The sequence below is a fragment of the Euleptes europaea genome, chromosome 10, assembly GCF_029931775.1.
Source record: "Euleptes europaea isolate rEulEur1 chromosome 10, rEulEur1.hap1, whole genome shotgun sequence".
Lineage (NCBI taxonomy): Eukaryota > Metazoa > Chordata > Lepidosauria > Squamata > Sphaerodactylidae > Euleptes > Euleptes europaea.
This window is the reverse complement of record NC_079321.1, coordinates 57,490,709-57,562,797: the sequence shown is the minus strand read 5'-3', so window position 1 is coordinate 57,562,797 and position 72,089 is coordinate 57,490,709. Positions and strand designations below refer to the sequence as shown.

The 72,089-nt window shown below is 42.0% G+C and overlaps 2 protein-coding genes across 3 annotated transcripts in view; both read right to left on the bottom strand.

Annotated features, from left to right (window-relative positions):
* Window positions 1-14,876: 14,876 nt before the first annotated feature.
* Window positions 14,877-29,900, bottom strand: FHL5 (four and a half LIM domains 5). 2 transcript variants are annotated; one of them, XM_056856653.1, is made up of 5 exons: window positions 29,741-29,900; window positions 26,554-26,728; window positions 24,143-24,312; window positions 21,423-21,609; window positions 14,877-15,038 (listed from the first exon to the last, which is right to left on the bottom strand). In XM_056856653.1, the coding sequence occupies exons 1-5, from the start codon at window positions 29,897-29,899 to the stop codon at window positions 14,887-14,889; spliced, it is 843 nt and encodes a 280-aa protein (XP_056712631.1). In that variant the 5' UTR covers window position 29,900; the 3' UTR covers window positions 14,877-14,886. The 2 variants fall into 2 exon arrangements, with proteins under 2 accessions (XP_056712631.1, XP_056712632.1); XM_056856654.1 differs by lacking the exon at window positions 26,554-26,728 and having other exon boundaries at window positions 29,741-29,884.
* A 17,165-nt stretch (window positions 29,901-47,065) lies between these two features.
* UFL1 (UFM1 specific ligase 1) overlaps window positions 47,066-72,089 on the bottom strand; it is a 31,921-nt gene continuing 6,897 nt past the window's right edge. The window contains exons 6-19 of the mRNA XM_056856630.1: window positions 69,590-69,720; window positions 67,642-67,700; window positions 64,671-64,817; window positions 62,613-62,788; window positions 61,242-61,421; window positions 58,083-58,206; window positions 57,595-57,717; window positions 55,741-55,861; window positions 55,470-55,636; window positions 54,207-54,337; window positions 53,112-53,192; window positions 50,477-50,562; window positions 48,829-49,009; window positions 47,066-47,298 (exon numbers count right to left, since the gene is read on the bottom strand). Of these exons, the coding sequence (XP_056712608.1) occupies window positions 47,083-47,298; window positions 48,829-49,009; window positions 50,477-50,562; window positions 53,112-53,192; window positions 54,207-54,337; window positions 55,470-55,636; window positions 55,741-55,861; window positions 57,595-57,717; window positions 58,083-58,206; window positions 61,242-61,421; window positions 62,613-62,788; window positions 64,671-64,817; window positions 67,642-67,700; window positions 69,590-69,720 (1,923 nt within the window). The 3' untranslated portion in view covers window positions 47,066-47,082. The remainder of the gene's footprint in view (window positions 47,299-48,828; window positions 49,010-50,476; window positions 50,563-53,111; window positions 53,193-54,206; window positions 54,338-55,469; window positions 55,637-55,740; window positions 55,862-57,594; window positions 57,718-58,082; window positions 58,207-61,241; window positions 61,422-62,612; window positions 62,789-64,670; window positions 64,818-67,641; window positions 67,701-69,589; window positions 69,721-72,089) is intronic.

The window sequence follows — 72,089 nt, the reverse complement described above, 5'->3', positions numbered from 1 at the left end:
AAGAACAAGACCAAGGAAAAGAAGATCCATCTTTGAGACTTGAACAAAAAGGACGTGTTATAAAAAATGACAGAATCCGCGGAAAAACTAAAACTCATGGCAAGAACAAATCTAAAAGACATCGTTCAACTTATGGGGCATGGAGGGACATGGAGAGCTTACTATGGAACTAAATAATTACCAGCCAATTTTAATTACTATTGATCTAATTGTTTTATTTTAAGGATTATTTGTGATAATAACTTAGCTATTACTACTCTAAGTTAAACAAAATTATATGTATCTTTCGTATTTATCTTAGTGGTAGTAAATGAAATTGAAATTTTACTATGAAATATCCTATTAGGATTAGAAATTCTAAACACAAGGGATTGAACAAGTTTATAGCAGGATGGAAGAAGATGAAGGGGAAGTCTTTTATCATATTACAATTCATTAATGATAAAAATGCTTTTCAACAATATTGTTAAATTCTTTTTTTGTATTTGTTTTAAAAATGTATGTGTTGCTCAAATGTTTACCCTACATTACAATATTTTGAAAAATAATTAAAAAATTATATATATAAAAAAGAATTATAGTGTTACCCAGACAAAGTTCAGCACCAATCTGCGCTTAACTTCCTCATGGAAATCATTAGCACTTTAAAGGTTTCTGTTGGGGAGGGGTCGTGGCTCAGTGGCAGAGATGAACCAGACCTTCCAAGCCCTAGTCTGACATTTTAACCGACTGCTTGGAAGATGGGTTGGACAAAAGTGTAACGAATGGGAATCAACATGCTTCCAACTTGCTTCCTCTTAAAAAAAGCAAAAAACCTAGCAGCCCTAATACATAACTTGCTTCATTCATTCTACTGGCAAAAACCTTAATAGGAGGCTGTGGCTCAGTGGTAGAGCATCTGCTTGGCATGCAGAAGGTCCCAGGTTCAATCCCCGGCAACTCCAGTTAAAGGGACTAGGCAGGTAGGTGATGTGAAAGACCTATGCCTGAAACCTTGGAGAGCCGCTGCCGGTCTGAGTAGACAATATTGACTTTGATGGACCAAGGGTCTGCTTCAGTATAAGGCAGCTTCATGTGTTCATATGACTGGCTTTTGACCTAGGTATAGAAGATATATATGTGTAGAAAGAAGTGGTTTTGTAGCCCAGCATATCTGTGTTTGTTTTCAGAGATTCTATCCTAATTCCAGTGAGTACCAAACGTTTGTCATCAACCACGTGCCCTCTTTTCCAGCATACATGATGCATCTGCCTTGTGAATCAGCGTAAGATGATGAATGTATTCTTATGATACAGGTAGGTATCGTGAGGCAATATGAGAAAGTAAAGAGACATCACAGGCCTACTTATTTCATGAGTACATGTTACAGTACCCAAGATGTACTGCAAATTTGTTCTAAGCAATGTATTAAGAACACAACCCAGAGCACAGATGTACTTTAAAAACATTTAGAAGAAGAAGAAGAGTTGGTTTTTATATGATAATTTCTCTACCACTTAAGGGAGACTCAAACCGGCTTACAATCACCTTCCCTTCCCCTCCCGACAACAGACACCCTGTGAGGTAGGTGGGGCTGAGAGAGCTTTGAGACAACTGTGACTCGCCCAAGGTCACCCAGCTGGCTTCGTGTGTAGGAGTGGGGAAACAAATCCTGCTCACCAGATTAGCGTCCGCTGCTCATGTGGAGGAGCGGGGAATCAAACCCAATTCTCTAGATCAGAGTCCACCACTACAAACCACCGCTCTTAACCACTACACCATGCTGGCTCTCTTTTATAGAATAGAATTTTTAATATAATTTGATAGAATACAATTAAAATCCCAGTAGCCATTAATCGCTCTGGCTAGGGGTCTTCACCAAAAGACATTCATGCATCCTGGAAGGCTATTATGAAAGACTAGGGAATTGGAATCCATAGGAATAGCGGTCTGGCAACAGTAAAGGAAATTGTCAAAAAGGGCAAGCTGGCAAAGCCCTTTATATGAATGGAAGGATTTTAAATGTACACATGGCCCAGACTGAGAGGAAGCAATTTTCTAAGAAAATGAAACCTTTCCAAAAGACCCTTCTTCTATTTATTTATTTATTTATTTATTTATTTATTTATTTATTTATTTATTTATTTATTTATTTCCATTTGTTACCCCGCTCTTCCCAGCCAAACCAGGCTCAGAGCTTTGCTTTCTGTTCTTTCAAACACTTTAGCTTAATTCTTTCATTCAACTACCCAATCCATTAAATCGTTGATACAGATGGTTTAGTCAGATGGTTAAATTCACTTCTGCCTACGGGGAATCCAAGAAAAACCATGGTATTTGAAAAACTGTACTTTCTGAGACTTAGTTGATATTGTCGAGAATACAAATGGAGGAAGGGAAAACACAACAAAACATAAGGCATAAAAGGAAATAGATAATCTTGGACAGATGGATATTTAAATCAACACAATTCTATTGATCCTGATAAGCATAAACTGAAATTTATAGGGGTTATGTGTTTGCCCCATCGGGCCATTACTGACCCATGGAATGACGTCACATCCCGACATTGACTAGGCAGACTCGGGTAATACGGGGTGGTTTGCCATTGCCTTCCCCAGTCATCTTCCCTTTACCCCCAGCAAGCTGGGTACTCAATTTACTGACCTCGGAAGGATGGAAGGCTGAGTCAACCTTGAGTTGGCTACCTGAAACCGACTTCAGTCGGGATCGAACTCAGGTCGTGAGCAGAGCTTTTGCTCACCACTGCGCCACGGTATTTAAAAGAAATTGTGGGAGTTCCATACATGAATCTTTATGTGTCTTGTCTGGCACCTTATGCTGCCAAATTCTAGATGTCTTGGATTTGCATCAAGGTATCTTGAGGCCAAGATTCTTAACAATCCCACTGCATATATAATAACCAAACCAAAAGTCTTCAGCTTTAAGTAAGTCCCTTTGAAAATAGTGGGATTTGCTTTGGACTAAACATAAATAGGCTTGCTATGGTAAGCGTAAAGATGAGCTGGGGCATAAACTAGCAGTAACTATGTGAAGGATTGCTGGTAGATGACCCAAGCAATAGGGTTATGTGGTTCTATTCGCGCACAAGAGAAATATGTCCAAACCATACTAGAATTTCTCTTGGTTTTAGATTGCTTTTGACACTGATTACTTCTTATGGTTGAAGGATAATGGCAAGTAATTCATGTTGAAAGGTAAATCTCCGGTCATTTCTGATGTGAGGACCTAAGAGCAGGTTTTCTTCAGTTTTGAATTACACCTTTTCAGAAACTGCCAAATAATTGGCACAGGCTATTAGAGTGCTATAATAGATTGTGTAAAAACAGCCAGGTTAGGCAGTGTTCCTTTGTAATTTTGTTGTGACTAAATGTATTTTTCCCCCCTTTCTCCACTCTCAGGGCTTTGAGGGATTTGTTCCTTGGGCAGGTTTGTGGCCCTAGTACTGCAACAATAACTGCCCTCTCCATTCTAAACAGACAACATCCACTTCTGGTATGGATTTACTGCAAAATGGTTAAGACAGTAAAATCCATACTTATGATTTGGTGGGTTATACTGTTCCTTGTTCATTGTAACCTGCTTCCTATTTTATGACCCCAAAGAAAAAAAACTTTGTGGTTTTTGAAAACATCAAGAAAGCAACTTCAGTCCCGATTTATGTCAAGCAAAGGTCGGGCAAAAGATAACTTCAAGTGGAGAAACCACACAATGGGCAGCTGATGAAGAACAACGAAAACAGGTCAAAATAACCAATCACCTGTACATGCCAATTGTATATGCCTTTACAATCCTTGTTGAAGAGTTGTTGGACTATTCACAATGAATATTGGAATCATATGAAAGACTTTCACTATGTATATTGGACTCTTTAATTTGTAAGATGAAATTGACATGGTCACAAATTGTATGAAAGAAATACATAAGAATGAAAATGGTAATAGAAGCTTACTGAATTTATTATTTACCTTAAACAATTGTTGTTTAGCCATTGTAGCTACACAATTTTGTACTAGTTTTGAGGATAGCTCGAGTTTATTTTTGTTGTAACCTCCAGGTAGTAGCTGGAGATCTCCTGCTATTACAACTAATCTCCAGGTGATAGAGATCAGTTCACGGGAGAAAATGGCCACTTTGGCCATTGGACTCCATGGCATGGAAGTCCCTCCCCTCCTCAAACCCCGCCCTCCTCAGGCTCTGCCCCAAAAACCCACCAATGGCGAAGAGAGACCTGGCAACCCTACAGACCGCACCTGGAGTATTGTGTGCAGTTCTGGAGGCCTCACTTCAAAAAGGATGTGGACAAAATCGAGCAGGTGCAGAGGAGAGTGACGAGGATGATCAGGGACCTGGAGACCAAGCCCTATGAGGAAAGGCTGAGGGATAGGGTTGCCAGGTCCCTCTTCACCACTGGCGGGAGGTTTTTGTGGCAGAGCCTGAGGAGGGTGGGGCTTGGGGAGGGGAGGGACTTTGATGCCATAGAGTCCAATTGCCAAAGTGGCCATTTTCTCTAGGTGAACTGATCTATATCAGCTGGAGATCAGTTGTCAAAGCAGGAGATCTCCAGCTAGTACCTGGTGGTTGGCAACCCTACTGAGGGAGATGGGAATGTTTAGTCTGGAGAAGAGGAGGTTGAGGGGGGACATGATTGCTCTCTTGAAGTATTTGAAGGGCTGTCACTTAGAGGAGGGCAAGGAGTTGTTCCTGTTGACAGCAGAGGATAGGACTCACAATAATGGGTTCAAATTGCGGGAGGAAAGGTACCGGCTGGATATTAGGAAACATTTTTTTACAGTAAGAGTTGTTCGACAGTGGAATCGGCTACCTAGGGAGGTGGTAAGCTCCCCCTCACTGGGAGTCTTTAAGCAGAGGCTGGACAAGCACTTGTCAGGGATGCTCTAGGCTGATCCTGCATTAAGCAGGAGGTTGGTCTAGATGGCCTAGTATGGCTTCTTCCAGCTCTATGATTCTAATGAGATATTAGAATATTTCATCTCAAACACAGTTGCGCTTCAAAAATATTGCCCCAAATATTTATGTTATTTATGGTCTGCCTTTTTCACCGAAACAATTTCTTGCGTTGTTTAATATGTCTTGTTTAATACTTACGTCTTGTTTCAGATTTCTGAAATCATAGTCCTATTACATTGTTTGTTAGATGTCTCCTTATCCTATTGATTGTACTAATTTACATTCTGTAATCCTAACTTTAAATATATGCTGATGGGGGTCTGAACTGGCCAAGTCTGAGAGGGAAATAAATGTTGGATAGTGGATTGTAGTGTTGAAATATTGTAGTGGATAGTGGATTGTAGTGTTGAAATATTGTAGTGGATAGCTTGTTGAAAATGTCGACTGTGTGCAGCAGTGGTGGCAAAGGAAAACTGGAGATTATTCGGAAAGGAACTGAAAATAAAATGGACATTATTGTGGGTCCATGGCCTAGCCTCATTTTGAATGTGCAGTTCTGGTCAACATATCTCAAAAGGGGTATTGCAGAGCTGGACAAAATGCGGCAGAGGGCAACCCAGATTAAGGGGGTTGGAAGAGAGGCTAAAGAGTCTGGAACATTTTGGTCTAGAAACAAGACGTCTGAGGAGAGAGCATGATAAAGGTTTATACAATTATGCATGGAGTACAGAGTACAGAAGATAACTTTTTTTCATCCCATAACGGTAGAATTCTGGGTACCCAAGGAAGCTGATGGGCAGTAGATTCATGACAGACAAAATGAAATATTTCTTTACTCAATGAGGAGGTTCCTCCCCTTCTAGCCCCCTGTGATGCCTTTCTCTCCTGATGATCCAAGAGGCCAGAATAACTGTTTCCTTAAAATACCAAGACATTAAAATGCCGAGACATTGGGAGCCTTTTTTCTCCCAGCCCCCCTTTCCCCATGAGGCTGGGGACTCCAGTAGATTTCCCACTACACCCAGCAAGAACCCCCCATTCCTCTATTAGCTCACCTCACTGTCCTTATTGAGGGGTCTCGTGTGTGTGCATGTGTGTGAGTGAGGAATACCAGCAAAGGCAACTTTCCCTCTCCCATCCTACTTCTCAGCTAGCTAGGGTTGCCAGGTCTCTCTTCGCCACCGCCAGGAGGTTTTTGGGGTGGAGCCTAAGAAGGGCGGGGTTTGGGGAGGGACTTCAATGCCATAAAGTCCAATGTCCAAAGCTGCCATTTTCTCCAGCTGAACTGATCGCTATAGGCTGGAGATCAGTTATAAAAGCTGGAGCTCTCCAGCTATTACCTGGAGGTTGGCAACCCTACAGCTAGTGCTGTCCTGTCAGCAGCACCTGGCTGGATTCAGGTTGTATGAACAAGCAGCGAGCATGTAAGTGAGATGCCTGATAACCGTCAAATGCAATGAAGCTTTGTGAAAAAAATAAAACCTGTAACAACTACAGATAATTCTACATAATTGGGAAACACTCAGTAAATATATACTTTGAGGAACAACCCTTATAAAATAACAGAAAGATGGGATGCTAGGTGAACCCTTTATTACACAGGAAACCTCTGCTTTTCCATCCTGTACAAGAAATTAAATGGTAGAATTCACTGCCAGTGGGTATAGAAATGGGCATGGGCACAGATGCCTTTAAAAGGAGAATACACAGATTCAAGTCCATCAGTAGCTACTAGTCAAGGTGACTAAAGAGAACCTCCATGTACATACAGGCCATTTATGCAGGGTCAGTTTTGATACTTGCTCAAAGCTCTTTTTTAAAACGTGACCTTTAAAATGCCTATTCACGGTCCCTACACAAAAGGAGAAATTCCACCCCCCCCCACTCGCCAGCTCCTTCATTCCTGTTTGCATAGCCATCAGCAACCGCCGTATGCATAGCTAACTCGCAGCAGTGACTTTGCATGCTTCCTTGAGGGGATTCTTTGCAGCGACGGCGGAGCAAACACAAAAAGTCGCATTAAAGGGGCTCTTAAGAAATGCGAAGCAGGTATATGCTGGCTTCGCAGTCACTTTCTGAGTGAAGGTTCAGCGTGAAAAACTAAAAAAAATATGCGGGGCAATTCAGCCTGGAACGTGCTGCTAATTACCAAGCATAAATGGCTGCAGAGACAGTGAACCTCTGAATACCAGCGCGAGGATGGAGTATCGGGGGAAGGCCTTGGTCTTGGTTTTGTTGACCCCTGTGTGAGGCAAGATGCTAAACTAGATGAACCACTGACCCAGCAGGACTCTTCTTACGTTCTTGTCTAGATGGCTGTGGTCAGAAACTGAATACTGGTCTAGATGAACCCTTAATCCAATCCAGCGAGACAATTTTAGCAACCTGCTTTGTTTGGGAATGCTTTGCGACATTGGGAATGTTTGGGGATTGTTTGGGAATGTTTGGGACATTCCACATCACTTGCATCACCGGGTTGCCTGTCCATTGGGTCTGTCGACACAGGTGTATCTGCATTAGTCAGGAAATCCTTCCATGATAAACAGACACAGCGATCATGGTGTGAATGCTGACAATGGCACATACCCTTTCAAGGTTTTGGCTATCAGTTTCTATGGTACCCAGCCACGAGGCATTTACAGTATATCAATCAGGAGAGATGTCGTGGTTTAATCCCTGAGATAACGTTCACAGTATTGAAACATGATGAATGGAAATTTTTAATAAAATCATCACGCCTGGTGCACAGCTGGCGCAAATCAATATTAGCAGTGTCGAAGGCAACTGAACTGTGCCCGTTTATTCCTCTGCAAACTTCATTTTCATTTTGTTTCTTTTTCCTATCAGCTTTCTTTCATTGCGAACTGTGATAGTTGGAAACCCGAGCGCCACCGACTGTCTTGACAGCAGCAGTGTTCTGCCACCCAGTGGACACAAGACAGATCAGCTAGACATAAGGTTGCTGTTCTCTGCCCAGCGTGCAGCATTGCTGCCCGTAGTATTCCTGATCTGACTATAAATTCTTAAGCGTTGACATTATGGAAAAAAATCCTTTTTCTTTAAGGAATCTTTGCTTGCTGACAGCTGTAATACAATATGTTGCATTAAAAATAGATTTTGCATGTTCTATTGTTGTGCCTGGGAGCATAGGCTGTTGAAGCGCGGGTATCTTAGCTTGCATCCATAAAAGTGACAATTTGCACTGGAGAGCCATTTCCTCAAGTTAAGGATCTTGCTGTAACCTTTTAGAAATAATGGAAATGTTACCAGGCCCCATTCATTCTGGTTCTGATTTCTCTGACACTGTTCTTTCTCCTGGCTCTCTGAATGACTAGGCCATGAGAAATATCGTATATGCAGTAGTCAAGTGTGGGCCCATCTGCAGATACTTAAATCTGTGGATCGGGGCCACAGTGACAAAAGACAGTTCTGCAAATCTGGAGGACCCCCTTCCCAGTTTACAAAATTTTTTGGAAAACTTTAAAAATATATATTGGGGGTTTAAATCCTCCCAAATAAAGAGCATTGCCTCTTGTGTCCTGGGGTGGAGTGCAGGAGCTGTGCTGGGCCCAGACGCAGCGATGGGGTGATGGTGGCAAAGAGCCACGCCTGGGATCAGCAGGCAAGTGGCGGGGGATGAGATCCCCCCATGAGTCTTGCAAGTTCCCATTTGTTTGCATATATTTTTCATGGTCTTACAGGTGATCACTCTCTCTCTTGCCTTTCAGTCAATGAATCACACTAATCCATGACATGCACATAAGCTTGAGCCAGATATTTGCACTGTTTGGGTCCTGGGTGAGCTGAGGAAGGAGGGTGGAGTGGAGGAAAAAAACATTGCCCAAACCAGTCCTCCTTGTCCCTCAGCCATGCCCAGCTCTTCTACAAGATTCCTTCAAGGTAGACCAGGAGCCGTCAAGTTCAGCTTTGAGATCTGCTGCTGGAGCTAGAAATTATCCCAATTAATAGATGTTAATAGACCGATCCTTGATTACTTGTCCAATGTGTTTTAAAAGCACTAAACCTGTTTTGATGAGCCACTGTTGCTTCCCAGCTGTAAGTCCACCACAAAGCAAGGGCTCCAGCACTCTGGCTGATCTGCAGTATAAGAGGCTGGCATTTCAGAAGTTGTGGTCTGTTGTTTGTTTCCTTTCACAGAGCCAGCATGGTGTAGTGGTTAAGAGCAGTGGTTTGGAGTGGTGGACTAATCTGGAGAACCAGGTTTGATTCCCCACTCCTCCACATGAGTGGCGGAGGCTAATCTGGTGAACTGGACTTGTTTCCCCACTTCTACAAATGAAGCCAGCTGGATGACCTTGGGCTAGTCACAGCCCTGTTAGAGCTCTCTCAGCCTCACCTACCTCACAGGGGAAGGGAAGTTGATTGTAAACCGGTTTGATTCTTCTTTAAGTGGTAAGGAAAGTCGGCATATAAAAACCAACTCTTCTCCTCCTGCTCCTCCTCCACCACCACCACAAACTGAGGAAGGAAGGAAGGAGAACTGCAGCTCTGCAGTTATTCACTATGGAGGACATTGAGGGGGGCTGGAATGGCTATTTTTCAAGCCAATGTCACCAAAATTGCAGGGCTTATGGGACTGCCTGTCTACTAAAGAACCCCCAGGTTTCAACTGAAGCGGCCCACAGGATTCAAATCCATGGGCCCCTGAACAAGGTACCCCAGCCATCCCACTTGCAGAGGGGGAAAGGGCCCTGCTAACACAGAGGAAGAGCCTCTGCTTGGTAGAGCCTCTGCTTGGCATGCAGAAGATCCCAGGTTCAATCCTCGGCATCCCCAGTGAAAGGGACTAGGCAGGTAGGTGATGTGAAAGACCCCTGCCTGAGACCCTGGAGAGCCATGGAGAGGGGCCATAGCTCAGTGGTAGAGCATCTGCTTGGCATGGAGAAGGTCACTTGGCAACCTCGTTAAAATAGCATGTTTATGTTTGCGAAGTGTTTAGAAACGGAGTTCGAGTGTGTTTAGTGAAAAACATTTTATTGCCAAACAATTAAGCTTGCTAAGTAATTTGGCATTGTTGACATGTTTGCAATGGCCTAAGGCTATATGCAAATCAAACTATTCAAGTAATTTGGCAGGTTTGATTTCTGAAGCAGATAATGCCCATAAATTTATTCTGAATTCATCTTCTGTCTAATTCTGGGTACCAAGGCTTACACATAAAAGCTGTTGTATAATCTGGCCAAGAGTGAGGATGTTTCCCTTAATGTACAGCCCCTCTAAAGCAATGGATAGCATCTACATTTGAATGCATGTCAGAATTCACAGCCACAGTTCTGTACGGCAAGGATATCTTGAGATTAGGGTTGCCAGGCCTCAGTCAGCAACCCTCAGAAGCATTTAGGGGGATGGAAATAGTATGTCAGCATCCCACCCGTGTGCTGATGTCCTTTCCAGTTTTCACTGGAAGTGGTGCCACGGTACGCTCTAGGATTCGCAAAAGCTTCATCATACCGTTCTTGCAAATCCCAGAGCATCCCATGATGTCACTTCCAGTCTTAACCAGAAGTGATATCAGCACAGCAATGCACTCCCTCATTTCCTCCCCCATTGATTCTTCAGACACTGGTGAACCACAACAAACTGGCTTGCCGGGAAGAGTCTCACTATAGTGGGAGACCACCTGACTGCCCTACTTCAGATGTTCTCATGGCTATCTGAGATGACGGGTCAGAAAAGTGAAAAAATGCTACAGGAGGTTTCACACATGACACACGAGATTCTTTAGAACCCCTATTTTCTAAAACATGTAAAATCTTGTCTTCATTTTAAAATCTGATTTCAAAAACTCTCAGCATTCACAATTCATTCCCCCCTTTCAGAGATCTTCTAGAAGACTTTTTTTTTTAAAAAAAAGAGAGATTTAGGTGAAGAGTGCTGCAGAAACAATCATGTTAGCTTTATTTTGAGATCATGCAAACCATCTGACATGTATTAGCGCCTCACTCCACGATTTTATTTTTAGGTCTTGCAGCCCAGTTCTATTTTTGATCGCTGATGCCTTGTAAAAATGAAGGGCAATTGTTTGAGAAAAAGAAAGTCAAGCAGATGGAGGAAACAAAGATGAAGCGGGAGGTGGCTTGCTAGTGCACATAAGAAGTAAAAACAATGGTTGGTGGGATGTGAATACTGTGACACATACACGTGCTTTAATGCCAGCTGCAGTTTGCAATTTACGTTATAACTGGAAAACTATTATTTGTGTTTGTTCTCCTAAACCAGGATCTCATGGCAGAGTTGACTTCATTCATATAGTATCAAAATGTGGTTTGGCATTATGTTTGGACCATGTTGAAACAGTAAAACCAAGTACCAGCACAATGGATTTTTTTCATGGAATCCAGCTGTTAGAGACAATGTGGTATAGCAGTAACAGTGCCAAAGTAGACTGGGTTTCAAATACCACAGACATAAAGTTCACTTCTCTCTCTCAGCTCATTTGTTTCTCTCAGTTGGGAGCACCATCAGTGCTGCCCTGAAATCATGGTAATAAGAGTAGGATAAAAGGTTTTGCTAAAACCTCCTAGCTGGAGATCTCCTGCTATTACAACTGATCTCCAGCTGACAGAGATCAGTTCACCTGAAGAAAATGGACTCTATGGCATTGAAGTCCCTCCCCTCCCCAAACCCCGCCCTCCTCAAGCTCCACCCCAAAACCTCCCACCGGTGGTGAAGAGGGACCTGGCAACTAGGGTTGCCAACCTTCAGGTAGTAGCTGGAGATCTCCTGCTATTACAACTGATCTTCAGCCGATAAGAGATCAGTTCACCTGGAGAAAATGGCCGCTTTGGCAACTGGACTCTATGGCATTGAAGACCCTCCCCTCCCCAAACCCCGCCCTCCTCAGGCTCCACCCCAAAAACCTCCCACTGGTTGCAAAGAAGGACCTGGCAACCCTTCTGGCAACCCTATAAAATATCCAAATTTCTAACAGGCTCAACTGACTTTCAGAGAAGGGTTGCCAGGTTCCCCCTGGCCACTGGTGGAGGATTGGGTGTGTGTGTAGAGTTGTCAGAACCAGATTGGAAATCTCCTGGAGATTTGGGGGTGGAGCATCGGAAGGACAGGGACCTCACTGGAATACAATGTCATAGATTCCACCCTCCAAACCATCCATTTTCTCCAGGGGAACTGATCTCTGTAGTCTGGAAATGAGCTATAGTCCCCAGGTCCCACCTGGAAGATGGCATCCTTAGCTTGAAGAGAGAGGGGCACAATTTAGTGAGAGAAAGATGAAGGGGGGTGTCTGCATTGGAAAGTACTGTAATCCTCTCCCTCTTGGCATGCCAAATATGCTGTAATGAGGCCATTAGGAACTCTCTTCTCTATTTGTGTTTTGATCGAATTTCTTTGGGGATTGGCTTTGCCAATCATTTGTGTCAGCTCCCAGAACTTCCCCCGAGGAAGGCTGTCAAAACACAGTGGAGATTAGTTTTTATATGTGCTTTACTATGAATGCATTTTGATATTAAACATTAATGGCACTTTTTTCGCTTTGCAAACGATCAAGGAAACTCAGTGACTTCATGGGGTGCATCTGTCACTCACACGCAGGTTGTTTGACAATATGTGCTATTGGGACAGTTGTTGTATCATGCTGGGTTTCATCTTTTCACCAAGTCACATATTGTATTGTCTCTGTGAATAGGTATTTCTCCTCTAAGACAAGCTTCTTCAATCAAGACTTGATTTACTGAGGAATTATTGGCCTTTTATGCATGGGTTGTTTTTATCGCGATCACCCCCGGCTACTTTGGGGCTTCATTTTTATTATGCATGCCTTTTCTGACCTTTAGAAGTCACTTTGCTCTCTTCCCATGTTTCCCCCACATTTTCTGGATGCCACAAGAAACAGCATCCAGAAAATGCGGGGGAAACGTGGGGAGAGAGTGAAGTGACTTCTAAAGGTCGGAAAAGACGCGCATAATAAAAACGAAACCCCAAAGTAGGCCGGGGTGGGAGCGATCACCAAGGAAACAACCTGTGCATAAAAGGCCCTTGTGATGGTTTGGTTTTGTGACATACCACTGAAAGGCATTTTTAGGTGCTCCTAGGGTTGCCAACCTCCAGGTACTAGCTGGAGATCTCCTGCTATTACAACTGATCTCCAGCTGATATGTAAGCCAGCGGGTGCCATCTCCCGGACTAGTTACATGGCAGCCCCAAGAGACACATGCCGCCACCGTTCCAGACGTGTGCCAAGCCCCAAACGCAATGGGGAACGCTCCCGCACCATCCAGTGAAACTGACAAGGAGGGACCACGGGCAGAGAAGCCTCTCAGGGAGAACCAGAGGGAATCCATTTTCTCTGACCCAGTCTCCAGCAAGCTGTCATTTTGCAAGAGATGACCAGGCATGCATGCAGTCCTTTCCCCCCTCCTCCATATGCATGATTAATGGCCCATCGGAAGCCTCCGAGATATCAGCTCCAGAAGATCGCTCCTCTGGCATTGCGAAAGTGACTTGCCCGGACGCAGCTGTTTGTGTCTTTGTATTCAGCCAGATAATCCCATCAGCGATCGTGAATGAATGGGAACCACCTGGGTAATCCAATCAGCCCCCACCCCGAGAGAGTATAACTGGGGTCTCCTTAGTCCATACGCTACCTTAGGTCTTCCCCTTGCATACTTGCTGTTACTCTGTCGGTCTGCGTAGCAATGCCAGACTACCCAGCTCTTCAGCCTCGCAGGTTAAGCCACGGGAATCCCTACCCCTTCCTTCTTTTTTAGTTGCATGGAACCTCGGAAATCCACTTCTGGACCAGGTGCAGTATTACCCATCTTCAGAGGGCCTGCCACACTGGCAAATGTCTCTACTCTAACACCTTTGATTCCTAGACTCTGTGTGTTGTGTGATGTGTATGTGTAATTTTGTATGCGAGTGTGAACATATAATTTGAGTAAAATTCTTTTAAACCTAATTCCATTGCTTCTGCCTCATTTTCTGGTCATGGTACGGACTTTGGTATACAAAGGTTGCATCCCTGCTTAAGTTATGTCCAGTGCCGGTTATTTAATGCTAATTCCCCCATATAATAATTCTTAACCGAGCATTTTGGCTAACAGATAAAGGTCAGTTCAGCTGGAGAAAATGGCTGCTTTGGCAATTGGACTCTATAGCATTGAAGTCCCTCCCGTCCTCAAATCCCACCCTCCTCAGACTCTGCCCCCAAAACCTCCTGCCAGTGGTAAAGTGGGTCCTGGCAACCCTACGTGCCCCCTACTTTTTTGTTCCAAAGCTGTATTGCTGCTGGAGAAGCCCCACTCATATAATCTCTATTAGGATTTCAGCAAAGTATTGGCTTGTACTACAGCCTAAACATTCTTGCATGCCAAACAACAAAGAAATACAAGAAGTTGGAGACATTTTTTTCAGGTTAATAATTTATAACTGCTTTAGCACTATTTTCCTGGCAAGACTCCCTTTTGTGTAAAAGTGACTATACAGGGCACAAGGTGTACATATGACGGTGACAGAAGTAGTGTCAGAAAGTGGCTTGCCTGATTAAACAAGAAAAAAAGGAGGGGAATAAAACCCAACCTAAAAACAGAAGCTGGGTACCCAAGGTTGGGTGAAAAGAAAATATATATATAAGTCTATGTATAAATACTGAAAGTATAATTTATTGGAAGCGCTATGTAAAAATTAAAAATATTTAAAAGCATTAAAATAGCACAATGGCTTTTCCTGAGGTTGATAACTGTAACCACATACCAACCACCATTGTGCTATTTTAATGCTTTTAAATAATTTTAACTTTTACATAGCGCTTCCAATAAATTATACTTTCAGTATTTATACATAGACTTTTATATATTTTCTTTTCACCCAACCTTGGGTACCTTGCCTGATTAAAGAACCATTATACTTCCCAGAAAGATTTCTGTTTGCTGAATGATTAAAGCAAACAGTGAGAATTCATAGGAAGTAAGATATTTGCTTTTGGGGTTTATTTAGCTATATGGTGCTGATGCAGTTGCAGCAGAGGATCTGGTCCTGCTGAGTGAGAAACCCCTTTCCCACAAGAGAGCTGGAACATTTCCCACAGTTAAAGCAGTCACTGTGCCACTGGCGATCCTCAAAGGAGATAAATTTGGCTCCACCAAGAGCTATAAAGAGAAAAGATAGTAAGTATGATTGTACACATCTTCCAGCACATCACAATGGGTAATATCTTATTCTCTAATAAAGCAACGTATTCTCATTTCTCCTAGACTACGTTCAGACTTTACATAAACAAGCCAATGAACAATATACTGAGCTTCCTCTAGCTCAGTAATCTGCAGGCAAATCGTGAGTTTTAATGCTTACCTGTGGGTCTCAGGAAAGAAATATATAGACGTTTTTTCATTACATACTGTAATTGAGTCATTTTAATGGTTTGGAAAGTCTGATTGCAGTTTATGATTTCTTGTAAGTGACCATGGCTTCAAGGTAGACGAAGAAGAAGAGAAAGAAGTGTTGGTTTTTATACCCCGCTTTTCTCTACCTTTAAGGAGTCTCAAAGCGGCTTACAATCACCTTCCCTTCCCCCCCACAACATGTACCTTGTGAGGTAGGTGGGGCTGAGAGAATTCGGAGAGAACTGTGACTAACCCAAGGTCACTCAGCTGGCTTCATATGTAGGACTGGGGAAACCAACTCAGTTTATCAGATTAGAGTTCACCGTTCATATGGAGGAGTGAGGAATCAAACATGGCTCTCCAGATTAGAGTCCACCACTCTTAACCACTACACCACGCTAGCTAGGCAAATCAAGGTAGATATTAAGAAATAGTGGATTAATGTGGTGTTGCAGCTAATTGTTCAGCAGGGTGGACTACGGATCTAAAATAAAACATGTTTCTGCTGAGCCATTGTTAGTTGCCCAATGTTAATTTTGCCCATTTAAGAAACTCTGAACACTCATGAACACATGAAGCTGCCTTATACTGAATCAGACTCTCGGTCCATCAAAGTCAGTATTGTCTACTCAGACCGGCAGCAACTCTCCAGGGTCTCAGGCAACTCTGAAGTATGTTGTGCGTGTGTGTGTTTGCACAAATTTGTGGGCACACACTCAAGCACACGATGTCTGAATTTCGTGTTGCTTTTCTTGGATTCCCACCCCCCCTTCCTTGAATGATGAGTTTTGAAATTAATTGCCAACGTTGTTTTTCAGAGCTGGGGCGAGAGGTTACTCAATTTGTTTTCAAGGGATCAAGCTAATGGTCTTGAGTACTTTTAAATAGCCAGGGCATGTTTGCCAAACATTTAATTATAAGCCCTTTAAACACAAATGTTGGATCGTAAAGCAGCTTTTCTTTTGCTGGCAAGATTTGTTGTTCAACTCTGGGACTATTAAAGCTCACATATTGAGGCTAAATTAACTGAGGCTCCTAGTATCAACTTATAAAATGCCTTCTACATTCATCTTCTACCCTAGATAAGGCCCATAGCTTATTTTTTTCAAATCAAAACTCCACAGAAATCTCTGGGTGCAAAGGTTTCATAGATTATATTCTGAGTTCCCAATTACAATATTTCAGGTCTCAGTGTGCTTCTCTCCTGTATTTAAGATATTTTATAATTTTATATTCTTCATTTTTAGCATAATTCAAGAGCTGGACATAGAAAACTGTCAAGTGGTAACTTATCCTATGTATGTTGTTGTTTGTTACTACAGTTGTATCCCATCCTTCCTCCAAAGCACTCAGGATTGTGTACTTGCTAGGGTTGCCAGGTGGGTGTTTTTGGCGGGTAATTGCCTGCCAATCCACCCAGTTGCTCCGGAGCAGCGTCTGCGTGTGCATGCATGTGCATGCATGTGATGACGTCACTTCCAGTCTTCTGGAAGCACCGGATCGCCGCAGCTGCTTTAGTACTCAAACTCCAAAATCGGGGGGGGGGGGGTTGGGGTTTGAGTGTTAAATCGGCCGCAGTGATGCAGCACTTCTGGAAGTAAAACCGGAAGCACACGTCATCACGTGTGAGCACCTGCACATGCATGCAGCTACCCCAGCCCCGCCCCCTAAAACCTCCTGCCAATTGGTAGGGGGGGACCTAGTAACCCTAGTACTTGCATTGACTACAAAGGATGGTGTTTTCCCTACTTTTATCCTCTGTGAGGTAGAGAGGTCTTAGAAATAAGCACTCTTCAGGCATTGTACAACTATGCATACCAGGAGCCCACTGGTAGGAGCTCATTCTACCATTTCACGTTCATAGGGCAACAGGCAGGTTTTCAGTGCCCATAGAAGAAGAGTTGGTTTTTATATGCCGACTTTCTCTTCCACTTAAGGAAGAATCAAACTGGCTTACAATCACCTTCCCTTCCCCTCCCACAACAGACACTCTGTGAGGTAGGTGGGGCTGAGAGAGCTCTTAATAGAACTGTGACTAGCCCAAGGTCACCCAGCTGGCATCACATGGAAGAGTGAGGAAACCAACCCGGTTCATCAGATTAGCGCCTGCTGCTAATGTGGAGGAGGGGGGAATTGAACGTGGTCCTCTAGATCAGAGTCCACCGCTCCAAACCACCGCTCTTAACCACTACACCACGCTGGCTCTTTGTGGTACTGGCGTGGAACATCCATGTTACTGCATTCAAAGAAAATGGCAACCACGTGCTTTAGGAGCATTGCCCGCTATTGTAACGCGTCACTGCAGCATCTGAAAGGGGCAATAATGACTTGCTCATGGCCACTGAATAAGGTTCAGGGCAGAGTAGGGCCTTCAAGCCAGGCCTTTCCCGGCCTGCAGTTGATCCAGTTGGGGTTGCCAGGTCCCTCTTCGCCACCGGCGGTAGGTTTTGGGGGCGGAGCCTGAGGAGGGCAGGGTTTGGGGAGGGGAGGAACTTGAATGCCATAGAGTCCAACTGCCAAAGCAGCCATTTTCTCCAGGGGATCTGATCTCGATTAGCTGGAGATCAATCAATCAATAGTTTATTTGCAGTCATAGACCATCAAATAAAGCAAATTTGCATGGTTAAAAGGTACAGGATAAAAACAGATACAAATAGATTTGCTATTAAAATAATTAAGTAGTTAAATAGTTAAAAATGGCAAGATTATCAAAGTGCATAGCTAATTAATATCCGAACGAATACTAAGTGTGATAAAATTAGAATGCAGGATAATAACCTAAAATTACAGAGACTAAAACTAGGAAGATAAATAAATAAACATGCATTCAACCTGTGTAATCAAACAGTATTCATTCTCTATTTCGTTGGCTGTTGTATGTTCTTAAGAAAACTCTGCCTAATTTTAATTGCTAGCCAAGCAAACCTAGCCATGCTTGTTGATAAGTTAGCCACTGAATCCAATAAGAGGAGCTCTCAACGCCGCTTTCTTAAAGGTCTGGGGATTAGCTGGAGATCAATAGGAATAGCAGGAGATCTCCAGCTATTACCTGGAGGTTGGCAACCCTAGATCCACTACATTGTGTTGTCTTGCCAATTGTTAAAGAGAATCCGGCTACTCTTCAGGTACAGAACTGGATGCTCGCTTGCCATGGTAGCCTTTTGCCCCACAGTTGGGATTAAATCAGGCTGATTAGCTGCATGATACATGAATTATACAAGGAGCCAAAGTTCTGCCTTTTTTTTGTTCGTTCCTTCTGACACTTCACAGCGAAAGGCAAACTGGTACTGAATATTCAACAAAAGTATTTTAGACTACAGTCTACCCATCCTAACTATGTGTGGGGGCATATATCGTGCTAAAAATAATTTTAACAGCCATGTGCTAAAATAAGAACTTGCTTGTCTCGCTATGGAATCAGGAGGTGAGTTATCATGTTCCTTCGGTAGGTGCTTCTACCATGTGCTGACTGACTAGATTAGAGCAAAAATAAAAATCACTTCTTTGAGCGTTCCATCGATTTGAATTTAAATGCAACAGCATTGTTCGCTACATTAAGACTGTTTGATAGGTAGCTGTTTACTGATTTGAAAGGTCTTTGAAATCAAAGACCACTAAAATAAATACACAGTTTCCGTCCTTCAAAGCTGATTGCTTTATTGGTCAAGCACAATATTCTATTTGTGCTTTTAGCTGCGGCAGACCTGTTGCCAGAGCTACAGGGCTCAAGAGAGAAAACCAGCAGAGTTGTATAGGAAATCCTGTGTTTTACACCGAGGATCTTACTGACTGTATATCTTAATACTGTGCTGTACAAGTTACAGGTCTTAATGCTAAGACATTCTAGATTTCCTTACCCCTATTCCTGGTGGGTGCCCTGACATGGATTCCCCAGGCTAGCCTGAATCCTGATCTTGTCAGATCTCAGAAGCTATGCAGGGGTTGCTATGCAGAGGAAGGCAATGGCAAACCAGCCTTGTTTGTGTCGCTGGCAAACCAGCCCTATAGGGTCGTTGGAGCCCTTTGGTGCAGAGTGGTAAGCTGCAGTACTGCAGTCCAAAGCTCTGCTCATGACCTGAGTTCGATCCCAAAGGGAGTTGATTTCTGGTAGCCGGCTCAAGGTTGACTCAGCCTTCCATCCTTCCGAGGTCGGTAAAATGAGTACCCAGCTTGCTGGGGGTAAAGGGAAGATGACTGGGGGAGGCACAGGAAAACCACCCCATAAACAAAGTCTGCCTAGGAAACGTTGGGATGTGACGTCACCCCATGGGTCAGGAATGACCCGGTGCTTGCACAGGAGACCTTTACCTTTTAAGTTGACTGTGACTCGAAAGCACTTTCCACCACTGTTCCTTGCCAGGGGAGGGGCTTGACTGGCTCTGCAATGGGTGAAGTGAGGTGGTGACCTCAGGGGGAAGGTTCTGGAGGGGGATGGTAGCTCTGCCTTACCCCCATATGGGACCCAAGAGGTTGGTGGTGACCTCAGGTGGAAGATTCTGGAGGGGGACACTAGCTCTGCCTACCCCTGCATGGGATCCAAGATGTTAAGAAGCCCCACTGAACATGCTGTGCGGTCTTTAAACCCTCCTGGGGAACCAAGAGGGAAGGGGTGTTAGTTACTCTAGTTCCTTTTATTTTTGCTACAAATATCAGTTTGCTCTCTACTTTTCCAGTTTGAACACTCACTGGAATGTGCTATGCATCAGAGGAAAAAGGTTTAAAACTAAACTGAAGATTTAGCTGAACTTAAAGTTACTTTGGTCATTCTTTAGTTGCATGTGCAACATTTAACCACCTCTTTTGAGTTATCTTGTTTGCACTTAGTGAGTTGTGCATTCCACACCAGCTGGGTCATCTGTCGGGACGAACACCATTGGGTCTAGCTACACGTTCTTCTGTTTGAAGCCAGGCCCTCTTATTTAAATAGATTACAATGGACGGGGGGCAGGGTAAGCTAGCCACAAGAATATATTAGGGATAATGTGGGAGAATAACTGTTTTATAGCAAGAGGAGGCCCCAGTGATGAAGCATATGGTAAGTTAGGCATATGGGGGCATTTGGCAAGAGAATGCCAAGGCCAGGGAAATAAAGCCCCTTTCCTCCATCACAGAAAACTTAAAAACAAACTTAACCTACACCCAAACTACAAAACAAGATTTAAAGACTGCTTCAGGCTAAGGTTGCAGGTCTTCAGAAGATGAAAGAAACAAAGAAATAATGTGAACAAGACCATAAGGAGTGTTTTAGAAAGGTCCCAGTCTGTCTGGATAAGATCCTCTGCTGTGGCTGAGAATGAGGAATTCGGGCAGGAAAGTGTCAGTTTCAGAGATACCAGTTTCTCAGGTGATGAGATGAAGTGACACCTTGTGAGGTAAGTGAGGCTGAGAGAATTCTGAGAGAACTGTGACTAGCTCAAGGTCACCCTTGAATGGTGCCCATTTCCAGTAGAGGGAACAGTGGAGGACCCCTTCCCTCCTGCTTTGACCCACTGTTGTTCAGACCATCAGAAGGAGGGGAAGAAATAAACTATATGATGTCTGTCCTTAGTTCCATCCAAGTCATTAATGGTTCAAACAACTGCTCTCAATTAATTGAGCAGCAGTTCTAAAATATAAATACTTACAACATCCTCAGATATTTAAACAGCATTTGAGATGAGGCCTCCCTTCCCTATCAAACAGGATGGAAATGTCTCATCCAAGATGAGGGGAGGGGCTGTGGCTCAGTGGTAGAGCATCTGCTTGGCGTGCAGAAGGTCCCAGGTTCAATCCCCGGCATCTAAGGCTAAAGGGACTAGGCAGGTAGATGATGCGAAAGACCCCTGTCTGAGATCCTGGAGAGCTGCTACCAGTCTGAGTAGACAATACTGACTTTGATGGACCAAGAGTCTGATTCAGTATAAGCCAGCTTCAAGTGTTCATGTGTTCAAGACAGTGCCTGTTTATACATATATCTAACATATAAGAACATTTTTCCTCCAGAACTAATGATTTTACTCATAAACAGATATGTAAAGGCTTACTTGCTTCATTAATCTGTTTAAACCTGTAAAATGTCTTTGATCGAGGCAGAAACAGCCCTATTAAAATGCTGCTTATAAAATTTGTGTAACTAATCAGATTTGTGTAACTAAATAGTAGATGAATCACCTGTAATGGGCTTGGAGCAGGCCGCACACATTTTTTCATAACATCTGCCGAAACATTCAAGACAGTAAGGATGCTCATCTTTTGAAATGAACCGTTGGCCTGCCAGCTGCTGTTGGCATCCTGTACACAGAAAGCATTCTTTGTGCCATGGCTGGTCGCGATATGTCACACCACCAGAAGTTATCATCTAATGGATAACAAAAAACAAACAAACAAAAAAAACCCGAATAGCCAGATGGTTTGGATGTGGTCATGGAAGTGTAAAAATTCAGAACAAAAAGGGGTAAAAATCCTCATGGTGCATTAGCATTATTGCTGGCATCGAATTATTCTCAGAAATGGTTACTAAGTTCTTATCTTGCTTACAAAGAAAAAGGCACAAATGAAGCCAGCTTTGGAATAATAAACTCTGACAAAGAAGATTCGCCCATTTTGCACAAGTTCAGGAACACAGTCCTATGCTTCCCCTGGGGAATGGTAATTTGTCGTGTACAATGTCCTAAAGTTGATATCCAGGGCTACAAACAATTATTTAAAGCTAAACCTCATCTTGCATTCCTGGCTACTTCTGCTCCCAGTTAAACAGAGAGGATTATCAAAGTATCCGTCACTTCAAAGCAGGTGACCTAGAGTCCAAATTTAGACACGAATGGAAGATAAACTGCAGTCAAGAAGAGAAGAAAAGGGTTGTGTTGCACGTCCGGGCTCTGGTTCAAGGGTGCTTCAGTGGCCATGTAGGATTCCTAGGTATGTTAGCTGTTCCCTCAACAGAAGTAAAGGAGAGAACCGTTACAGTAGAAAAGTTCTGTGTGTGCTTTAGAATGGTATTGAGGTGCGAGGCTGTAAACGGGATACTCTTTGGGCTGGGCACCACCAGCAAATTAGAACTCGAAGATTGTAGTGTTCTCTGGAGAGCATACCAGGAGAGGCGGTCCTGCAAATATGAAGGTCCCAGACGGTATAAGGCTTTAAAGGTCATCACCAGAACCTTAAATCTGATCCAAGGTCATCACCAGAACCTTAAATCTGATCCAGTATTCTAGCTGGAGCCAGTGGAGATGGTAGAACACAGGCTTAATATGTGCCCGCAGTGGGGTCCCTGTAAGAAGTCTCGCTGTGGCGTTCTGCACCAGCTGGAGTTTCTGCATCAGTCTCAAGGGCAGCCCCATGTAGAGTGAGCTGCAGTAATTTAGTCTGGAGGTGACCACTGCGGCCAAGTCAGGCTTGAGAGGTAAGGCGCCAACTGCTGGGCCCGGTGGAGATGGTAAAAAGCTGTCCGGGCCACGGCTGTGACCTGTGCCTCCATTGACAAGGAGGCATCAAGAATCACACCCAGGCTCCTGACCTTGGGCGTAGGTGTAACTGCACACCGTCAAGAGCTGGGAGACGGCACCCCACCACAGAGCTGCCTCGGCTGAGCCACAGGACCTCTGTCTTCAGTGGATTTAGTTTCAGCCAGCTTTGCCTCAACCATTCAGTCACGGCGTCCAAGCACCTGGCCAGTGTGTCTGGGGCCGAGTCTGGATGGCCGTCCATTGACAGATAAAGCTGGGTGCCATCAACAGCCCAGCCTGAAACTCTGGACAAGCTGGGCGAGAGAGCGCATATAGATGTTAAAAACATGGGGGAGAGGATCGCACCTTGCGATACCCCCATGCCGCAGCAACGCTTCTTCTCCCAGTGCTACTCTCGGTCCCTGACCCTGGAGAAAGGATTTAGTTTTTAATCTATTGGCAATCCTAATCGGAGTTTTTAAATTGTGGCTTTATGGGTTTTTATAATTGTTGCTGTATTTATATTGTTATTTTTCAGGGCCAAATTGGCCATATGAACAGTATCATTAAAGTAAAGTAAGTATTTATATTGTCGTCATTGTGTTTTTATTGTCATTTTAGTTATGTTGTAAGCTGTTTTGAGCTCTGCAGTGGAGAAAGGTGGCTAATAAATGTTTTAAACAAACAAATAAATGCATGTAGCCCAGCTCTGCTCTTGCTGGATAGGATCTAAGCCTCGGCGAACTTCAGTTACCACTTCATAAGTGATCATCTGTACTCCCCCACACCAAATAACTATTTGGAAATCAGTCCTTCGCACACACATTCCTATAATTTTATGGCAGACACTAATTTTGTACAGGGGGGTTGGTTGATCACAACTTCATCCCCTCCCCAGGAGGGTGAGCTGTTTTCCCATAAAAATGAACCAAATTGACTCAGAGTCTGCTGTCATGGAAAGTAGATAGAAAACAAAAACCATAATAGCACATAATTTCCCCCTGGGACCGTAGTACAGTGATAAGTGCTTTTTAAAATCTCAAAAAAAACCCCAAAGGGCTCTAGTTTGGTGTAATAGTGTCTGTAGAATATCATTAATAGGTGGCTGGAAAAATGCCTAATCCTTTTCTGGATCGGCTGCACAGAAGGATGCTCACAGGAAAGTGGAGGAGTTAAAACACTCCAGTACCCCAGAGCGCACTTATGATGCTCGTGAAATGTGAAGCCCATTGCTAAATACATAGCGCTGTCACAGCACTGACCTACTGATTACCCTTTTGGGTGTATGGTAGAATGGATTTCCAGCATCCCCTTTCTCTGCTCTAAGTTGATGATCAGCTCCTGCAGAGCTGGAGATCGTTGGATCAGGGTTTCATAAGTGCAGTCAAATCCACTGAAATGTCCCAGCCTCCCTTCCTCCCCCGCGATTTGCATTTGGTTTCTCACCTTCTTGCAGGAGTAACAACACTGAGCAAATTGCTTCTCAAAGCAAGGTACACAATAATTGTCATTGTCTTTTGTAACCAAGGGCTTTGTTCCTAGTGGTTGCCGACAACGTTGGCAAACAAAGCATGCTTCATGCCAACAGTTCCCTTTAAACTCCATTTTACGAGAACCTGCAAAACCAAAACCAAAATCACTCAGATTATCGGCCGGTTGTGAATGTTTTATACAGATGTATCCAATGCAGAATTATAAAATTAGGATGTTCTTTCTTCATAATTCACTACTGAGTACAACATTTGTTCAGCAAAGCAAGCTTGTTTGCAGATTTCTCAGACAAATTTTATTGTTAAATGTAAAAGTTCGTCACAAAACTCACAGGATTAAGAATTGAAAAATCCTGTCTAAAATGAAACAAAACAGTATTATGTGTTTTTCTTTTGTTTCCTATATTGACTCCAACAAATTCCTTTCTGGTACAGACACCATAAATCTTGTGACTCTTAGTGCACAAGCTTTTCCTGTTTACTAAGAATTTATTTTGGGGAATTTCTTATCGCACGCACACTTATAACTCCATATGTAGATTCTGCCAATACTTTCCCAGCATACAGTTTTGTTTCTTGCTTGGGATGACCGAAAACCTTTTAACAGCTAAAACAAAACATATTTAAAGATATTCAAAATCGTAGGGACCTGCTATATGGACAATGCGATAACCAGTGATTCCACAGACACTATGAGCTCCAACCACATTGCAGAGAGCCTATTTGAGACCCAATGATGTGTAGTGGTTAGAATATAGCCTGAGACCCCCATATTGTTGAACCCATGGGTACTTGTGGAATGCTGAGAATGTGGAGTGGGTGCCTGCATAAAATGAGGTAAAAAAAAAGGGTCAAGGTAGTCCCCTGTGCAAGCACCGGGTCATTCCTGACCCATGGGGTGACGTCACATCCCGACGTTTACTAGGCAGACTATGTTTACGGGGTGGATTGCTGTTGCCTTCCCCAGTTGTCTACACTTTACCCCCAGCAAGCTGGGTACTCATTTTAGCGACCTCAGAAGGATGGAAGGCTGAGTCAACCTTGAGCCGGCTACCTGAAACCGACTTCTGTCAGGATCAAACTCAGGTCGTGAGCAGAGCTTTTGACTGCAGTACTGCAGCTGACCGCTCTGCACCATGGGGCTCGCTATAAATTGAGGGCTGGGGCCAATTACAAAATGTTAGCAGGTTGCGTCCTCCAGTGACAGAAACTGCAGTTTCTGAATGGGTGCTCCCTGCAAACAAAAAGGTGATGCTTCTTGGGTCCTTCTGAAGCACCTCCTACTCCAGTGTGATGGAGGAAATCCAGACTGTTTATTTAGTTTGGGGAAGAAGCAAATGGGTGCTAAGAACCCTGTTGGTGGGCACCATGGGTTCCACAGGTGTCACACTGGAGTAGAGTGTTGGACTAGAGCGTTGAACTAGGGACAAGAAGACCTTTGTAAATCTTCCTTCTCTCATGAAGCTCATTTGGCCCAGTCAATCATTCAGCCTCACTTTCCTTACAGAAGACTGAAAGAGACAGCTGTTATTTTCAGATTTTGCTATGGGCTAACCTATCTAACACCTTTTAGTAAGACCAACCAAAATAACACACTACATTGTGCAAGTGTTTAATTTTTTAGCATGTAACTTCAGGCTGGATATAAAACAAATAAAAATAACCCTAAAAACAAACATGGGGGGGGGACCTCATTTGCCAAGCGGCTGTGGTGTTAAGGCCTCCATCTGCATCCTGTATATAGGCTTGCCAACCTCCAAGTGGCGGCTGGAGTTCTCTTGCTATTACAATTGATCTCCAGCCAATAGAGATCAGTTCACCTGGAGAAAATGGCCACTTTGGCAATTGGACTTTAGGGCATTGAAGTCCCTCCTCTCCTCAAACCCCGCCCTCCTCAGGCTCCGCCCTAAAACTTCCCACCAGTGGCGAAGAGGGACTTGGCAACCCTACCTGTGTAGGATGCTTAGCTGTCTTCAGTGGCCACAAGGTATGGCTAGCCAGTTGTTTGGAGGGTAAGTTTGAATAAGAGTTATGAACGCTGCCCTCACCCTCCTTAGAGAATGGAGGTTACTAATACAGTGTTAAATAAAATAAATAGCTAATGTTTAAAAAAACATGAGGGGAGAAGAATGGAATTTTCCCAGCAAAAAATGGGATTGCACATTCTTGACACATGGAAGCATTCTTCTGAAAAGGCCCTTTGAGTAAAGCAATGAAGTTCAGGAATACCTTGCCCAAAGTCCAGAAATCATGACCTGCCTTTTAAACTCAACTAATCAATTACTTACATTTAATTTAAAAGTGCCATGGACCACTTTTATTTAGTTAGGCAGTTAAAAAAAACAAAACCTTTCCTTGTTATCTTACCCGGCATAATGGTCCTCTGGCAGTGGAAGCACTTTGATGAATACTCATTAGAATAACACTCCGTACACAGCAGGCGATTATCCTTGGCAGCGAAAGGCTTTTCCACCAAAGAGTGATTGCACTTGGCACACTTGAAGCACGCTTCATGCCAGTGGCAGCCTTTATAAGCAAGGTCCTTTGAGACAGTAAATGCATGTTAATGAGAAGCATTTGTTTCCGTAAAAAATGCGAGTAGATATAATCTGTTTGGAAGACATCATGAGCCACTGGTGGAGACTGTCAAGTATGACCTCAGAGATGGCTGAACGAGATTGACATTGTGTAGCTGGCACCGTTAAGATATCAACTTTAGTACCGGCTGTTTTCCTACTAATCTCTAGTGACCCTGTACCACAGGAAGTTGTATATCCATAGGATCCTATGAAGAGGTAGGACCCTGGGTATAGTCTGATGTGCAATGCACATTGCCTTGAGTTATGAACACATAAAGCTGCCTTATGCTAAGTTAGACCTCCTCTCTCTCTAGCTCAGTGTAATCTTCTTTGGCTGGCACTGGCTTTACAGTACCTCAGCCTTTCCCAACCCTTACAACTTAACATCCTTTAACTGGGGATGTCAGAAACAGAACCATGGATTTCCTCTGAGCAAGCATGGACCAATCAATCAATCTTTATTTTACGGTCATTTGACCAAAAATAGAACACATCTATTAAATTTGTAATAAAACAGTATCAGTCAATTGAAAAGTCCACAAAATAAAATATATCAATAAAATCCCACATCTAAAAAGGTAAGCAAGCTAGCTTCTAAAACGTTTATCTATCAAATTTTACCTATCTGTACGTTACATCCTTTCGGGCCTTATATATAGCAGCACAAAATTTGGCCACACATCTCGAAGTTTGTGTGTTACTATCTTCCAGTAGTTGTTGGATACAGATTTTATCAGGTAGCCCTGTATTATTTCTTAGAGTTTCTTGAATAGTCTTAGATCTTAACTCATGATGGAGAGGGCAGTATAAGAAGACGTGTTCACGGGTCTCAATTTCTTCACCATTGCACGGGCAGACTCTCTTGGTAAGAGGAATTTTTTAATATCTGCCTTCTAGGACGGCTGATGGCAAAGCTCTAAGCATGGACCAATAGAGCCGCTTCCCCTCCCTGCATAAAACATAATATATGGGCTGTACCCTTCAGAGTTTTTAGCTACCCCCAGTGAACCTAGGTAACAAGCCACCCCTCAACATATACCCTGGTTGCAGCAAGGCAAAACTTTGCATTTTCTCCCAAATGTAATACAGATTGAGTATCTCTTAACTGGACATCTGATATCCAGATTGATCCAAAACCTGGACCTTTTGAGCCATAATACAGGCATTACTCATAGGCCCTTAGCAGAGCCATTGATGGTTCAATGTACACAAAATTATTAAAAAGAGTTTAAAATTACATTCAGCCCATGTGCATAAAGTATATATAAAACATAAACAAATTTTGTGTTTCAACTTGGGTCCCATCCCCAAAATATCTCATTCGGTATATGCAAAACTTCCAAAATATTCCAAAATATGGAATGATCTGAAATACGGACCACTTCTGGTCCCAAGCAATCTGGATAAGGGATACGCATCCTGTAGTGGCAAAGACAGTTCTCTTCCGGCTTCTCCTAAGATTACTTGACTTCCACCACCTGAGCAGTACAAAATTAAATGATAGCTTGGGGAAGGAGGGGAAAGGACAAACTGTTCTGAGTTATCTCCACCCATGAGCCACAGGAACCACAAATGGGATTTACAATACAAATGTAAGCAAAGGTACTCCAGTCTAAGGCCATTGGTTTCAGTGGACTTAAACTGGAGTAACTGCATAGGAATGCTCTCTGGGAAAGGCAGGCACACATCTGCTATCATACCCCACAGCAGTACAAGTTCTGATATGAATTCTCTCTGAATGATGAAAGAAAAAATAAATGCAAGGGACCCCTCCCCACAAACAAATTTTTTTACTTTGTCTCTGTTTCCACCATGATATCATTAACATGATAAGCAAGGAAGCACGAGGAGATACAGAAGAAATTAAGTTGTCATTTAGCAAATAACATTTTTTTTTATCAAAACACATCTTTTTTGAGGCATCTTGCTCATAAAAACATTATTCTTGCATTAAAATGATACACATTTTGTTTCTAGGGAGATGCCTCTTGAATCATTTAGTGCCACTGTTATCAGAGGAAGCCATTTGTATTACAAACCAATGAAAGTCATTTTTTACCGGTGATTTGTCAGAGGTGTTTATCTTAAAGTTTTTCCCTTGATCTTATCGGTTGAATTAAACCAAGGATAGAAAGTTTTGTCATCTCTATAAGCAGAATGGTTAAAAACCTGCCAACTTGTTGCTTTTTATCAGATTTTAAAGAAGCCTAGACATTCTATTGAGGTTAATGCAGCAACTTAAGGTCTTTGTTCATATTAGGATGCTGAATTCAGATGATGTATGAAAGCCATCCTATTGGGTCTCAGGGGAAACTGCAAATCCTTATAGGCTCCCATCTCTCTCCAGGAAGTACTGCTACGGTTATTTATTCACAAACTGGATTTTGAAAAATGTCTTAGAGCAATATCTGCAGATTATTTTTTTTTTTGGGGGGGGGGGAGTTTCTATGTAATCTCCTTCTCCAAACCATCCAGTTTGTATCTCAGTGTTTTGGCTAGGGTTGCCAGTTCCTTCTTTGCCACCAGTGGGAGATTTTTGGGGCTGGTGAGGGATGGGTTTGGGGATGGACTTCAATGCCATAGAGTCCAATTGCCATTTTCTCCAGGTGAACTGATCTCTATCGGCTAGAGATCAGTTGTAATAGCAGGAGATCTCCAGCTATTACCTGGAGGCTGGAAGGACCTGGCAAGCCTACCTGGAAGAAATGGCAGTGTTGGAGAGTGGACTGTATAGAATTACATATTTGCTAAGCTCCCTTGTATTCCAAATTACACCATCCCTGGGCACCATCCCTAAATATCCAGGCATTTTCCAAGCTGTCGTTGGCAACCCCACCAGCCCTTTACATCTATCTCCAAATGAATGAGTCCAGGGTTGCCCTTGATGAATTTACTGTGTTTCACAAGTATTGAAAATACCTGGTTATTTATTTCTTCCGTCAAATCTGTAACCCATTAGCCCCCCCAGTAGTTACCTTGGAATGACATTCAATGGGCTTCTTGCAATCCTCACAGATGTTAGCAAACAGGCTGTCGTAGCACCGGACACAGTAAGCATTCTCTTCTTTCATGGCATATTGCTTTCCACCAAGGGAACCCATACAGTGATGACAATTAGAATGAAGACTGGCCATTTGAAGTTCTTCACAATGTTTCTTTAAAAAAAAAAAAGGTCAGTATTCCTATATTCCTACATTCTAGGATCTGTTACTGCAGGAAGGTAGATATGCTGGTTAGTGACACAATATTCTGAACAGGAGTTTATAATGAAAACAAAATAATCCCCCCCCCCCCTCCACTGGCTCTGCTCAGCATTCCCATTTTTTAAAAAAAAATCAGTTTCCCCGTCTCTCTGCAAAATGTTACCTACTGGTCTGTTCATACCTGGGATGGAAATACCTGGTCCTGTGTTGATTGTATTCTGAACTGGCTGCAAAATGGTTTTACGATTGCTTCGCCATAGAAAGCCATTGTACAAATGTTTGACTCGCTTCTGATACGGTATGATAAAAGTTTATTGTTTGTGGCCAAAGGCCATCACAATCTATCATACAAAACATTAAAATAACATTAAAATAGTCTGACCCACAAGAAGCTAGTAAATAAATATATTTAACCCCCTGATTAAAAACAGATTTAGCCTGGATTGGCTGCTAAAAGCAAAAAGTGACATTTTGTAGGAAACATCAGGATTGGCAACTGATAGGAGAAAGAGTAGCTTCTCTGGATCTGGAAAAAGGTTTAGGCCCTTTAGAAACACTGTGAGAAATTTAGATCTGGGCTCTGTATAAAGAGGACAGAATAAGGTGTAATGTGCTAGGTCCTCTGGAACTGCGGCTCCACAAATACATAGGTGAGAGGCCCGTGGTGTTTGCAAGTAACGTCCAGCTAACAAAGCTGTTGGCATAGTTTGAAACTGCAGGGCGGTAAAAGCTATTCCAAGATTATGGAAGGGGATACTGACCAGGTATGAAGCTCTGACATGATCCCTTTTAAACTGTTTAAACCATGGCGAGAATTTGGATTGGGAGATTCATTTAGTGGCTTCGTGGCTTCATTTCTATGTTCATGGTGGAAACAATGTGCAGCCACAATTAATCACAGAAAGCCTCAGTGTATTGTACAACCCTACCATATGGTGAGTACACAGAAGGTTGTGGATCATTTTGTACGTGCAGAAGGCTGTTTCATACTGTAAAAGCATGAATCTTTCCTACCAAGCTAGAAACTCATAGAATGCTACAAGACTGCTTGTGCACAGATCACTAGTTGTTTCTCAGAAGCTTCCCACCATTGGATAAGATCCAGCTTTTCTATTCTCGCAGAAGCACCTAGGAAGCTCCTGCAAAGGCAAGCTGATGCTTTGGGTTGTGGGACTCTCCTTGAGAAACAGTCAAGGAAATGAGGGCTGGATTGAGAAGGGGAATTGGGAAAAATTACTCCTCTGCCATTATTTGGCTGGATGGAATCTATTGTTGCATATATATATTGTTAGCAAGGTCTTCCTCAGAAACCTTGCAATGATGGTAGCCTGTAGAGCTGCACTTTTGTAAGCAACAGGTGTATGGATCCAACGACCTCTTCCTAACTCTCTTAGTGAGGAAGCACAAAAATCGACGTGTTTTAATTCTAAAAAGACTTCTGTGAATCATTTCTTAGGGGCTAACATCAGCAATACTAGGTGCAGCACACATACAATGGTCTGCAAAGCATAGATGATTTAATTCTATTAAAATCAACACAGCAATTTAGGGTGTATTGTGCACTTTTCTTTTCATACTTGTAAGTCACGGTGCAACAAGAAGGCAAAACAGCGGAAGCAATATGTTGTTGATTTTGGCAACAGTTACTGCTTAAAACAAAACAAAACACCATGATGTGTTTTTTGGTATCTATTGCCCAATCCTTTAAATCTAGAGAACTGGGTTTGATTCCCCACTCCTCAACATGAGCGGCGGAGGCTAATCTGGCGAACTGAATTTGTTTCCGCACTCCTACACACAAAGCCAGCTGGGTGACCTTGGGCTAGTCACACTCTCTCAGCCCTACCAACCTCACAAGGTGTCTGTTGTGGGGAAGGGAAGGGAAGGTGATTGTAAGCCCATTTGATTCTTCCTTAAGTGGTAGAGAAAGTCGGCATATAAAAACCAATTCTCCTTCTTCTTAACTGGCTTTTCAGAGTTAATAATTATGCTGCAACTGGATGATCTCTGAGTCACATCTGTCCCTTGATGGATGCCAACTGCCCACCTTTCCCATTCCTAGTTGCCAGTCCAGAGGTTCAGGTAAAGTGTCATCTTGGCCAGTGACCATCCAAGCAGATTACTGATAAAGGACGGGGTTGAGATCTGGGCTCACTTGTTTCTCAAAGTGGCTAACCAGGAGAAAGAATTACTGACCAGGGTTGTAGATAAAAGTACATCTTACTTGTTCATCTGCAACTCTGGCCTGTACATACAAGGAAAACATATTTGGAGAAACATCCAGTTTGTGACCTAACTGATGTATCTTCTGAGGTTTGTAGGCAAATTATTTGCCCATTGGCTCAGAAGGACTTTTCTAAAATTAGGACATGGTTGCAGAGAATAAGGGAAAACAGAAGTCACAGAGTTCCCAGTGAAACCAGCCATGAAACATCTGCTCGATGCATTGGATTCTTCAGTAATGTCATTGCACTGATAATGACAACATCATGGGGTTCAATTAGGAACTTCAAGAACCACCATGCAAGAAAAAACAATTCGAAATAATTGTATAATATTTATATATTGCTGATACAAGGCAAGAACATAAGAACTAAATGCAAAAGGATGAAATAGGATATTAAAATTATTCTGTAAGGGTCAGATATTTTAGATCCTATTTTTGCATGGTTCCTGAGTTTTCCATGTGATGAATTGTAGCCAATACATAACAAAGAAATTATTTTGCACAGCTTGAACATTTATTTATTTCAGTATATTCATCCTGCTTTTCTACCCAGTGGTATTCCCCCCCCCCCCACGTGGTGCCCTCATGACTCTTCCCCACTAAGACTGGTGTCTTTTGCACTTTAAGATCTTCTGGCCTTTCGAAACTCAGAGGTGCAGATGAATCCTTTCATTTTGATATCAAGGCAGGGCCTCTTGAGTAAATAATGTGTTTCTCTGAGTGGTTTCAAGAGGTAGTAGCTCAACCACCTTCAGGGAAACATTAATCAAGGATATTTTAGCTGGCCCTCCAAAACCATACCTGTGATCGTAAGGATAGGCTCTCCCACAATAAGACTTCCGGAGTAACTTAACCAAGAACCCAAGAAGGGCTATCAGCCCACCCCCCAGCCATTGTCACCAGGTCTGAGCTGCACTTAACCACCAAACTAATTCAATTACCTGTCAGCTGTCATATCTCTTTCCCCTTTTCATCACCCTGGTACTCTTTTCTGGTACCTGTAACAACAAAAATTTAAACTGTCCTGTAGCATTGCCGACCTCCAGGTGGGGCCTGACGATCTCCCAGACTATGGAGATCAGCTCCCCTGGGGGAAATGGCAGCTTTGGAGAATGGATTCTATGGCTGAGATTCCCCCTCCCCAAACCCTCTCAACGCTCCACACCCAAATCTCCAGGAATTTCCCAACAGCGGGATTGGCAGCCCTACTGTCCTATGACAAACCAGATCATGACCCTTGCTCCAACGGGGTTTCATATTCCAAAATTGCACCAATCAAATCACAATCCAAATTTCACCAATAGGCAGTTGGACCCCACAGTTTTGGCTCAATGCCACAGTGGATCATAATTCTGCACTAATTTTGACAAACAGCAGTGCTTGTCTATTTACACTCAGATAAATTTAGGTGCATATGAAGTGCATGTCATGCCTTAAGTTTTTGGAGTTGATCATCTCCTGGATATTCCATCATCATGAGCATGAAATCAATGGACCTTCTTAATCAAGGCAGAGTATGCTTCCTCCTTCCTCCATTCTGCTTCCCTTCCCAGAATTCACCCTTCACATCTTCATATCCACCCTCACCTCTTAACTCTCCATTCTGAACTTGCAGCCCATCTGCCTTGCTGCCAACTGGTCCTTGCCCATAGCATCTCCAACAAGCTAGCAGTTTCTTTTTTACTGTCAAAAAATCCTTTCCTGCTTATCCCACTGCACCTTTTGGTGCAACCTCTAAGCTGTCTCTTGAGCTTGGTTTCTTTGGATTAGTCACGTGGGAGGAAAACAATTTGGACTACAAAGTAATTTCATTTGGGTATTTAGCTTGAAGTGATACAACTGAAAACTAGAATTGTACTGAAGTGAATGGTTTTTATTGGATTGCAACATGTAAATTGCTGTATTGTTGCCATTGAATAGTTAAGTCTCACTGTCTTGCTTCCCCCCTCCCTTCTATTGTGCATCTTTGATAGGGTAATAAAGTTACTTGCTGGTTAGATATTTAATCTTCTTCCATCTTTCCTGCCCTGGAGATTTGTTGTGTGAGGATGGGAACTGTGTATACAACAGACTTAAAGTATTCCTTTTTACCCTGAGACTCATGTTCCAGGTCTACAATTGTAGGGAATGCTCTTCCAGCAGCTGGCATGACATGGGGACTGATCTGGGTAACAGTGAGGGTCCAACATATGAAGCATCCTTAGATAAAGAGACTATCTTGTCAATTTACCCTCCCCAAAACACTTTTTAATGGCTTTTTAAAATTTATTTTGAGTCAATTTTCAAAGCTAAACACAGCAACAAAAAGGTGATTTACTTGAAGAGCAGAGATTAATTAAAATAATTTGAGGACACCAGGGAACCATGAGAGAGTGGGATACATTGATCCAAATGAATGTAGGGCAGCAGAGCCTAGTGAGTTAATTCCTGGTAGTGGGAAGCAAAATCACTCAATGGCCCATCAAAGATTTCCCAACTCCTTTCCTCCACTCTTCATAACACAGTGGTAGCATATGGGGAAACCTTCGCAGCAGCACTAAAATATCTGGAGTGAAAGTACTGCAGGTGGAACCATACAACCATTTTTAAGATAGAAGAGTTATCATCTGGTAAGATCCCCTTTCACCATCCATGTGGTAAAAGGGTCTTATGAAGAGGTCTCCAAGCCTTCAAGCGTCTCGCTACCAAGTCCTGAAAAATGAATTTATATATTTTAAAGATGCCCTAGGCTTATCTTCTTCCTTCCTTCCAAAAGGTGTTGAACTAGGCTTCGTGAAATGCCAAAGACCATCCAAAGAAATGTATATAACTATGAGAATATGTTACTAATATAGACTCCACAGTTAAAAGTGAATTCATGAGTGGGAACAGTGAGGGTTTTCTATTGTATTCCCTCAGGGATTGTGGAATGTCAGAGAGGGGGAGTAGAAGAGGAAGAAGAGGAGAGAATGCTGATCTCACACCAAAAATAGCGACTGCTTTATTTGGCACAAGCAGTGGAAAATTTCTCATCCTTGCGCAGTTAAAATCTTTGCATTGAAATGATTTGCTGTGTCTGTCACGGCGCCAAAGCTCCCTGTTCTCCACTGACAGAGTACAATCCATCAAAAACAATCCGTAATTCAAATCGATGGGGCTCACACACTTTATAATGTTACTCACTTATTTTAGACCCCAGTAAGAGATATGTTGAGTGGATTCAGAAAATTGGTTTCATTGAATCAACCCCCATAGGCTTGGTTGGACACCAAACTACAGCTTGGAGCTACATGAATGAATGAAGCATGAGCCTCAGGACTCTTCCCATGCGGCAATTCTGTCCATTCCTTCCTGGTTGAATCCAAACCGGCAGGCAGTGGTCTGAGCTTGCTCGGCAAACCCTGGCCAACTCATGGGTTTGGATCAATGCACCACCAGAGCTGGCAGAATGGGATTCCCTCCCTCCCTCCTCCCAGGAAAGCTAAACTATTCTCCTGTGACATTTTCCTGATTTCAAACAGCCTCTGGAGCCAATCCAGTGCTGTGGAGATTGGGGTTGTGTGAACCCTCCACATCACAACCCCAATCTCCCCAACTATGGCAGTTATTGTACACTAAAATTTGTAAATTGTGATGTCTGCTTTAGCGGCAACAATCAATCAATCAATCAATCTTTATTTTACGGTCATTTGACCAAAAGTAGAACATCTAATCAACAGCAACATAAATTTGTAATAAAACAATATCAGACAATCAAAAAGTCCACAGAATAAAATATATCAATAAAATCCCATATCTAAAAAGATAAGCAAACTAGCTTCTAAAACATTTATCTACCAAATGGTACCTATTAGTACATTACATCCTTTTGGGCCTTATAGATAGCAGCACAGAATTCGGCCACACATCTCGAAGTTTGTGTGTTACTATCTTCCAGTAGTCGTTGGATACAGATTTTATCAGGTAGCCCTTTATTATTTCGTAGAGTTTCTTGAATAGTCTTAGATCTAAGCTCATGATGGAGAGGGCAGTATAAGAAGACGTGTTCACGGGTCTAAATTTCTTCACCATTGCACAGGCAGACCCTCTTTGAAAGAGGAATTTTTTTGTATCTGCCTTCTAGGACGGCCGATGGCAAAGCTCCACATCTGGCTAATGTGAAAGCCCTTCTAAATTTGTTCACCTCCTGTGTCATCAGATATGGGGCTGCCGTCATCAGGTGTCTGAACTTCTGTGAGGCTATGAAATTAACGGCAACAATATAATCCTTAAATATACATAGAGGTGTTTGTGCAAGAGATGGACGCCAAAAGTACACAAGAGAGGTGCATGACTGCTGCCCTGAATGGATGACTATACCATAGTTAGTAATCATAGTCAACAATGTAAATACAATAGATGCACTTATACAAATGGGGATTTAGGTTATGCATGTGTGTGGGGTGTGTGCGTCAGCTATTGCCTTAAATCTGAAATGTACGCATGAGTGGCCTTTTGGAGAGGTTTATGAATCTTCCTCCCCTCAAAATCTCTGCCTCTTTACTGAAATTACACCCCTGCATGGGAATCAATTCCTGCAGCTTATGAAGCAGTGATGGCATGGAACACTAGGATACATGAACCTACCATATTCGGACAGAACCTGCCTGTGCCCCTCTGGTTCTATTGATACTCTAGCACATATGCTTCTGGGATGTCATTTTTATGAGCATCTAAGATCAAGCTATATTATGCCTCTTCTAACAGGTCAGAATAGAAAAGAGCAAGAGTCCAGCAGCACCTTAAGGACTAGCAAAATTTCTAGCACAGTATGAGCTTTCGTAAGACACAGCTCATGAGCTTTCTTGAGACACTTCTTCAGATACAGCTGTGACTCACGAAAGCTCAAACCCTGCCAGAAATTTTGTTAGTCTTTAAGGTGCTACTGGATTCTTGCTCTTTTCTACTGCTATTGACAGACTAACATGGCTACCCATCAAGATTGGACCAGTAACACTGTGTCTGAGCTAATACCCTATTTATTAAGTGACAGCGATTCTTAGGTTACATTGGCAGTCGCAAAATTTATCTCAGTCCTTACATCCCTTAAACAATAGATTTAGAATTATGCTGCTCAAGATTTATGATTCAAGGAGCTTCTTGGGGAGAAAGAAAAGGAACACTAAGAGAAATTAGTAAGTCACTGCAGGCCTCTTCAAAACTGTATGGTATGCCCATAATATCACACCACAATATAATTAAATATGCCTGTCTCTTCTGGTCTCCTGTCCCCAATAGAAAATTAGGGAGCAAAAATCACGCTGTTGAAATGGAATCTTTTTTTGCTGCTTTGATCCTAATCTCCCAAGGAAAACTGTTGACTTGAATTTTGCTGGAAGCTAAATTTTGTGTTTGGGTGAATCGGATGAAGACTCCAGAGACCTCCAGCTATGACTTTTACTGATCTGTAAGATTAAGTTCCTTTTCTTTGTCTGGTTCCTGAACACAATAAAAATATTGTGGTTAGGATTCCCAGCCTCTCTGTGGGGTCTGGAGATCTCCAAGAATTACAGCTGATCTCCAGACTACAGGATCAGTTCCCTATGGAGAAAACAGCAGCTTTGGAGGGCAGACTGTATGGTGTTACATCTCTACTGAGCTCCCCCCATCTCCAGACCCTGCTCTCCACAGACTCTGGCCCCAAGTTTCAAGGCATGTCCCAACCCGGAGTAGGCAACCCTAGAGTGTGTGTCTTGTACCAGGGACTTCAAATAATATACTGGGTCAGGTTAATGCTCCACGCAAGTCAATGTTCTCTCTGCTTAAAGTTGTCCCACCCCCTGATATCCATCACCAATTTAACCCCTTTAAGTATGAATGATACTAAGAATAAAAATGGCTACACCAATCCCCCTCCTCATTGCTTAGTATCATTTTTATGTAAGGTCTGGATTACCCTTTTTACATCTTGGCTCTTGGAGGTATAATAGCTCTTCTCTCACAGCTTACATATTCATAATACTAGTTTTAAAATGTCTCTTTTTGAGATAGCTATTGCTTTCAGTCATTTTGTCACCTACTGAAACTTTAAAAATACACGAAGTGAAAATAATCTATTAAACAGTGTGAAATCTCAAAATAAAGCCTTTAAAACCCTCATCTATTGGTATTCTTTCCCTGTATTGCGATTACTTGACCTAGTTCGTAATGAATAGAATCACCACCCTAGCCTGCTTCCAGGACAGCAGCTTTGTAATTTTTTTATTAAAAAAAACCTTATATAACCATGCCTTAAAGGAGCCCCGAGGCGCAGAGTGGTAAGCTGCAGTACTGCAGTCCAAGCTCTGCTCACGACCTGAGTTCAATCCCGACGGAAGTCGGTTTCAGGTAGCGGGCTCAAGGTTGACTCAGCCTTCCATCCTTCCGAGGTCGGTCAAATGAGTACCCAGCTTGCTGGGGGTAAAGGGAAGATGACTGGGGAAGACACTGGCAAACCACCCCGTAAACACAATCTGCCTAGTAAACGTCGGGATGTGACGTCACCCCATGGGTCAGGAATGACCCGGTGCTTGCACAGGGGACCTTTACCTTTACTCTTTTAACCATGCCTCATAAAATTATTAGTCCATATGGAGTGATGAGACGTTTTGGGAAACTCTGAGCCTTGACCCTTTATTGGTCTACTGGCTCCAAGACATGCAAATTGCTTGCATCGTTTCCCCATGTTAGAAGGTGGGAACCACACATTATTTGAGAGAGACTGCATCAAGTATTTATGATAGTTTGAAGTATACTAATCAGAACATCTGCAGAGCCTGCCGGAACAGTCCAATGGTCCATCTAGACCAGCACACTGTTTCTTACAGTGGCCATACAGTTGCCACGGAGGGCCAGAAAGACAGGCATGGAAACCGAGGCCCTCCCTTGCTGCTGTTTCCCAGCACCGGGATTCAGAGGTTTGCTGCTTCTTTATATGGAGGTTCCCTTCATCATGACTAATACCCACTGTGTGTGTGTGTGTGGCAGGTGCCGTCAAGTCGCTTTCGTGGTTAAGTGGTTAAGATGTTGGACTAGGATCTGGGAAACCCAGGTTCGAATCCCCACTCTGCCATGGAAACTCGCTGGGTGACCTTGGGCCAGTGACACACTCAGCCTCGACCCTGGCAGGTACTTGGATGGGAGACCTCCAAGGAAACCGAGGGGCATGACACAGAGGGAGGCAGTGGCAAACCACCTCTGAATGTCTCTTGCCTTGAAAACCCCACCATAAGGCATCTGTGACTTGACCACCCCCCAAAAAAAGAATTAATGACCTCCAAAACATCCTATAGTTAACAACCTTGTTCAGGTCATAACCCTCTTTTAAAGCTGTGCTTGTGGCCATCTCTACCTCTACTGGCACTAAACTCCAGAGCTTGATTACTTATTGAGTAAAGAAGTGATCCCTGTATTCCAACAATTTCATTGGGTCCCCTCAAGTTCTAGTATTATAGGAGCAGAAGAAAAGGCTCTCTCTCTATCCACCTTCTCCACGCCCCCTGCATAGTTTTATAAACCACTATTATGTCTCCCCTTAGCCATCTTTTTTTTTTGCCTGAAAAGACTCCAGAGAGCCGTGAACCCCACAAAGTAGCTTTAGCTCACTGTGTAGCAAAAAGTATGTAAATAAATTAAATGTAATAAATTAAATGTAAATAATTAAATAAATTAAATTAAAGTGAAGTCTGCATGCCAGCAGAGTCCCACACATCCAATGACCTCAAGCTGCCAGTTCCACAGTATCTCCTTCATTTCACTTTAACGAAAGGGCAACTCAGTGTGCGAAGACAGAGGGCAACATGGGATCTAACCTCCCATTAAAGTAAATGGAGAAGCTAATATTCTCAAAAGCTGTGTACAGATACACAGGCTGGCAGAATTCGCCGCTCTCGCTAATAAAAGGTAAAAGTTGTCCAAAATAGGTAAGAGAAAGGTTTGAAGGGGAAACAATATTTTCACTTTTGTAGACCAGCAGAAGGACCATATTACTTGTGAGAGAATCTATTAATATCGTTCAGGAAAGAGGCAATTAAAAAAAAAGAATTTTAAAGCTTTACTGTTTTTCTTATCAAGGAACTTCAAGAACTGTGCTGATCAAAAGTAATCAAAGCTCTATTAAAACAAACTGATTTTCTCTCTTTCATTAATAGTGCCATGTTAAAATTTCCTCTACGATGTCTACAGATTATGCAGCCCTAATCAGCGATGAGTATGACGTTAAATGATATATTGTTAGCAAAGCAATCACAGATTTAACTATATATTTGTCCCAGCAAGCTCTGGAAAAAATATTTTGAGAAACATCATCTAATGGTACAATGATGGTTGAGGACAGCAATTTTTTTCCATCTTAGCTGGCCTCCCTCCTCCTTTCTTTTCCTTTCTTTCTACTGTATTTTAGTTATGTTATCAATTATGTTTACCCTAGCCTTGACCCCTCCTTGCTGGGATTATTCTATTCTTACTCGGCTGGCACCCGCCACCAGAATGATTCAGGGCACCATAAGAACTTTTAAGATGTTGGATTTTTTAACCAGAAACGCATGTTTTAATGTGTTGTAATGTTGTGAGCCGCCCTGAGCCCAGCTTGGGGTGGGATATAAATCAAATACATAAAAATGAACGTAAGTGTGAGAATAAACAGACGGAAGTAAACCAGACATCTGAAAATTGTTTTCTTACTGAAAATATTGCTATATGGAGATCAGGGGATAACACTAGGGTAACTGAAGATTTTTCAAGGGCATACATGCTACTGCAACATAAAATGTGCTTGGTAGTTTTAACCAAATTTCCTTCAAAGCAAAAGAAAAAAATCGTATGAATTTCATATGGAAAATTGAACAGTATAATCTAAAATGCCCTGACCGGGATAGTCCCAGGCTAGCCTGATCTCGTCAGATCTCAGAAACTAAGCAGGGTCGACCGTGGCAAGTATTTGGATGGGAGATCGCCAAGGAATACCAGGGTTGTGACGCAGAGTCAGGCTATGGCAAAACCACCTCTGAACATCTCTTGCCTTAAAAACCCCACCAGGGGTTACTATGTCAGATGTGACTCGATGGCAAAATAAATAAATAAATAAATAAATAAATAAATAAATAAATACATTCATTTTGGGGAAAGTTACTTATTTCTCATATTATCGATACAAAAGTAAAATGATTCATAGTGCCTTTTCTTGAATTATATACCAGCATAAGCTTTTATCTTCTCTCCGCCCTTGTCATCAGTTTAGCCAGAGAGCTGTTAAATGTTACAGCCTGTTACAGAAAAAAGAAAGGGCAAGGGTACTGTAAAGGCCAGCTACTTTACTTTACTGTGGTATATACATTCCCATGCCAGGGCCTATGTCATCTGAAATATACGCATCACCATGCTGGTGCCATTCTGTGAAATTAACACCTAGATCCCTCCCTGCCCCCATTCCTTATCTGACCTATTCCCCAAGCTGGATGACAGTACGGGGAAGACCGTTTTCAGTGCAGCAATGAGCTCCATGTACGTAATGCCAGTATCCCATTGTTACATATATGGGGGTGGGGGAGTCCTGGCATTGGCAGAACTCCCTGTTCGAGAGACACGCCACACCTCTCAACAGGAGGCTATGCAGTGCAGCTGATGCTCCGCTGAACAAACTCTAGGTTCTCAACAACCGTTATTAAGTTCAATCTGTGTCTCAGAAAGAACCTAATAAGCTTTCTAATAAAAACAGATTTCTAAAAATAAAAAAATAAAAAATGGATCAACGTGTACTTTGAAAGCTCTGGTTTAATACCACCAAAGGGCTAACACTCGAAGTGACTGCAGAAACTGACCCAGGCGGTTACGGACTAGGATTCAAAGATCTATTTTAGGCATGCTGAAATGCTGTGATACCTAATGAATATTCAGATTAATATTTCAACTGAAAGCACATTTATATAGAAATAAATCCCATTGAGTTTAACGGGTTATTTCCAATTAAGCGCGTTTCTTATGGCCCAAGCTTTCACTGACTATCTTATTTACTCAGATACATGGACATAGTTGATGCAATAGAGGCAAAAAAGGAAGTTCAGCAGACTGTGGAACAAAAATCAGGTTAACAGAGCATATGAGTTGCCCTTAATCACAGAATTATCCCATTACCAGAACATCACTGAAGAGCCTCTGGAGTTCTTGTTGGCACAAATGAGCTTGTTTAGGCTGTCTTAGTGAATTTTGCGGGGGGAAACAGGAAGAAAATGCCTTCGCCTTGACAGACAGAAACCATACAGTTGTACGTTTGACAACTGTCGTTCGAAAAGTCAATCTTGTTCTCTGCTTTTAATTTCTATTATAATTACGACTATTCAAATAAGAAAATCTCCCTTGGCACATACTAGCTAGTTTCTCCATGTCTGAATATACATAATTTTATACATATTTTTCCCACCTCTGGAATGTTTTTTAAGCACGAGTTTAAGATATAAACCGGAAAATGCTCTAATGCATTTCATGAAACTGAAACGAGGCATTATGATCTGACAGAGAAAGAGAGGTATGTTTCATACTCCAGTGAACATTCTGGATGACAGCCGGTACATGTATTTGAGACGGGAAAAAAAGATACTGCAATACTCACATTTTGCTGCCAGTTGCCTCTTGGGTACCCAGACAAACCTAAAGATTCTTTGGATGTTTTCACAAGACGACCTCCAATATAAAGAGATCAGCTGGATCTGTTCAGCCTCATGAGATTTTTGGCTCTGTGTAAGGCTGTGAAGGTCATGTTGCTTCCCTTTAGATCTTGTACAGCTGGCTCTCTTTGTTATTTTGCATTATACAGCTTTCACGTTGTAGTTCAAATATGTGGGAGGAGGTCCCGGGAGAGGTTTGTTTCAGAAGGGAGGAGGCATTCCCAAAGATTCGAAGATGTTAGAAAAGAAACTACAACTTGCTATGCCCCTATTAGAGCTTACCACGTGATGGTGCAAATGACGTGGAGAGATGGCCATCTGTAGTCGCCAGCTACGCAGTACACCAAGTGTTTCCCTCAGAATAGAAGTGGCCCAAGATGAAAGTCTCTCTGCAGTTATAGCTGCAGTGGGATAAGTCGCTGGCAAATTCACTTGTTGCTTCTGTAGGGTCAACTCACAATTCAAGAGATCGTTCTGACCTCAAGAGTACCTGGGGATACCGTCACAGTCTTATCTGGGCAGTGCTAGCATTAATTTCAACAGAGCTGGTACGGGCAAAACTGAGCAGGCTTACCATCAGACACCCCATGTCCCCATCATTTGCTTTGTTTAATCTTTCTGCAATAAATTTAAATATTCTTGTACCACCAAAAGACATAATTTGTTGTACAGCAGCCAGTAACTTCTTAAATTATTAGAAAAATAATCCTTTTGTAGAACTGCTAGCATTTTAATTATCTTCGTGTTCCAGTATACAAAATGAGCAAGGTACCGATTGTACACTGAACTAGATAATCTTGTCTATCATAGGCTCAATTGGTACCACTAGCAATTCTATTTATTTGGTGGTGGTTCTCCGAGGGTTTCAGGCAATGGTGTTTCCAGTCAGAGGTTATCTCAGATCTTACTGTAGCAACGTATCAATAACAAGCCTTATCAGTCTCTGTCCCTTCCTTAAAGAAAAACAAGTTTATTTCCGACTGTGGCCAAAGTTTTAAAACAGAAGTTGGTTTCAGGTAGCCGGCTCAAGGTTGACTCAGCCTTCCATCCTTCCGAGGTTGGTCAAATGAGGACCCAGCTTGCTGGGGGTAAAGGGGAGATGACTGGGGAAGGCATTGGCAAACCACCCCATAAACAGTCTGCCTAGTAAACGTCGGGATGTGACGTCACCCTCATGGGTCAGGAATGACCCGGTGCTTGCACAGGGGACCTTTACCTTTAACTATCTACCACTACTATCCGGTTTAATTGCTTTACTTAATATCTACCACTACTATCCGGTTTAATTGCTTTACTTAAGAACACTGGAAATGAAGGTACCATGAGGGTGCTAGGAAGTCTTTCTGACTTAATATTGATGATCCTTAGGGGCTTAAATCATTCTGAAAGCAGGGGTAGACGTTTTCTTTCTTTAAAGTGTAATGTAGATGCGTCCCAACACGTATCAAATGCATCAAATAGCACAACTTATAAGCAACAGCGAAAGACCAATAACTGACTAGTAAAATGTTTGAAAACCTTATGTAGCTTTATTAAAAATATTTTATATTTTTGCCTAGAATTTCACAGTAACATATTTACAGAATAAATGTCTATATCTATGATTTCATATTTAATAGCAGGAAATTAAATACACTTAGTTTAACTAAACCAAACCAAACCTTGCCATGTTTCTCTAAAACCGTAGAGGCCACATTTCTTTATTGGCTTTGTAAACTGTATCCTGGCCATCAGCTGTGAGGTGTGTTGTTTAGCTATTAATAGAAAAGGAGAACAGCCAGAAGTTATAACCAACTGCACATCATGTTGAAGTCCCCAGTTAACAATATATGATGAGTCAGGCTAGTAACTATATAGGCATATTTTTAAAACTTGTGAAGTGACACATTTACATGTAGCCTCAGGATATAGGTCCCCCCCTTCACCTTGCAAACAGTGTAGAATTCAAGGGAAGTACTGAACTGGATGGATAAGGGAGGCCTGGTATCTCAGGGCTTATTATAGGGCTGGAGGCTTCAGCCCACGTGCTTCACCATGTAGTAAGATTATTTTCAAATCAATACTGTGCAGTTATCACTTGTTTGTCTCTACCCAAATTCTGAAGCCAGAAGGTAGAAAATAGATGATTAGTAGTAAAGGGAGGGAAGCAATGTTTATTACAGTAACTCAGTGCTTTCTTGTAATTAAAGTTACATTATAAAAACAATTCTAATTGCAGATGAACTATATGTTTCTTTACATCTCTGGCCTTCAATCTCGTGGTTGCAGACAAGAGTTCTAGATTTGTTTGAAGTTTTCTTTTTAAACAGACAGGGTCAAGAAACTTGTAATTCTTTAAAAGGAGTAACTTTTTAAAATTTTATTGGCACCATATTCCCAATGCTAAATTGGATTTTTCAACATTTTAAAGATCTCATTGCAGAGTTTTCTCTTTGGCAGGGGGGGAAAAACGGGAAAATGGGAAGAGAGAAACAGTTTCAAGGAAAGCTGAAGCACTAGGGTTGTGAACATGGGGCACAGCCTAAGCACGCTGCAGAAAACTGAAATAGGATTACGTGGAGGGAAAAAAGTAGGATTGCAGAGTGAGAAACATGAAGACAGCAAGAAAGGGGAAGGCCAGCACAGAGAGGACTGAGGTGTGTGTGTGTGTGAGGCTGGTGATGGGAAGGAACCAGGAAGCCAATAAACAGAGAGAGAAAAGATGGACAAACTGTGGCAGATATTCCTACCATGATTTCAAGCCTAGTTTCATTTTAAAAGAAACCAATTCAATAAAATGTTCTTCTTCCACTTCAGAACCAGTAGCCATTTCACTGTCCACCTCAAAATCACTATCTGGAACCAACACCACAAATACAGAAGAAGACATAGAACCTAGTTTGTTATGGCAAATAATTTTTTTAAAATAGTAGAAACAGCAGTGACTCTTCAATTCGAATGCCTGTCGTTTAAGGTTGATTTAACTTACATCTGTAACATGAATACAGATAATTACCGAGACAACAGTGACAGCGATAGAAAAAAAGAGCTTGATTTGGAACACTAACGAAAAAAATCTAACCTGACAATAATTCCCTCAATAATATACAGACGTTTTAAAAAGACTGCCAGAGGAGCTAATGATAGTTTATAACTCACTCTTCTTCCTGGAAGATTAAATTTGGTACACTGATATGGTTACTACAAAGCTCCAAAGAACACAAGGGAGAAATGTTATTAAACCATGTGTGTAAACTGGCAGCCATGAGCTTATTTAAAATTTCCTCTTAATGACAACAAAACACACTTTAAGGAATCTCATAATAACCTCAAACTGCTTGTTAAAACATCTTTCCCCCCCCCTCACTAAGGTTACAGGCAGATGTTATATATGAAAGTCACAAAAAATATTCTTTGTTTTTTTCAAACTAACTTTCTAAAAAAAATTCAAGATGATAAACTAAATCTTTGCAAAAAACATTTCATTTTAGCAATTTGTTCTCTCAGTAATGTGAAATTTGCTTTTGGCAATAAGCTAATCTTTCTGATTATGATTAGACCTTCATACAAACAACTAAGAACTGTAACTAGATTCTGTCATACAGGTAAGGGGAGGAAGTGTGTGAGTATCCTGTATACTGACAAATATATATATTTTTTAAAAAAACCATTCAACACAAAGGCAACTCATAAGCTTGCAGATAGATAAGCATTGATAAAAGGATATAAAAGGAACAAAGATAATGGAATATATTAGAGCCAATCACTTTGGTATAGAAAAGTCTAGGTTTTTAAGTTTCAAATAGTTCTCCAGACATGTGAAATATGAAAGCTCAATAAAGCAATATGCAAGCTAAGTTGATTCAACAGAAGGTTTTTTACACTAACATCGTCCAATCCATCCTTTCAGACTAATGCTGTAAACATCGTCTAAACACCTGAGATCGCTTAATTGAGGGAAAACTAAACACATATATTTGTTCAGTCTTTGTATCTTAAAATTCTTTTGAAAAAGTAAAAACCAGCATTGTTGCTGTTATTTTGCCATGTGTTTTCTCATGCCGTATTAAAAAGTACTCCAGTTAAAACAAGCTCCTAACTTACCACCACCAGCTGTGTGATGTTATTACAAGCAGTTTCTAAAAAGCCAAGGCTATTTCAAGCATCATAAACAAAGCGGACATCTTAATTTTCCCCATAAAAAAATTATCCAACTCTCTGAAAAGACTGAATGTGTTTTATTGAGACTATCATTCCTCTGTTACAGATGATTTTCGGGGCCGGAGAACAAGATCTCTGACTGAGGCAGTGAGTTCTTGGAGCTCTTTTCGGATTGCTTCCGTGTTCTCTTCCTCCTCCAGATTGTTATCCACTGAATGGTCATCCCCTTGCCCTATCTTTTTATTTTGGCTTATCAACTGTTTCACTACTAGTCCCTGATATCTGACAAGGGAAGAATGCTGATCCTGGTAAAAATAAATAAATAAAAGAGGTGGTGAGAAAGGCAGCAGCTGATGAAACTGAAAAACAACAGGTCGTATGTTAAAAAAAATGGAGGGAGAACATGCAGGCAGAAAGAACGGACTTCAGAGCTTAGTGATATACACATCTTAGTCTGTCTATATAACAGAATTGGGCAATGCTATCTTTAATGCTTGATTTTATTTTTGTTACATGTTTTTATTACATTATTACTTTTGCGGCTTTCACAGGAAGGCCATTTGAACCGCAAATAAAGATCAATCAAGTTCACAATGTCAATAAGCAAACAGACGGCAAGACAGCCTTCACCAAATATTTGCTCTATTTAGTTAACAAATAGGAAACACACCTTGACAAAATAGTAAGCACACCACATTACTCCAACAGAAGGGGGATGATTTTTAACTTATTTCTGAGTATATGCCAATAAAGGTCGAGTGATTGATTGATTTTTAACTACTAACAGAGTGTGAGGCAGAAATAAAGAATATCAAATATTGTCGAAGGCCTTCAAGGTCAGAGTTCATTGGTTCTTGTAGGTTATCCGGGCTGTGTGACCGTCGTCTTGGTATTTTCTTTCCTGATGTTTCGCCAGCAGCTGTGGCAGGCATCTTCAGAGGAGTAACACTGAAAGACAGTGTCTCTCACAGTGTCTCTCACTTTTAAATTTTCTTTTGGAAAAATGGGGAATTTGGCCCTATTGAAAACAACGAGGCTGCGCCAGCAAAAAGCTGGCACAATGCTGCTTTGGAGGGGGTGTTCTCGGCCCGAAAGGGGTCAGGAAGCTGCCTACTGGCAGCTTGGCGTGAGGCCAAGCCAGTGTCCATGGGCCGCACTGCCACAGCAGTGCAGGGAGGCCGGCGTGAGCATCCCAATGCCCGTGTCCCTGCCTTTTGTGGCTGAGCAAGCGGCCTGGACGCTGGCCCGGACACCGGCGCAGAAGTGGCCCGGACACCGGCGCAGGTACTTGCATTCCTCCTGAGCTCTTTCCGGCCAAGAGCTCAGGAATGGGCTGTAACTATTTTTAAACTAAGGCAGTCATTACTTTTCAGATCCTGTCTTATGAGAACTACAGCTGAATTCTGTTGAAGATGAAAGCTATGAAGTGAAATGATGCATTTTATTGCCAGCATTAAAACAGCCCACACCACACAGAAGTGAAATGATGCATTTTACTGCCAGCATTAAAACAGCCCAAACCACACAAAACAAATATTAATAGTTGATACTACAAAATTCCCATCTTAAGTCTTTTTTCAAGTTCAGTGGACCATACGCCTAACTTACCTTCCAAAATTAGTTTATTCTATTATCCAACCGCTTCACTGTGCATTATTCCATTATACGTGGGGGAGGGGGGAACTATTCAACCAAAGAAACAAATGCTACGATTTACTTATTTGAAAAGTGAATGCAAGTATATTCTTATCTTTTGTAAACAGGAAAATAGTCTACAGAGTGGAAGCTCCAGTTTTTTTTAAAAAAAACCCTCAATTGGTCTTCACTATAAATACCTCTGGGATCTTTGTACTTAAGAAAGTAATTATCTGTGGTACACATCTTCCTGGTGCATGAAGCATGCAATGAGTAGAGAACTGGAAGAGCAAGACTGATGTCAGATGGAGAACAAGGGCTGGATCGTCCGTGACTTTCAGCTGTTCAACCAAAGCTTGTCTGTGCTGGAACAGGATTTGCCTAAGGAACAGGAAATAAGCTTAAAACTGGCTTTCATCAGTTTCATTACCTGCAGATTTGGGATAATGATAATTACATTTGTGAGACTCTGTGGTCTAGTGGACACACTGAACTTGAACCTGGGGCACCATAGTTGAAAAAGGCAGCTTTGTGGTATGCTTTCTTCTGGGTAGCATTTAATAAGGCAATCTCACTCAGGCTCACATTTCCCCATTTGCACAGTTGTGACAACAGCGGATTACAATTGTATAACTTTGCTCCTTAAAAAAGAACCATAAAGAATAACTTACTGACGCTAAATTGCCAAGAACCATTTTACCAAATACATTACTCTATTTTTTTTTTTTGGGCCGTCAAGTCACAGGTCACTTGTGGCGACCCTGCTGTTTCAAGGCAAGAGACCTTTGGAGGGGGTTTGCCATTGCCTGCCTCCGCGTCATACCCCGGTATTCCCTGGGGGTCTCCCATCCAAATATTTGCCAGGGGTAAGGCTGAGAGTGTGTGCCTGACCCAAGATCACCCAGTAAGCTTCCATGGCAGATTCAAACCCATGGGGATTCAAACCCAGTTTTCCCATATCCTAGTCCAACATTTTAACCACTACACCACGCTGGCTCTCATTACTCTAAATATATTACTCTAAATACTTCTGAGTTGCAGTGATGTTAAGGCCAGATGGTAGCTGTTACAGCAAAATTAAACAGGACTCTGGTGGCACCTTCATTGGGTGCATGAGCTGTGACTCACAACATTTTACACTGGAATTAATTCTGTTAGCCTCTTAGGTGCCACTGGACTAATTATGACAAAGGGGCTCTATTGATCTAGAACATCTGGCTATAACAGCCAGCACTGCAATTCAGGATGTCCAGTTGGTGCTGAGGAATACCCTGTAAAGAGTATGTATTACCACAATGCACCAGAGTAACTGCTATAATCTCCTGACTTGTTAGAGATAAATCTTTAACTCTTCAGTTACTTTCGCTGGACTAATTTTTATTATTCAAACACGGCCTAACCAATCAGTCACAGCAGAAGCTGTCAAATAGTAGTAAAGTCCATTGATTTTCCAGAGACAAATATGTGCTAAGCCTGGCTGAAATACCAGCTCAATTTCTGAAGTATGATTTTTGTAATTTCTGATTAAGCAAGCCACGCTGCCTCCAAACATGAAGGTTACCTGTATGGCTGATAGTAAAGAGTTCTATGAATGGATCTGAGGTCAAGGAGGTAAGAAGAGCTTCGGATGAGTGGGAAGGTGTGGTAGGAATCACTGAGGGAAGGTGTGGTGGGAATCATTCCCAACAAATGGGAGAGCAAGACATGTAGAACTCACACTTCTGTGGGCAGCCACTGATTATTATACTGCTGCACTGATTATCAGGGCAAACTCTCCAATATAAAAGCAGAGAAATTGCTCCTATCATGGAAGCCCTAAAGCAAAAAACTAAATTGCAGGAGATGTACCTTTCTTTCTTCTTATCTCCCCTTTTCACCATAATATCACAAGCTTCGGTGGCAGCATCAAGAGCAGTCAGAAATTCTTCTAAACTCTTCAAAACAAACAAGCAAAAACAAAATACTTAAGACCTTCATGTCCTTTCCATTCACGCCCATTCAAATTCTGGTAATTTCCCCAGCACTCTAAACATTTTTGTTAATGCAGAAATGAAAATGAAGAGTATCCGATGGAAGAAGGAATTCAAAGCAAGTGAATGCATTCAAGTATGCTGCTCATACTTGTAGCAATCAAGTATTTATTATTTTCTTCTCGTCAAAGACCCCAAAGGAACCGCTTCCTTTCCCATAAAGGTCAACATGTGGCCATTACCTATTTGTAGTCATCGCCAGTTTTCCAGCTTCCGAGAGAGCCATTTAGTAGCCTGCAACATACTGTGTGTGTTAAGTGCCGTCAAGTCGCTTCCGACTCATGGCAACCCTATGAATGAAAGTCCTCCAAAATGTCCTATCTTTGACAGCCTTGCTCAAATCTTGCAAATTGAAGGCTGTGGCTTCCTTTATTGAGTCAATCCATCTCTTGTTGGGTCTTCCTCTTTTCCTGCTGCCCTCAACTTTTCCTAGCATACTATCTTTTCCAGTGACTCTTGTCGTCTCATGATGTGACCAAAATACGATAGCCTCAGTTTAGTCATTTTAGCTTCTAGGGTCAGTTCAGGCTTGATTTGATCTATAACCCACTGATTTGTTTTTTTGGTAGTCCACGGAATCCGTAACACTCTCCTCCAACACCACATTTCAAAGGAATCTATTTTCTTCCTATCAGCTTTCTTCACTGTCCAGCTTTCACACCCATACATAGTAATAGGGAATATGATGGCATGAATTAATCTAGTCTTGGTGGCCAGTGACACATCCTTACACTTCAAAATATTTTCTAGCTACTTCATGGCTGCCCTTCCCAGTCTCAATCTCCTTCTGATTTCTTGGCTGCAGTCTCCCTTTTGGTTGATGGCGGAGCCAAGGAATAGAAAGACTTGAACAATTTCAGTTTCCTCATTGTCAACCATAAAGTTGTGTAATTTTCCTGTAGTCATTACTTTTATTTTCTTGATGTTCAGCTGTAGTCCTGCTTTGGCACTTTCTCTTTTAACTTTCAGCAGTAGTCGTTTCAAATCTTCACTATTTTCTGCCAATAATGTAGTGTCATCAGCATATCTCAAATTATTAATGTTCCTCCCTCCAATTTTCACTCCACCTTCATCTAAATCTAATCCAGCTTTCCTAATTATATGTTCTGCATGTAGATTGAAGAGCTAGGGAGATAAAATAAATCCTTGTCTGACACCTTTGCCAATTGGAACCATTCCGTTTCTCCTGATTCTGTTCTAACTGTGGCCTCTTGTCCAGAGTACAGGTTGCGCATCAAAACGATCAGATGTAGTGGCAACATACTAACTGGATGTAAATGCAGCACTGAGAAGGGCGGAGGAGAGCTCATACTGAGGGACGCTCTCTGGCCAAATAAATACACTTCTAACACAGAGGGGAATTTGACGTTTCCACCACTATGTGCTTTACTGTTCAATCATGTTTTTCCAAATATTTTTTTGATCAGCATAGCTTCTGCAGCTGCTATCCCTCCTTCTTTCCACAGTAAAAAGTGACAGTCGACAAAGTAGAACGTCCACACTGACATATGAAGGGGAGGAGCTGCAATTTGCTCCACAATGACCACAAGGCTTAAAACCTTAAAGCTCCTTTTAAAACATTCCTTTTCCTTCCCATCCATTACTTGTTATAGGGAACCTTTCCCATTGCTGGGATAAAATAATGCCTCGGCTCCGCATGCAGCAGAAAGAGGTGGTAAAGTGAGCTGTACCCCCTTCAGATGACTGGTGAGGAGAATCACATTTTTAATGCTAATCCACATAAAAAAACTGCAAACAAAAATTCAGCACTGTGTGTGTGTGTGTGCGCGTGTCAGGGGGCGGGGGGGGGGGAATCTAGCTGAACCCTTGACATGCTGTATTAGTGTTCCGCTTTTATAGAATTATTAACGTAGGGAGTCTTTGATAAGTGTCATCCCTCACCTGCAGTCTGAAGTGGTAGTCCATTCCACCACTTCATAAGTCTGCCACCTCATTACCACATCACCCTCCCACACGTCTAGCCCAGACCTAAGTCAAACAAGCACAGCAATGCAGTGAGAAAGAATACTTATATTCTTTCAGTGCCACTCCTTATGGCTGAAAGGCAGGACAATGACAGGAATGCCTTTAAGCTCTGTTTCCTCTATTCCTGGTTTGAATTCCATTCTTAACAGCTGGGTTCCTGCTGTTTTAAAGTCACCCTGAGGGTTTTTCACCTAATAGTCACAGTGTGAAGTGATTGATATAAAAAAAATATTATTTCTCTCTGTAGAAACAGATATACACACCCTGGTTTTCTGTAGCTATGAATAAAGTGCTCGTTATGTCTCTTCATGCAATGTACTTAAAATTACTCCAAAAGCTGTTTAGCTACTCAGGCCACCCCATTTTGAAACTGATTATTAATGACACAAATTAAGAATACAAAAACGTGTAATAAACTAAAAACAGTGAAGAAACTAAAATTCTGCTAGTTTATGACTGGAATTTACCTTGCCATTCAGAGAAATGTGGAGCTTTGTTAGAGGGCTTCTCATCTCTTCCTGCAATGTACTTAAAATCTTCTTTCTCATCTATTAAAAGAGTTAGAAGAAGGATGCAAAACACTGAAAATTTCATATAAATAAATAAGTGTAGAGCCCCAAAGGAATAATAGTTCAAGAGATTAGGAAATCTATTTAAGAGATCATGGCATTCAAAACTATACCCTGGTCCTCTGCATGTATTACAGGAGATGGCCTTCTCCCTGAACCTCTCTCTCATACCTTTGTCTCCCCGTTCCATAGCTGCAACCTCCCCAATCTTCGTCTTATCTCCTGATATTATATATTCGGAGTCATGTAAGCCTCAACGCATTGATTGGAATTCAGTTCAGCCACTGGAGCCAGCAGGCGAATGAAGACCCACAGCACATGAATACATGAAATTGCCTTATACTGAATCAGACCTTTGGTCCATCAAAGTCGGAATTGTATACTCAGACCGGCAGCGGCTCCAGGGTCTCATGCTGAGGTCTTTCACATCACTTACTTGCCTAGTCCCTTTAACTGGAGAGGCTGGGGATTGAACCTGAGACCTTATGCATGCCAAGCAGATGCTCTACCACTGAGCCATGGCCCCTCCCAAGCAAGGCATTTTGAAGTCAGGGGACTTAATGATAGGCAGATATGTGAGATAAATCCGTGCAGAATAGCCAGGACACTGGAGGGAAAGTGCCTGCTTGCATTTTACTCAGCAACTGGGCAAAGAGCGGGGAGAGCGGGGTAAAAGTTGAAATAATAAATAAATAAAATAGTGTCTACATGCTTTTTCTTTTATATATACTAATAAAAATGATAGGTACCACCTTTAATAGCATTAAGCGGAACACTCACTGAGGGGGCTTGGAATAGCTCCACGAGGCCTGTGGCTATATGTAGAAGGCTGGGAAAAGCACACATGACTTACATGGCTTGGGGCCAAGGGTCTTGAACTGAAAAATGATGAGCCACTGTGTTAAGAAAACATGAAACTAATCCACAAGCTGGGAATTTAGAAACATCACAAAGCTACTGACATCAAGAGGGCAGAAGACGGTAGTAATATACCTCGCTGGTAACGACAGTGTAGTCTTCTGCTGCCATCATTACATCAGAAGCTAGGAAGTTGAAGATCAAATTAGTAATGTCTGTACAAACAGTCTTCAGCATGTGTTTGGAAATGTTAGTTTGTGTCTCATCTGCAGAAGAGAATTGGAAACCAGCAAATTACAACTTTTGCAAATTTACTCTGGTATCAGTTCATAATCAGAGGAGCGTGCCAAATATATTAGGTGCTGTGAAACACAGGCACGATCGATGCTGCTGCAGTCATCTTGCTTGTGGGCTTCCTAGAGGCACCTGGTTTGCCACTGTGTGAACAGACTGCTGGACTTGATGGACCTTGGTCTGATCCAGCAGGGCCTTTCTTATGTTCTTATGTTCATAATAATTCTCCATATTAACCACCAGCAAACGTTCTATGGGCCATAATTAGGGCTGCCAACCTCCAGGTGGTGGCTGGAGATCTCCCGCTATTACAACTCATCTCCAGACGACAGAGATCAGTTCCCCTGGAGAAAATGGCTGATTTGGCAATTGGACTCTGTGGAATTGAAGTTCCTCCACTCACCAAACCCCACCCTCCTAAGGCTTCACCCCCAAAATCTCCAGGTATTTCCCAAATCGGAGCTGGCAACCCTAGCCATAATACAGATACGTTCATTTCAACAGCTTTTACAAGTTAAAGTATTTGTAACGTCAAGAAGCTTGAAGGACTCATAAAGGCTAGACTAGATTTTTTAAAAATGGTATCTTTTTCAAACAGAGAGAAAACGAACAAACAAATTGGTTCCTATTTGTGGGGCAGAAATTGTCAGGACTCAATCATTAACTTAAAAATATCTGGGGGAAGGAAAAAGTAGACGGGAAGCAGGAAAAAATACAAAAGCACAGCTATGGAAATGAAAAGTTCAAGGAAAAGAGTGGGCAATATTGTCAGAGAAAGGCTTGGAAAAAGAAGCTAAGATACACTAAGAAATATAATAATAATAAACATGTAATAAACCAGCAAGGCTATTTCTGAAGAAGAAAAATGCAGAAGTTAGAATAAAAGCAGGACTCTCAATCACTGCATCTTAGGTAACTAAGAACACTTCTTATTCCTGTTTATATGCAAGGAAAACCTGGAATACTTTCGAAGATGTAACTGCATTTGCGCCTTTTCTGTGTTAGTTTGGCAGTGTTTCTTGTCTTCACCTTTGGTTTCCCCCAGATATAGTTATTCAGTGCACCAACAGTAAATTACCAAAACTATAAATCTATTTACTGTACCTGTAAAATGCTTTGCTCCTTTTTCAAATAACCGGACATTATTGTACAAATTGGAAACTTCTTCCTGCAAGTCTTTGATGGTCTTTTTCCTGCTTGCTCCTGATGAATTAGAAGCTGAGGACATAAACACTGAACGCAGTACTTCCTGATAGCTTTTTGCCAAAGGCCTGAAGAGAAGGGGAATAAAAGAAGGTACGTTAAACAAGAAGAAGGCGGCATTTCTCCAAATCCTGTGGAGGCTGACCCAAGGTAAATAAATGAATGCAATTACCTTACTAGATGGTCAGCAAGTTCTAGTATCAGCTCTTCAGGGCAATCCCTTATGTGTTTTCTTAAAACATCCTCAATCTCTTCTTGGGACATAAAAGGGTTCTCCATGTGTTTGTTCCGATCTGGAATGATAACACTGAACATGACAATACTGGAACATGGTAGCTAGATTTAGTTTAATCCTTCCCCGATCGAAATTGATACAGGAATGCTATAGTTCTTAAAGCCTATATGAAACATGTTCCTCTTAATTTCAGGGGTCTTGCAGGTCACACAAATACAGAGGGCACTAAATACCGACAAACTCAGCAAACTCAGTAAAAAATGTTCTCAGGGCAAACCAAATTATGGAACTATTTTGCATTGTTTATTAAATTGCCATTTACTGTTAGTAGTTTGCCCAGATAGATACTTAACAGAGAAGACATTATCTTAAATAGTACCTGAGAATAAAGTTAACATTTGTTGTTTATTTATTGTTATTCATTTAAAAAGTTTCTATATTTCCTTTCCACCGAATTCACGGTCCCCAAGACAGGAAACATTAAAATATTTCAAACATTAAAAAACATTAAAAATACAAATAAATATACACAATATTTAGAACAATTAAACAAAACGTACAAACACACCAATAGGGAGGAGGACTGGCAGGAGTTCGTGAAGGAACACCAAACAAACAAAAGTCTTCACCTGCTACTAGAAGACAATAGAGGGACACAGATGAATCTCCCTGGGGAGGGAGTTTCAAAGTTTCAGTACCATTGGTTCTTGTAGGTTATCCGGGCTGTGTGACTGTGGTCTTGGTATTTTCTTACCTGACGTTTCGCCAGCAGCTGTGGCAGGCATCTTCAGAGGAGTAACACTGAAGGACAGTGTCTCTCAGTGTCAAGTGTGTAGGAAGAGTAATATATAGTCAGAAAGGGGTTGGGTTTGAGCTGAATCATTGTCCTGCAAAAAGTATCAAAGGTAATGTCCTAATCATTGTCCTGTAAGTATCAAGATAGGACAATGATTAGCACATTACCTTTGATACTTTTTGCAGGACAATGATTCAGCTCAAACTCAACCCCTTTCTGACTATATATTACTCTTCCTACACACTTGACACTGAGAGACACTGTCCTTCAGTGTTACTCCTCTGAAGACGCCTGCCACAGCTGCTGGCGAAACATCAGGAAAGAAAATACCAAGACCACGGTCACACAGCCCGGATAACCTATAAGGACCAATGAACTCTGACCGTGAAAACCTTCGACAATATTTCAGTACCATGACTGAGAACGCCCTTTCTTGGATTGCCACCTGTCTAGCCTCTAGGTTAAAAAGTATATTCCAAATATTCTTCTTCCTACAGTTTCTTGAATATTTGAGACTGACTTCTTTAGTGCCTCTGCAAAGAATACATGTGGATGTATGTGTATTTTACACACACAAATATGAAGAAGAAGAGTTGGTTTTTATGTGCTGACTTTTCTCTGCCACTTAAGAGAGACTCAAACAGGCTTACAATCACCTTCCCTTCCCCTCCCCACAACAGACACCCTGTGAGGTAGGGGGGGCTGAGAGAGTGTGACCGGCCCAAGGTCGCCCAGCTGGCTTCGTGTGTAGGAGTGGGGAAACAAATCCAGTTCACCAGATTAGCCTCCACCGCTCATGTGGAGGAGTGGGGAATCAAACCCGGTTCTCCGGATCAGACTCCACCGCTCCAAACCACCACTCTTAAACCACTACACCACGCTGGCTATATGTAATATATAAACTATCTATACATAGACAGATTATATAAAAAAATAAAAGGAAAGGCTGAGCTAGAATTCTTAAGCATCTGAGGTAAAAAAACAAGATTACAAACTTGAGCTACTTGCTTGAGATTCCTCATCACTATCAGCATCCTTTCTTCCCTTCTTCTTGGTTTTCTTAATCTTGACTTCTCTAGCATTTCCACCGCCACCACTTCTCACACTTCCGCTGCCCTCTGGTGGAAAAATTGTTTGGTTAGAACAGAGAGTGTATCAAGGGATGTTTTCAAAAGGCAAAGACAACATGAAACTGAAATCCGTGTAAATGCAAATAAGGATAATGGTAAGGCTTGAATGTACTATGTAGAAATAAATAAATAAAGCCACCATTTGATATGCATGAACAGGTCAAAGAGCACGGTAATTCAATATTTAAGTAATTTTGAATTCAGTAGTAAAGCAAACTAGAACTTGATGAACACAGAACTCCTACTCAAATTGAATATAGGCAAAATGAAAGAAAGCAACCTACACAGCAGAATGTGTAACCATATACTGCTCCTACAATGCTAACCAATAGTTAATGATTGTACTTCCCTACCATTTGCTTTCTTCCTTCTTTCATCCTTTTTGTCTTTTTTACTTGAGGATGCATTTTCTATAAGGGAATACTGCTTCAGGTCTTCCTCGGTGATTAAGTGAACTGGGTTGTTATTTTTCATTTCCTGAAATGAAGAACAAAAGTGTGTTCAATCAAATGTGCTAAACGGAATTCCCTGTAAGTTCCCAAGGTTTTCAATACCATCCCTCCATGCTCAGATACGGACATAAGGGGCTTTCAACAATTTGAGCGAGATACCACTAGTATGCAGGTAGTACTGTAATCAGCAGTGTAGACTAACCTCAAAAGATAAAAAGTATTGTCTATTCTCATTTGCAGTGGCTCTCTAGGGCACGAGGCAGAGGCATTTCTGGCTTGGCAGCCATTAACTGGAGATGCTAGGGTTAGGCTATCGCTAAACATGGGACCTTTGCCCTGCAAAGCCAGCAGGGTGTACCGTAGGGAGCCAGCATGGTGTAGTGGTTAACAGTGGTGGAGTCTGATCTGGAGAACCGGGTTTGATTCCCCACTCCTTCACATGAAAGGCAGAGGCTAATCTGGTGAACTGGATTTGTTTCCCCACTCCTACACACGAAGCCGGCTGAGTGACCTTGGGCAAGTCACATTCTCTTAGCCCCACCTACCTCACAGGGTATCTGCTGTGGGGAGAGGAAAGGAAGGTGATTGTAAGCTGGTTTGAGTCTCCCTTAAGTGGTAGAGAAAGTCGGCATATAAAGACCAACTCTTCTTCTTCTTCAAAGCAGGTCATGTAACACTGAGCTATGAGCGTTACTTTCGACCTTCAGGTGACTTCCCATGCAGATCCATTCTGCTAGGAAACCTATGGCTGTTTTTCCCCCCCGTTTTAGATTTCATTACATTCATGCTGCTATAATGTTGAGATCCGGCTCCTATGATATACTGAATGTAGCCTGTTTAGAGGATGTGACAGGTGGAGAACATGGTGGTTTGCCTTCTCTGGGGAAGAAAATGCTGCTACACCGCCTTCATTTTGCTCACCCACAGAAATCAGAGCAGCATATAATATTTTCCAATAGAATTATGTCTCCAGTATTTGACTGAGAACTGTAAAATACATTTTACTCAGCTCATAGATCTCACTGCTGGAGGCTGTCTGAAAGCATTTGGACTGCCCTACCTGTGGGACTACAAAACCATTTAAGAACATTTCTGTCAGAATCTTGAATAGTTGCTATGATTGTAATTACTAATTTCCCCCTTTCCTCTGTAGTAATAAATATTTCTGACAAAATGCCATTTCTCTAATCCATTTATACTGCACTTTTAGAATACGGAAGTGACCTACAGTTTTTCCTTATGTCTGTCATCACAAAAAACTTGCAAAACTAGTAACTATTTTTTTTACATTTATGTTCTTTATAGCCCACTTTTATCACTCAGACTCAAGGTGGATAACACAGTGTAAGTCAATACAAATAGGATGGGACATCCAATAAACAATATAAAGATTAAGATTGCAGAAATCTGAAACCAAGCAGAAATTTGATACAAAGCTGAAACAAAGCATAAGAATTAACACAACATGTTAAACGATGCATAAAGTACATAGTAGGATAATATGAAGAGCCCCGTGGCGCAGAGTGGTAAGCTGCAGTACTGCAGTCCAAGCTCTGCTCACGACCTGAGTTCAATCCCGACAGAAGTTAGTTTCAGGTTGCCGGCTCATGGTTGACTCAGCCTTCCATCCTTCTGAGGTCAGTAAAATGAGGACCCAGCTTGCTGAGGGGAAAGGAAAGATGACTGGGGAAGGCACTGGCAAACCACCCTGTAAAACAAAGTCTGCCTAGTGAATGCCGGGATGTGACGTCACCCCGTGGTTCAGGAATGACCTGGTGCTTGCACAGGGGACCTTTACTTACTTAGGATAATATATATAGCAACAGACAGTATGTTCTATACACAGTAGTATAGTCCACAGTCTCTCTCCCTTTATTAAAGCATTCTTCCTGAATCAATTCGTGAAATGTCAGGAGAGTGGGAGCCTTCCTGTCATCACCAGGCAAGTCATTCCATAAGGTGGGGGCCACAACAGAGAAGGCCCTGCTCAGCTGAGGGAAGTTGTCAAGGTGGGTCAGCACAGTCCAATTTTGTGAAATGTGGTTTACTGAAGGAGGTCATTGTGGAGAGGGTGCTCATTATATCCTCCTGTGCCCTGTGAAAAAATTCTCCTTTGGGTTGGTGTGTGTGTGGGGGGAACTAAGAGTCTGCAGCTGGTAATGATTGCCCTCTTGTCTTCCACAAAAGAAAAGAGCTCTCCTGTTAGAGGATGTGCTGTTATGCCAAAGGAGCACTACCTTAGGGTCCAAGTCATTCTCAGATAATTTTCTACCTGAGGAAGCATATTGGCTAGGTCCAAGCACATTATTTTAAGATTTTGATTTCATCCAGTGGGCCATGTTAATTTTGATAGGAAAATTTAGATAAATGCAACAAATATAAATGTGATATTCCTGGGGCTTTTAAAAGGGGCACTTTCACCTAAGAGCGAGAGAGAAAGAGAGAGATTCAGCACATCAAAACTGGTGCTAGGCATACAGCTTAGAATCAATCAACTAGAAAAGCTTTCAACACCACTTGCTGTTTTGCTCTTGATTATCCAGCAGAAGAACCCAGAGCCCAACATTTCATTAGAAAATGAATCACAGACAGTCATGTTCAAGGTGAACAAATCTGATAGCAAAGGAAGGAAAGTATCCTGGTACTCCCCCAAAATATGCTGAGCGTTTTTAAAGAAAAAGATCAAGGTCTCATTTAATAAGCAAAGATCAGTGCAAACCGAAAACATACATGAAACTTGAAGCTGATTCCACAGATAATGCGTAGGGTTTTTTTTAAAAAGAGATAACATCTGAACATAAAACAAAGATTTCCTAAACAACATGAGAGCCTTCAAGCTGAACAGAGCTCCCTACCTATGTAGGACAGCTCACCAGAGGCTAAAATCCTGCTCACCAGATGCTAAAATGCTAAAATCCTGCTTGCCCAGGATTTCATAACCATGGCATGGGATGGGTGTCAAGCACTTGGAAGGCTACAATACACGACTGGTGGGCTGCACTGAAGTTGAGAGTCATCAGTCGTACAGGCCTTTTCTAAACAGGGGGCTCAGTAACTAACCTTTTCAGCTTTCTGGTGCATCAGGTCATTAAACAGATCAACACAGCTGTTGACGAACTTCTCGCTGACCACAACAGTGTCGCCGAAGACCAAAGTTGATGGCTGCTTAATGAAAGATCTCATCACTTGCTGAAGCAGCATGCTAGCATCTTCTACAGATAATGAACTCGGAAGAAGAGGCTAATATTAAACACAAAATTGGAAAAAGAAGTCAAGTGAAGATTTATCACTCACCCATTTGCTCACATATGAAGTCCCTTGTGTGATTTAGCTATGGTGTTCATCCTGGCACCCAATTCAGCATTCTGAGGGCCAACAGACAATACATCAAAGATCTGCAGTTAGAATCTTCTGCGATTTCTGTACAGCCAAATAGTAGCCATAGATAGCTTTGAAGACTGGAAAAGGGTGGTTACGAAAAAGGATAGTTAAACCCTTCCTTTCCATCCACCTTCCATAATATAAATAATTATTAGGGTGTGTGTGTGGAGGGGGATTCAGATACTAAAGCTTGTTTTTTCAAGACTGCTTCAGTCACAGAAGAGACATGGAGGAAATGATTTAGACATCATCACTTCCAGCGATCAGACTACTAATAAGCTCTTAAAAACCACAGAAATCCTAATTGCAGATCTCTTGAATCTCACCTGACACCCAAAATCTTGGCTTTCAGTTCAGTATGTGGACAATGTCTGCTGAAAGCTCAAATGCAGTGGGGGGAATAGAAGAAGAGCATCTTAATGACCTATGTAACTTTCCACTGACGAGCAGAAGCATAACAAATTATGCAAAAGCCTTGCTAAATCTGCACAGTATCTACTGACTGCAGAGGTCAGTCTTACTGTTAAAAATGCTTATTAGATTTTCTCTTTTGTGATGTTTAGAGATGTAAATGGTTGTGAAGGTGCAGATGAATATTTAAAAGATTCACAAAATCTGAAGTTTTAAAAGGAGAAATTTTTGCTGAAGGTTTTAAGGGAAGGGAGCAAGCTGGCAAATAAAATGACACTTAACAAGTATGCATAGGATAAATTGTTTAAAACTACTCTTACTGATCAATACGTTTGCATTGAAATACATTAAAAATAAGTCTGAAGCAAATCATGCCTTGTTTCCAAACTAACCCCTGCAGTATTTGGCTGCTCCAAACTATAATCCTGTACTGTTCTGCCCAGAAGGACAGACACACATGCAATCCCAGTATAACTGGCTACAGAGTTTTGGGCAGAACATTACTGAACTTCCATATTAGAGTTGGCACCCATTCACCCAGACATACACTCAGTAATTTGTCTACATAACTGTATAAACTGACTTTGTAGAAAAACAGATAACATAAATATGGTGGAAAGGACAGAAGAAAGATCATACCATAATGTCCAACCAAGTTCCAGAACTGATGGCTTCGTCCACTGAGGCTTCCACTTGATCCACAATCTCCTGACCAACACAGCATGCTTTCAGAAACAGGAGGTGCAATGACTTGTATCTTTTCTTTATGTAGTTCACAGGGTCTGGGATGCCAAGTCTGGACAATGCATCAAATTCTAAAAAACAACAGAAAGTCCTTGATTTTAAAGAAATAAACATTTTTGAGGAAGAGTGATAAACCTGCCTCTCTGCATGGCTGATCATCTCGCCCCAAGTTTTGCTTCTTGCCCATAATGAAGTGTGACAGAACTCAGGAATGTGCTTTTATATATTAAAAGACTGAAGGCCATAGTGTGAGAATGGAGACTTCCAATATTCCCCCAGCGCCACTCACACACAAATATACTCACTTCATAAGAGAGAATCTGACATGCTCCATCCCTCTTTACTTGATGTTATCAATGGATGAATAAAATAGCGAGAAGGTAGATGATGCTTAGGCCCAGCCCCACCCTCTGATTCTTCCATCTGCCAATAAGGACTTTGTCATGGGCAGATTAAGTACAGTCAAAGGCTGTCTTCCAAACCTACCCCTGCCTACTGTTAGTACCTTGATCGCTACTGCCAGGCCCTGAGAAAAATGAAAGGAACATTTCCTCCTTCTAAGCCAAAAACTGCATTTAGGATGGGGGCTGGGCCAGGGGTGTAACAACACTGTGCACTGTGTGGTTCTGGTCGGACCAGAACCAACGGGTTGAAATTAAATCAAAAGAGTTTTTGTATGTATGTTTCTGATGCTGTCTTTAGAGGATGATGGAGAGACACTGCTCCCTTTCCTCTAGTGCAACTGTTGTGATAGCAGAGTTGCACAGGGTTAGGAATGGTGTCTCCCCTTCAACTTTACCTGAGAGGTTCCTCCCACAGAAATGAACGGCATTTGTTTACTAAACCACAGCTGGAATGCAATCTGGACTTGTTGCCTCCTTTCTTTACACCAACTATTAAGATTGCACAGACAACACCATAGCAGGGCAGAATCTTCGGGACCGCCTCTCCAGGTATACCCCCCCGAAGGACACTAAGATCATCCAATGAAAACCTGCTGGTGGTCCCTGGCCCTAAGAGAGTGCGGCTGTCCTCAATCAGAGCTAGGACTTTCTCGGCCCTGGCTCTGGCCTGGTGGAATGCTCTGCCAGGTATCATCAGGGCCCTGTGGGACCTTAAAAGAGTTCTGCAGGGCCTGTAAGACAGAGCTTTTCCACCAGGCCTAGAACTCAGGACAGCAGCAGATACCATCATCACTGGCCTCCCTCCCGCCCTTCCAATATGGGTAAATAATATTGGTTGAAAGGGGTGCCATGGTGCCCACAGTTTAGTATTTGTGCGCCATCTTGGTTTGTTATGGGTTTGTTATGGGGTTTTAGGATTTTATTCCTGTTTTTATTGTTTCATATGATTATGGACTGAATGATATGTTTTAATGATGTTACCCGCCCTGAGCGGGCTTGCTGGGGAGGGCAGGATACAAATCTGAAAAATGAATGAATGAGCAAGCATTTTAGAGGAAGAGCCTAACATTGGGACTGTGGTTTAATGGAACTTAATTTGGAGAGTGTGATCATCTGAATGAAAACCACTATGGATCATGCAAAGCCATGGTTTCTTTTAATTATATTTACTTTGCAAAACCAGGAATTGGCTTACAGATGATCAGTCAGATCATGGTTTGCCTCTACAAATGCTGGTTCCATCACATTTGCTCTGGCTAGGTAGGTCTGCAGCTGGGGAATGAGCAAGGATGGAAATGCTCATGTTTATACAGACATAAAAACACAGTTACTGTGTGGTTAATAACCCACCTTCAAACTGAATCCCAGTTTGATGGACCCTAATTGTCCACAGTGGCTGGCATTCAGATGAGCACACTTGCCACAGTAAGTTTGATTAAACCATAGTCCCAGTATTATGTCTGAACTGAGCCAAATAGGTATCCTGAAACATACTTCACTTGACAAATAATTTTCAGACAGAAATTTATGTTCACAAGGAAGACATTACCCAAGTAGCCATTTTGCTTGAAAAAAGAATCCACCCAGTTGCTCTGAGTTCTGGCGTAGATGTCAGGGATGAACACAGCCTTGTCTTGCCTTCCACCAACAACAGCGCCTTTCAGACGTCCAGAATTAACAAGCTCCTCCAGGACGGCTGATGAACGAAATGAAGCAGTCACATCATTAAACATATTGACAAACAAATTAAGGTACCTGCCTCTGACAAGAGTCACAAGAATGGGGAGATCAGGCTCTGTGGACCCACTTCTTCACAATCCCCTCCTAGTGAATATTCACAGGCCTAATGTTTTTCTTCCATGACATTGTGGCTGTAATTTCCTTGTTAACCATTTTCATAACTTTTCACACATCACAATCCAGGTACTGTTGTCAACTGTCTGTCTGTCTGTCTATAGATAGAATGGACATGTTCATGGAGGAGAAGGGTATTCATGGCTACTAGTAAAGATGGATACTAGTCATGATGCATGCCTATTCTCTCCAGGATTAGAGGAGCATGCCTAATATATTAGGTGCTGTGGAACACAGGCTGGATGGTGCTGCTGCAGTTGTCCTGTTTGTGGGCTTCCTAGAGGCACCTGGTTGGCCACTGTGTGAACAGACAGCTGGACTTGATGGGCCTTGGTCTGATCCAGCATGGCCTTTCTTATGTTTGTTTGTTTGTTTCTACCTATCTATTGTGGCTGTATTTTCCTTGTTAACCATTTTCATAACTTTTCATACATCACAATCCAGGTACTGTTGTCAACTGTCTGTCTATCTATAAATTATTTGATTTATTTTTAATTATATTCCACTTCAAGAGCCAGGATATAGATGTATGAAATTAATAAATGATCACAGACATTTCCTAGAATGATACTTAGACAGTTTTCTCCAAAAAGCCATTCTGAGTTAGAAAAATAATACTGAATATCTTTGGGTTGAGTCATTTAGTCACAGATCAACAGACAATCATAGGGGCAACTCTAACATTGCTGCTTTAGAGGCAGGACCTGTTGTGTTGGCACTGTGGCTGCATACTGTTTTGTCTGTCAAGACAGACAATGTTCACTAGCTGAATGGCATTGTTTCAGGCTCAGTTTAAAGCAGAAAATGGCATACCTGGGTCAGAACAGACAAACAGTGTGTACTGAAGATGATATGGAGGAAAGTCTGAAGGTGGAAACTAATGGCAGAAGTTGCAGGTAAACAGAAATGACACTGAGAAATATCAGTCTTAGCATAGGAACCACTTTCCTGTGACTTTTTTCTCCAACATGGTAAAGTTTAGAAGCTCAGAACAACCACATGGGGTTATAATCATAAGAACATAAGAAAGGCCATGCTGGATCAGAGCAAGGCCCATCAAGTCCAGCAGTCTGCTCACACACTGGCCAACCAGGTGCCTCTAGGAAGCCCACAAACAAGATGATTGCAACAGCATTATCCTGCCTGTGTTCCACAGCACCTAATACAATAGGCATGCTCCTCTGATACTAGAGAGAATAGGTATGCAGCATGACTAGTATCCATTCTAACTAATAGCCATGAATACCCCTTTCCTCCATGAACATGTCCACTCCCCTCTTAAAGCCCTCCAAGCTGGCAGCCATCACCACATCCTGGGGCAGGGAGTTCCACAATTTAACTATGCGTCATGTGAAGAAATACTTCCTTTTATCTCTTTTGAATCTCTCACCCTCCAGCAGATGACCCCACGTTCTAGTATTATGAGAGGGAGAAAAATCAAGTAGGGAGGTTCCAGATATCAACATGATGGCCTGACCAGAAGTCACATTTTTAATTCTGTATTCCCCAATTTTCTCCCCAATGGGTACCCAAAGTAGCTTATATCATCATTCTTCCCTTCTTGATTGTATTCTAACGATGACCCTGTGAGGCACTGAGTGACTGGCCCAAGGTCACCCAGAAAGCTTCCATGGCAGAGTCAAATTTCAGTGTCAATCGGCTAGATCCTAGTCTGACACTCAAGCTACTACACCACATTAGAGGTGCTCCCGTAATGCTGCAGTAACATACAAAGAAACCACTAGACTGGAAAATGTATATGCTCAAGATGTGGACAACTTGAAATAGGTTGATTCTAGCTACACCTTCCCAGAAGATATGCAAAGATGGGCAGGGAAAGAATCAACTTAGATAAAGGAGCAAAAGAAGTAAGTTGGAAAGCTCTGAAGAAAGGAAGAGCTGCAATGGTTCAGGAGACATACACTAAGGTCTTCAGAAGGGTCTTGATAATGAGGTAGGGCATTTTTAAGGGCTATCACTATAGCATTTTTAAGGGCTATCACTATGTTTCTTAAAAGTAAACAGCCAGTGATATAAACCACATGCTTCACATATTAGCATGCCAAGAACATCACAGAAAGTCTGGGTCCGCTATCACCAAGCAAGGCCTATAAATAAGAAGCACAAGCAGTTAATGCCACTGGGCTATGTGAATTCTGTATCCCTGTATGTGCTAGGCTGATAAAACGGCCTGTGCCATGGACAAATAATGGGACAGATGACAAAGCTTGTTTTGCACATCTTGTTTCATCCTTCTCTGGTTTCATCACCAGGAATGTTAATCACCGGAGGATCAGGGAAGCTCTAAAGTTGGGATGGTATAAGGAAACTATCACTCGTTTATGTCTGTACATGTTCTGTCAAAATTCTTTACATGAAACCTGCTTTAGTAGACATATAACTAAGACATGCAAAGCAGGCAATGTGCATTTCACTGGATCAGCTTAACCAGTTTTTTTTTTAAAGAAAAGGTATGTAAGTACCCCTGATATACTTCATCAGGCTGAAAAGGCATCTGTGTTGCTCAGCTACTGTTTGGGGAGACTATTGTTCCATTTACAGGCTAATGACATGAGACTATTACTTAGCAGCTCACCTAATATGGCTCTTATGCAGAGAGACTACTAAAACTGATATTAGCATAGAAGAGTCTGAACTAAACTCACAGTAAAGCAAATGCTCCTGGAAGCCATGCCGAGTGATTAGGTTAATTACCGCCGTAGGCCTAAAGAGAGAAAAGAAATGTGTCACAAGTCAGGAAACATTTAAATGAAAATTCAGGATTTACTGTTCAAGTCAAACAACACATTTCAGAACACTGGAATAACACAACAAGGAAGATCCAGCTACGCTCCACTTTGTATATGGAATGCTATTATAACAGATATGCAATCTGCAACACTAAATTGGTATTTATTTATAAATGCAGTCTGCTAGCCTCAATATCAGCAATGCCGTGAAATTTGGAAAGATTTACATCAAGTCTGTCGTATTCAGGAGTGTGACTTTGATGCTTTGCCTAGTTCTAGGGTCCTTCCCTAGGCTAACAAATTTGTACATTTGGCTCATTTTATTCACCGTAGAGAATCTGAATATGTTTGGGTGCAGACTGCATGAAGCCCTAAGTCACTCTGCTCTATTAATGTGTAATTGCACATACATTCTGATGCCCAATGACCATGTTGTTAACAGACACTGGCAGACACTGTAGCAGGGGCCTGTGGAACTTGAACAGAGGTTCTTTGAGAGTAGCAAAAGGCTGTGAAGAATGAATGCGCTCTGCTTTCCCCACTTCAGCCAGCGTGGTGTAGTGGTTAAGAGCAGTGGTTTGGAGTGGTGAAGTCTGATCTGGAGAACCGGGTTTGATTCCCCACTCCTCTACGAGTGGCAGACGCTAATCTGGTGAACTGGATTTGTTTCCCCACTCCTACACATGAAGCCAGCTGGGTGACCTTGGGCTACTCACACCCTCTCAGACACACCTACCTCACAATGTGTCTGTTGTCTGGGAGGGGAAGGGAAGGTGATTATCTCTTAAGTGGTAGATATAGTCGGCATATAAAAACCAACTCTTCTTCTGTAGTGTCCAAGGAGATATTAGCCCTTTGACATTTATCTTCACACATGAAATTTGTTACAGCAGGAAAAACTATTCATGAATGTATTACCTCCTGCTGCAGCCCCCCAAGATTTGACTTTGGCTGTCCCATAGGGTCCACTGACGCAGGTTATTGCCACTAACAGGCAATTCTCCAAGTGCAACCTCACCTTTCTTTCATAAAAGGGGAGACTATAGCACAGATGAAAGACTGGAAAGGAGCAGGGATGGAGGGGGAAGGAAAGCTCTCTCGCCTTTGTATCATTCCCTGCATCCAAAGCCCTGCCAGTTTTTCAGGCCTAGCCCTACTTTGCATATGGAAAAGGACGGCAGCAGGTAAAGAACATTTCTGTGGCTGACTTAATGCCGTGAGCAATGCACTCGCTGTTTGTGTGAGATGCTGTCTCGGCTGCCTGAGCTGGGTGGCTGCGCACGTAAATTGAAAGGTGCTAAAACAATTTCAATGTAAATTAGGCAGGAATGAGACTTAAGAAGTATGCGTGCCCCTGTTGCTTTGTAACTTCTAGCTCTTTCTCACTCTGCCCCAGTAGCTGGGCTGTACCTGGATCGCTAGGTGGAGGGTAAGGTAAGAAAAAAAGAACATAATACGTCTGCCTCCTATGATGCATACCCACCCTGTCATTGTGAAACACATTGTACTAGTACCATTACAAGGCTCGGAAGCATTACAATTGTTGATCTGACACCCCAGAATCCGAAAAACTGAAGAGTGGAACTATTAGTCTGTATAATTATGAGAATGAGTGCTTTGTAGAAAAGCAAGCATTAAAGTGACACAATTATCATTGCTAGGTGTTAAAAACAGAATCAAATTTAAATGTTGTTCACTAGCTTTTTTAGGAAGTCTTAACATAGTGCAAGTCAACAGCAGCTATATATTCAACTTTTGTATCTTCCCAAGATTTTACGTATTTAAGAATCAACTCTTTATTCCCCCTCGTGTACAGGGAAAAAAGGTATGACCGTCGCAAGCAGAAACGTGTACTCTTACTTACCTCGTGATGGCGCTGAAGAGACCACGAATGAGGGCTCGATGTCGTGTGACAAATGCCTCTGTGAAAATCAACCCTCGATTGTCCTGATCTATTTGCCCACAGATAATTTTACCCAGACGAGCAGAGAATGCCTGGGAACAGAATCGTAGCATTTGACTGGACAAATTTAATACTGCACTGAGATTTGATTGTAAGCCACAGGTATTTTAAAAACAGGTTTAACCTTGACAAGAGTCGGATATGACACAACCACAAAAGCATCTACATCACTGCCTACCATATACAGATACAAGAACCCTTTTTCAGCAATCTGGAGCGAAATGGGCATTTAGGGTGATTTTTGGAAGGCAAGCACATAAGCAGGGGTACATTGTCATGCTATTTCCTTGCAGCAAAGGTCAAAGGTATTTATTACGGTCCACAACCAGCAATGTACATGGGTACCAGTGATTGGCGAGCCCATAGCTACTGAGAGCAATGAACCCTTAGACATACACCATGCCCCTCTCTGAATTTCCAGTTTTCATTTTTTTCCCTTAAAAAGTAAGTGTCTAGCCCTTTTTCTTACAAAGAGAGAAAGAAAAATGTGAAAGCAGACTTTTCTCCCAACTGTCTTGGCAGGAATGGGAGAGATGAATCTGCAAAGTAACTCTGGAGTAAGTTTGCTCCATGCTGACTGAGTTCATTCTCACTGGTCCTGTTCCATAGCTGCTGCACCCTTGTTTGTTGACTCTCTTCTTTAATATTATCAGTTACAAGTGAGAGACAAAGTCAGAAAAAACTTTTTATTAATTGACTCAGTGAATTTATCTGAGGAGGATTTGCAGCAGTGAATTTATCTGAGGAGGATGTGGGGCCATAGGAGCCATAGGAGAAGAAACAGCCTCCCGTCTCACTCACTTGCTGTTTTTTAAATCATTCATTACAAGCCACCTTGCCGCAAACCGCTTGAGTGAAAGAATTTTCACCCTTAGGCATAGAATACCTTTTACTCACCCATAACCACTTTGATTATGATTCAATATTAATATTAGGGCTTCTTTTTCTTTTTTGCAAGAATGATGTCCTGAGGCAGTAATGAAGATCCAGGACATCATTCTTGGAGGGAAACAAACCCAACCCTGATAATGACTCATGAACAAAACACAGCAAAAAGAATTATTGTGTGGTTAATTGCTGACACAATTTGAAGTCCAGTTATGGTATTCACAACATCATCATTAAGGCTTTCCTTTTTTTATCCTTTAGAAACTCCTTGATCCACTGATCTTGAGCAGCGTAAATCTAATGTCTGAGGGATATAAGGACTGAAATAAATCTTGCCACTGACAATGTAGCCTTGGGATCCCTGTCACTTAATAAAAAAGGCATTATGTCAGACACAGAGGCATTAGATTTATATGTTAAAAGGGGAGAGATATAATGTGATCGAGGTTCCTCATAAAAGCAGCATTCCAAGAGGGCATGAGCTAATGAATCAATAGAGCCTGAAGAGCAAGGACAGGTCCTGTCTGGGTATGGTATATTCAAAATCCTGCCTGACATAACCATAGAGGGGTTAGCATTCAGTCTAGCTAAACAGAAGGCTCTAGAAAGATGAGGAATATTAAGGCTTTCTGCACAAGCCAGAGTGTGTCCAGTCTAGAGAATACCAAATCTTTCAATAGGGCTACTGGCATGAATGTGTAGGAGTGTCACATAAATAAGACACATTGCTACTTCTTTTCCTCATATATTCATTTCCTCATATATTCATTTTTACTTATCTCTGGCAACCCATTTTCCGCCATGCAACCTACAGATCAACAAACTCTTTCCAACTCTATATTTTAATAGTCTGGTCTAAGGCAATGACTCACTCTCCCTGCACCTGAGTACAAAAACTATTGTTCTTTTCAGGGAATCTTTTTGAACTAGTGGATCAGATAGCATTTATTTATGCTTGAAGGATACTGCTTCATGTCCATATTATTAAGCACAGAGGCTGCCAGGAAATGGAACCCTGACCTAACACTGAGATTTGATATCTTGGTAACTGTTTTTTAGTAAAAACAAGGAAATTAAAATAATGTACATTGGATCATTTACAATTCAAGCATCATAATTTTACTAACACTACCATCCAGAAGAAGAGGAAAGAGGAAGGAGGAAGAAAGAAGGAGGGTTTTTTATACCCTGGTTTTCTCTACCTTTAAAAAGTCTTAAACCAGAATACAATTGCCTTCTTTTCCTTATGAAGTAGATGGGGCTGAGAGTTAAGAGAGAACTGTGACAAGCTCAAGGTCACCCAGCAGGCTTCATGTGGAGGAGCGGGGAAACAAACCCAGTTCACCGGATTAGTGTCCACCGCTCATGTGGAGGAGTGGGGAATCAAACCCGGTTCTCCAGATTAGAGTCCACCGCTCTTAACCAGTACACCATTCTGGGTCTATGATCCTAGCAATAAGGACAATAAATTGTTATTGTTGTGAAATATCATCTACTTCAGGGGAAAGTGGAC

Bases quoted from the DNA above. Each gene is read 5' to 3' on its own strand.
- FHL5 (XM_056856653.1), bottom strand. From the start codon at position 29,899: ATGGCCAGTCTTCATTCTAATTGTCATCACTGTATGGGTTCCCTTGGT. The intron at 26,729-29,740 runs GTAACTACTGGG...ACTGTCTCAAAG, and splicing joins CCATTGAATGTCATTCCAAG to GACCTTGCTTATAAAGGCTG. The intron at 15,039-21,422 runs GTGATTCATCTA...TTCTCTTTATAG, and splicing joins CTGCTCCAAGCCCATTACAG to CTCTTGGTGGAGCCAAATTT.